The sequence below is a fragment of the Acyrthosiphon pisum genome, chromosome A2 (assembly GCF_005508785.2).
Source record: "Acyrthosiphon pisum isolate AL4f chromosome A2, pea_aphid_22Mar2018_4r6ur, whole genome shotgun sequence".
NCBI lineage: Eukaryota > Metazoa > Arthropoda > Insecta > Hemiptera > Aphididae > Acyrthosiphon > Acyrthosiphon pisum.
In genome coordinates, this window is record NC_042495.1 from 116,563,513 (window position 1) to 116,635,601 (window position 72,089).

General features: G+C 29.7%; 2 protein-coding genes across 4 annotated transcripts; both read left to right on the plus strand.

Annotated features, from left to right (window-relative positions):
- Window positions 1-5,575: 5,575 nt before the first annotated feature.
- LOC107882794 lies at window positions 5,576-32,091 on the plus strand. Of its 3 annotated transcripts, none has more exons than XR_003839486.1 (3): window positions 5,576-6,229; window positions 8,301-8,452; window positions 11,270-11,473. XR_003839486.1 is itself a non-coding variant. In XM_016801724.2 (2 exons), exons 1-2 carry the CDS (start codon window positions 27,619-27,621, stop codon window positions 31,757-31,759), a joined length of 990 nt encoding a protein of 329 aa, XP_016657213.1. In that variant the 5' UTR covers window positions 27,212-27,618; the 3' UTR covers window positions 31,760-32,091. The 3 variants fall into 3 exon arrangements, 1 of the variants encoding a protein (XP_016657213.1); XR_003839485.1 differs by lacking the exon at window positions 11,270-11,473 and adding an exon at window positions 30,818-30,931 and having other exon boundaries at window positions 5,593-6,229; XM_016801724.2 differs by lacking the exons at window positions 5,576-6,229; window positions 8,301-8,452; window positions 11,270-11,473 and adding exons at window positions 27,212-27,666; window positions 30,818-32,091.
- A 19,777-nt stretch (window positions 32,092-51,868) lies between these two features.
- Window positions 51,869-68,182, plus strand: LOC100569617. The gene is made up of 2 exons (XM_003239978.4): window positions 51,869-55,079; window positions 66,820-68,182. The coding sequence occupies exons 1-2, from the start codon at window positions 52,231-52,233 to the stop codon at window positions 66,917-66,919; spliced, it is 2,949 nt and encodes a 982-aa protein (XP_003240026.1). The 5' UTR covers window positions 51,869-52,230; the 3' UTR covers window positions 66,920-68,182.
- Window positions 68,183-72,089: the final 3,907 nt, after the last annotated feature.

Here is a 72,089-nt window from a genome sequence, read left to right on the forward strand (position 1 = left end):
GAGGGGGGAGATATAATATGACTTTTGATGGCCCACTTTATTTAATAATAAAAATAATAAAAGTGATAAATAATAATAAAATAGTATATTTTTAAAATGTAAAATATAATTTTTTTTTAATAGCAAAGCAAAACTACTATAGAGTAGTATAATATACTAAAGTCAAAACCGACGAACCAAAGAACTGTGTAAATCATAGAACTCTCTATAATTTTTCTTTTAAATATGAAATTTCGTCAACATTTTAACTTCAAATATCTATAAAAAAATATTGTGCTTTTATGTATATACGACAATTTTATATTTATTTTAGAACAACTTACAGGGAATCTTTAATTATATTATCAGGCCTCAGCTGTTAAAATTAAAATTTTAATGAATTTTAATCGCAATATAATATACAAATTCTTGCAATCTTGTCAATGCAACTGTTGTAAAAAAAAAATTGTGATATTATTTTTGATATTTTTAACCGTTGTATGAACAATGTATTATGAACCTTCAACCACAGAATAAATATAATAACCTAACCTTCAACCTTGAATGTACATATTACATTTATAAGCTTTTAAAATAAAATAAATTATTTTATCAACATAAAAAAACAACAAAAAAGTATAAAATGTTAAAAATGTCTGACGACTATAGTTAAAAAAAAGCCAAAATATTTTTAATTCATATCTTCTATGGAACATTTAAATATAAATATTTAATGAAAAGTACCTATCTAACGATTATTTGTTTTGAAATTACAAAAAAAAATCAATTTTGTCAAAAACTGGTATTGCCTAAATATTCCAGTTTTATTTTTTATTTTTTTAAATTTAGGCACTGTGAATTTTGCTTTTGACTTCCAAAAGTACCAATTCGATCCAATATGCTACCAGAAACTACCCTCAAAGTTTAAGACTAATGTATTTCTATACCGTTGTCCGGTACTCCGATACTCAGGTCTACTCAAAAAAAGTGATGACGAAAACATAAAAAAAATACACACCAACTATACTTTCATTAGATCACTCGGAATATAAAATAAGTCTTATAGCAATATACAATGTAATATAATATTTACCTCTTATTTTAGATTATTTTGTCTTCTCTCATTTTCTATCGCTCATTAAAGTAACCTTTGACGCATGACCACCTATGTACGTTAGACTGCAGGTACTTCTTATTTAATTCATTTCTTGTAGGTACGTGATTTGTTGAACTTACAATGTTTGGTATTATTTATATATTTTCGGTAATATTTATTTAAAGCGAATTATTTTTGCCTCTAGAGAATATACTTAATAAAATTCCGAAGTAAATATTTTAAAACTTTTATTTTATTTTGATGATTCCAAATATTTTCATTTATATACGCCAAAATTCCATTATTCAAATGAAAATTTAATCAAAATATTTCAAATATTTTTTAGAAATCTAATATATATTTTAATGCGCACTGCGCATTTACGGTGTACCTATACTCCAATGTTTAATGTATATTTTGTTTATTTTTAATTTTCGTTTTGTAAATCAAATACCTTTAGATAAAATTTGGATGCCAAAGTACGCATGTTTTAAATATTTTTATGATGAGTGGAGTTAGCTAATTTTATGATAATTTCAATATATTATATGTTTTTATTCCTTGTAATAGAGTATAGGGTGGCAAACCTTTTTCGAGATTGATGTCAAAATGTTGTCATCTGTTTTAAAAAAATGCTACGAGTCAGCAATATGTTCGTGTCAACAACAATTTTTTTCGGGTTGATCAGGGAGTTGAAAGAGTGTGATTTTTAAGAAACATGGATTTTTCACTCCTGATAGACTATCAGATAGAGTCTTATTATGGTTTCGTTTACTAATATAATTAAGGTCTTAATTTGAGTTTTTTTAAAATTAATTTTGCGGTCATTGCGATGAAAATGTCATTACTATTGAATTAATTAAGAACTAAAATGCATCTATTACATTCTTAGATCATATACCTACTGTGGATGGAGCCACAGCGTATTAAATCAATACAAAAAAATATTACCGATTCAGCGACAAGTCACCAAATTAGGTATTTGATATGCGCATGCGTGATGTAACTTCTCGCATATTTATTCACAGATAATTTTTTATCGAATCAGAATAATATTATGTTTTGAATATAATATTATATAGGTAGTATAATACCTACTATAATAATATAGTTAATTCTGTGATAGTAATACCCATGGATGATTATGCGAGGAGTTGCATCGCACATGCGCACATCCTAATTCGGAGACTTGTCTCTAATATCGACAACGAAATAATACGCTGTGCCATACTATATGATCTAAGATTACGTAATAACAATCTTTGTCGTAATTTTTGTATAGCGTTTAACATTTTTGTGGAATACCATAGCAGCAGTACCTACCGTCTTTTACACATAATATTATATTACCTATACTTACTTTCATAGTCGCACGTAGATATACAATAGCACACAAAAGAGGCGAGAAAATTATAATTTTTTTTATAATACCGAATAAGGCTTTAAAAAAATATACAGTAAAAAACGAAAACAAATAATATTATAATCGATTATACAGAGGTCAATATATACACATTACACGTGGGGCACAATATGTTATATTACTATAATATGGGTACACACGGCAATGTTCATTTTTTTATGTTCTGCCGGTCGTGTGGTGGACAGTAAAATGTCCCGTTTTAAAATATGTCCATTAAACTATATAGTGTACAGTTTCAACATTCTCTGTACTGTTCACTGTTCAGGCAATTCGCGGAATCGTACAATATTTCGCCGTTCAACGAGAGGCGCCTATAACTCAAAAACCTTGTTTAGGTAAGTTTTCGTTATAATTTTTCGCACACTACATGACGCAAGTCACACAGGTATTGACGTACAGAACACGAGTATATGTCATTGTTTTGTCACTCCTTGTGACCGAGTTAAGCAACTATCTATTATTCTATGCGTTTTCAGTGAAGTTGTTTTTATTATATTTTTTTTTGTAAACACGTGAGTACGAGCAACCCTCGACTCGAGATGAGTGCTCAAACAGAAACTATAAATCTAGTTTGGATAGTTATACTGTTGTTGGTACCAAATTTCGCTAAGTATAATAACAAATTATGATTATATATATATATATTATCATCGTCTAAGATTAAAAAAATGTTTATATGTTTATATTTTATAATATTTGATTTAGTTTTTTTTTTTTTTTTTTGGAAACCCCACGTCTAATTTGTAGTCAATTTTGACGGTATAGTTTATAGCTATCTGGGTTCAAAGATTCTGGAGAATAATGGGAATAAAGAGATAGAAGATCACAGAATTCATTTTACACAATACACAAATTTTTTTTCGCAATAGTAATCAGTTGCTTTTTCCCGTTTTATTTTCAAATTATATAGGACTAGCCTGCGGTTACTGCAGGTTATATAACCGTACTAACTCGAAAGATATTTCTGTAGTAAATATAATTATATTTCATTACATAATGCACGACGTTCATCACTATATAGTAACTTATGTCACCGAAACTGAACCGACAATATTGACAGACGTCATTCTGCAAGCTGCCGCGCGCCATGCCAGTTCGCGGTGGTATGTACCTACCTATATATACACACTACCTGTACGTCATATAATATTATGCCTGTGTTTATCACTATCGATAAGGTTTTTCTCGCTAAAAAAAATAAATAAAAAACACTTTATCCAAATGTCCCAATCCATTAAATATTTAAATACTATTTTTAAAACGGTTCTATTTTTGCGCAAAAGTGTACCTCTTGGGAAAAACATATTCTAAATGTGCCATAGATTGATGTCGTGCCGTATTAATATAATTGTTAGTTTTGAACATATTATTTATCACGGTGTGGCGTGTGAACGCATCGTTGATCAATTTAGCGGCTATGATTATAATATGTAGCAATATCAATAATTATAATACCTGGGCAATGCGCATACTTTGGGCAAGTATTTGTTGGTGAATTCCAGTCATTGGGTCTGAAGCAAGAATATATCATTATTAACACATATTATCGTTGATTAATACTTTTTCGGATATTTTTCCTACAGTTCCAGCAAATATACTGCTCTCAGACTTTTCGGAATATCTTACAAGTATATCTATATTGGTCCACGAATTGTGTTTCCTCATTGTTTGTAGGTGGGTCACGACCGTGTACTATATATATATCAATGGTCCAGAGTGTTACCATAAGCACTATCATTTGAAAGACCATTTACATATACCTCATCCATCAATTAACGACCTTCTTGATGTATTGGTCAAGTTTCAATCTCTAACGGATGTCAAACTTAAAAGTGTACAAGCCCCCCCACATTATAAAAAAAATCATAGGTGAAAATCGATACATGCTCAGACCTGTGGAGTAAGTATCTGCATTGCGAAATCACACGAGTGGGCATCATGAAACTGTCGCCTATCTGTATAATGCGGTAATTACGCATTAATATTTTATTTTTGTTTTATATACAATTTTGTTCGTAATTATAATAATAATAATAATAATAATAATAATAATAACTTAACTAAAGTTAATACCTAAGTTAATTGTAAGTTAAGTTAACTTTGGAAATTTTCATATAATTTTTAACTTAACCTAGTTTAAAAAAAATTAGGATAACTATACATTTCAGACTTTTTCAAATGTTTTCTATCCATTTAAATTAACTCAATTAAAAATTATTATTAACTTGCCCAGGTTGGGCGTATATCGTATAAAATTATATTTGTGTGTTATATTTCTTCTGGTAATATTATATCGTCGACACTCGACCGTATGATGTAGAACAATATTGGTGGAACGTCATAACTACCTATATATTTTATCAAAATCTGGGTTTGTAAAATACATTAATAATAATATTATGAATGTTTGCGTTTCAAGACTTGAGACTAAGCTCATTTTAGTATAATATCATAGTTTAAAAGTCCACAACACTATATTATAGTATATTCGAATAGTTAACATTTTATATTTTATGACTAGAAGCGGTCATTATACATATTTATACTTCGTAGTATGTACTGCATTATAATATCAATTGTGTTTTAATTATATTTATTTTTGATACATACACAATGTATTTCACCGTGGTCTGTGACACCGTATAATATGCTGTCCTTTAAAAAACCCGCATGTCGATTTTATTTATGACTATAAAATATCTAGGTACTTATCTCATTTACAAACTTTAAAACATTAAACTTATATAGGTAAGTAATATATATTTTAATATTTAATGATCCTATAACTCAAATTCACTAGGCAACTCAAAGTAACATGAATTTAAAAACTTAAATTATTTTATACTGATTTTGGGTATATATTAAAGTATCTACTTAATATGAATTATGATAATAGTGGCTCTCTAATAGTTAATACTAATATAATAATTAATAGCAATTCATGCTCCATTACATCAAAAAAACGTTTATGGAAATACGGTTAATTGTTTTAATTTCACACTGTTTCGAACACACGCGCAAAAGCAAACATAATATTTTACAATATACCTATAAGTATATACTATAATTGTCAATAACTGTGGGGTCATTCAAATTTTGTCTAAAATGGTAGTAGCTATCGATGATATTTCTGTGTAATAATAATTAACAGAATGTTAAACTTTCAATGTCAATAACCCCATGTAAAATAAACATTAAAAAAAAACATTCTGTGTTTATTTCTATTCGTGTTTTAATGCGGGATACGACGGTTTCACTGACATGCGTTCAGAGTATAAAAGTTTGCTTTACCAGTTGTTCTGCATATGGATGAAATATGAGTTATATATGTATCTAGTTACCATAATATATCGTACATAATGCACTGTTATTGAAAGAACCATTAAAACATGTTTCACGTTTATTCATTACACGCTGTGTTGTGTAAACCATCTGCAGCATTTTAGACGTACCTGCATAACAGACATCAGTCATACTTCAGTTAAATCGTAAAAATGTAAATTAAACGTTTATATTGGAATAAGACGGCACGAATACAAACAATGGACATTTTGTGTATACGTACGACTTCTGTTGTAGGTACAGCTCATTATAACATATTTTAATAATAACATGATTGTGCGGTTGATCATACAATTATATTATATTATTATATTGTATTATTGTTGTATTATAATATCAAAATTAGGTCACTCATGTGTTTAGCAAGTCGACGAATGATTACAACAATAGTAAGTTGATATTTAATATTGCTATTATGTAGGAATTAATTATCTTTTATGCACAATAAATATGGAATTGCGTCTTTATAGTTCGTGCACCAGAATCGCATTAGCAACACTTTGAAAATATACAATATTATTATAAGCTACCCTTGATATTATTATTGTTGCATTCTAACTATATAAGGAGTAATATTATTTGAATTTACAATAAGTATTGCCGTATTGGAATTCATCACTCAAATTTAAATAAGTATATCAAATTATATTATATGCATATATAAGTATACATATTTATGTATAAGGCCTGACACAAATGTCAATGCTTTTAAAATAATTTGCTTGGTTAAAGTTTCTTACATTTAAAATAATCGCTACTTTTTGAGGTTATTAATTATGTACCTCTGAAGTGCCGTCGCTGTGCCATGCACTATATGATATGGTCCCCTCCTATCATGTCTACATGCTAATAAACATTATATCCTATATCTTCGACCTATCTTACTATGTACGGATTGTTGAATACCCTAATAACAATTATTTAAAAAAAAAAACTAAATCGTAAGACACCTACAAAAGGCACTAAGTCAGTTACAGCTACTAATATTAATATTATCTTGACATTTTTAAGTCAACAAATTGTACTATAGTGTATAGTAAATTTTTTATCTTACATTGAAATAAAATAAAATATTATATAAATTTGAAATAAAATAAACACAATATTACATAATATAAACTAACATGATGGTTATCTTACCGTATTTAATACATTAAAATTGTTTAAAACTTTTATGTGATGATAAAATAATAAAATGTACCCAAGCAAAGTATAATCACAACTGATGATGTTTATTTCAATTAACTAATCTGCGTACGACCAATACGACGTATCATCACTAAATCGATTAATTTCGGAATTCACATTATACAGCTTTGTGGTTGAACTGAAGTGGGAGCACGACCCTCTTATAATAATATGTAATCTGTATTAAGGGACGCGCACATTAAGTCGAATTCAATCCGGAATCGATGTCGCTTGGTATTATAATAAATTATATTATGTGGCCGTGTCGGGGTCATGTAGAATGATTGAATTTCCAGTGCATCATACTATGCCCAACCACTAGTTCTGATCGCGATGTACAACCATCGTCTTGTGGTACAACTATACCTACGGAAACCGATTGATTGATATGGCTGCTATGATGCGTTTCCGGTACTCGTAAGTGCAATTTTCAACAAGGCATCACCCCCGCAAATGTATTGAAATCAAAAAAAAAAAAAAAACGAGAATGATAAAGCTTATATTGACGGTCATTTCGACAGGTTATTTTGTAATTCATATTACGTCGAGCGGTTAATATTGAACTATTTATTGATATAATTCTGCCAACATATTATTAAAGTTTTGTTTATTTAGAACGCTTTGAGACCCGATCTCAAAGCATCGACTGTGGAAATTAGTATAAAGTAAATAGTAGGAACACACGTAATTGTTATTAGTTGAAACTCGATGACCTATAAAAGGTGATCAATTGTGAAGCAGTATACCCTATAATATTAATTGGTTTTTGCAACGGGCATAAGTTAAAGTCACTTAGTCCTTGCACCTTCAAACGTATTATGCGTCTTATTTTGTGATTAATGAGACGTGTGAGAAATCTGCTACGAACGAGTGTTTTTCGACTACAAAAGAATATTTGTAAAATAATAAGAATGTCAGAAAAGTGTTTTTTTTTTAAATAAATATCAAGTAGTTCATATTAAATTTAATAGTTTGTGTCGTCCCAACGGTTCTATATAATTAAAGCCCTCTTTAAAAAAATCACCAAGTTCATGTCTCGAGACTAGAAATTGATAACTCGAGTTGCATGCTGTTACTGTAATGTGTGTCAAAATTTAAAATCACCCACTATATCTATACGATTCCAAGGAAACGACAAGACGGCTATTTCATTACACCTATATGGTCATATATAATGGCTTCAGGTTCCTCCAGCTTACTAACATTAAATAATAATATTGTTGACTCGAAATTCTTTTTTAACCGTTTCCTTTCGGCCGGTTTATTTTACAGGTATAATTGTGCGGCGATGGTTGAACTATTACAATGGGAGTATACACAAAACGACTCGGTAATTTCCGATTCAATTTCCAACAACGACAATACGATGTAAACAGCTCGACGTACAAAAGAAACCATACTCAATACATTATCTAACAATAAAGGTAGGTATTTATAATTGAAATATCAAAGGAAAAAAAATCTGTAAAAACTAAATTAAATCACTCCAACATGAGTTGTATACAATGCGCAACGTTTGATTCCATAACTGATTGTAAAGGTAAAATTGTCAATTTAGTTTATTCTGCTTCATAGGGCTGGATGATGTTTACTTGTATAATTGTCCTTCCGCGATGTGTATGAGGGCAAACATCACTTCTCGTGCATCTCGTATTATGTCGGGCTTCCCAAAAGTTCTCGAGCAAACTCATTTATTTTTTTCGGTTAGAATCGATTGTGGCCATGGTGACTTTTTAAGTTTAGACATTTGGCGATGGGAATTTATTATTATAATTATAATGTCTGACGAAATCGTAAGATTAATTAGACATGATATGATTTTCAAAATAATTTTTTTGATCTATACATATATTATAGATATTTTAAATTTAATACAAGGATTTTCATAAGTTGTTCTTACAAAAGAAAAAATCGAAAATACATGGGCATAATTTTTGACGAAATTTAATATTCAAACGTAAACATCAATATAAAATATTTATATTTCTAAATAGGCAATAGGCAATAGGCAACAGCCTCAAGCCGGAAAATAATATAAAATGACACTATATAGGGATCAATACATTTACGAAAGGTAAAGAAAGAAAAGGTAAAATCAATGGTAAAAAACCACCCTGGCCTGAAACTGTCTCCTTGCTATATCCTTCGACCTGTTTATTGTCATGATATGTATGAAAGAAAATGCATTTCTATACTGTCAGGTCTGTCTCTGAATACACTCAAACAAAATTCCATATCCCTTTTAACCTGCTTACTCTGGCCATCATTCGTTCTTTGGATTTTATTCCACTACACTACTATCCAGAAGAGCGAATTCCTCGTATTTGCTAAAAATCTATGAGTGCATAATATAATATATAATATACAGTGGTGCTGCAATACATCTCCCTCGGTTGTGACACTAGCCTTTAAATGCATATAGCACTCCACTCCCTGAATAAAAGAATTATAAACTTACGTAATTCTTGGTAATTATCTAAGACTCCTGAAGCAAACATGGAGTGTAACCTTTTTAATAAATAATAATACAATTTAAAAAAAAAAAACTAACAAACAGGAAATGTCACCAAGTTTCAACTAATGGGCCATACTTCATGTATATAATAATACAAAGCATCACATACTCTATTGTGCTTGCAAGTGTAGATTGTGTATGAAAGAAAAACAAATTCGGTTTGACGGTTAATATTTTTTAATAAATCAATTACAAGTATATAATATACTGTAAAGACGTATAGTTGAGATGAGAAAGCCTTTTTGTTATGTTTTTACATAACTACTCGTGTAACGTCAAAAAAAAAAAAAAAATCAGACAGATCGAATTTTATAAATTATTAGGAATATGTTTTAGAGCTCACCAATCGTAAAATCTAAAGAAAGCAATATTATTTTCGAAGGTGCCCTCAAGTGATCTTTCTTATTTCTCTAAATATTTATCAATAAAACAAATGCTTAGAAGCTTAGAGCCACTGAAAAATTTAAAATAAACGTACATAGAGCGTTGTAAATATTTTATATGATAAAGGAAAATAACGAGAAATGAACCATCAAAAATATTGTTTTATTCAATTTTTATGATAAGTGTTTTTCTTTAAAAACATTACTCTTCGATAATGTATGAGTTATTACTTATTAATAATAATTTATAATGAATGAATGTGCCATAATGCCATTGGCCATCGCTGCTTTAACTTTTCTCTTTTACCGTGTTACTCGTTGACAAATATAACACCACTACACCAGCTATTGGCGTGGTTGGCTCTTAAATATAAAATATTCCAAAAACTATGGAGAATGATAAGAAATAAAAAACAACATTGACATTCTCTGAAGTCTTGTTATGTTCCGGTGGCGCGTGAAAAGTGTGCTGCAATATTAAATTTAAAAACAATTTCCATCACGTTCTATAAATGATTTAGGGTGTGTACCTTGGGTTAGTTTTTCAATTTTGTAAAATGGAATATTTTTAATCTTATGACACACAGTAGGTACATTAATGTACATAAAATCCATTTAATCGCAAGTATATTTATATTGTAGAATGTAGGTATCTAGTAAGTAATTTAAAAATAATAATGTAAATTTAAATACTTCAAAATCAAGAGGTGTAAAAATTGGGTAAGACAGTAAAAACACATCGTTGTAGAATCGGTAGCTTAGTTTTACTCGGAATTTATATACAGTAGGAACACAACATTTTTATTTCCTATTAAATTAAAATTATAAAAATAATCTTCATGTAAAACATTTATTGCAATTTAAAATGTTTATGAAGTTCAGATACGCTTTGAAAATAGTAATAAACAAAAAAATAAAATATATTTACATTTACTTTCCTTTGTTTTAGTTATTGGATACTTCATAAAAAAAATACAGCTACACTGTATACCTATATAATGGTTGTATTATGTTTGATGATTTTAGTATAAATTGTATTTCTATTTGTATATCCTTATTACATTTAGTCGATGTTTTTATCACGAACAAAGTTTTCAATCTATTATATATTATAATATATACGTAAATACAAAAAACGCAAAACAAATAGATTAAAAAGTAATTTTTTGTTCGTTTACAAATTCCATTCTTACGCTTTAACGTTGTATTTAAAATGTGTGTAATTAAATTGTTTGAAAAAAAAAATGAGATTTAATAATATGGTTTAAGAATTAGGCTTAATAATTTCCCAAGAAAAATGTATAATGGTGATCTCTAAAACCTAAAAATTGATTTTTTTTTAGGGTACTCTGCAGTATTTAACAAATAAGAGGATTTTTTAAACACCAACATTTTTCCAGTTAAAATACTTGTGGTAATAAACCTAAATAGATGGATTACTATATTATAACGTGCAAAAGAAAATTATATATAAGCATCAATATAACTATAGAGTTCAGCTAACTTTGTTCTTAAATCTAATCTAACTTCGCCTACTTTAAAAATTGTTCAAGTATCAGTATTATCATTATTATTATTAGTGGATTTCAATAAAAAATATTATCATTTATCAAGCATTAACTATTAAGTCATTCCGGATATTACATGTTTAAAGATTAATAATATGTACCTAATATGTATATATTATGATGAACGTTCATTTTTTTTAACAGTAGTCGAAAATTAAAAATAATTAACTCAAACAAAAATATGGGTAAAGACTTATCGTCATATTTTTTGTCGAATAATTAAACATGGAAATATAACAATATATTATTATTAAAAATTAAATTACAACTAAACGAATGTTCCGATTGATTAAAAAGCTCATGTATAATTATTGTTATACCTTACATTCTTACAAGTCCGTCAGTTAATTTTTGAACTGGATAAATTATGACATTGCAAACAAAAATATATCGCTTATTATTGTCGATAGGTACTAGCTGTTTACCCGGCGTTTACACGCGTATATTACTGATTTGCGTGTATTAGCTACATTTATTTTCCGATTCAATAAGTTATAACGAAATTAGATAAATTACAAAAAATTAATGTTATCTGAACCTTTTGCGTACTTATAGGTAACAATTGCGTGATACACGCATTGACAAACGTTGAATATTGACGAATGATTATAATAATAATTTATATTGTCACGATTGTGTCAAACAATAATATATCATTCGTAAAATGTATGTTATATATAGCATAATATGTAACTGTTGTACCTTATAATCCATTTGTTTTCACGGGACAATTACTCACTTTTTCCGTATAGTTTTAATTCTTTTTTTATGACATTTCTGACGATACCTACGAATTATATAAATATAATATTATATTATGTATATACTTACCTAATACATAATAATATTAGTAAGTATACATAATATAATATTATATTCGTATAATTCGTAGTTATTGTCAGAAATAACATAAAAAAAGCATAGAAATATACGGAATAAATGAGTAATTTCCCCGTGAAAACAAATGGATAGACAATTGGGAATTTGAAAGTTCTACAAACAAACGAAAAACAACCGTTGTTGTATCATAATAATTTTATTGTAGTTATCGACGCGTTTAACTATAACTGACAGCATAGTGCATATGGCATAGGGCTTATTGCGTATTTTATATATCATATCGTGTATACTGTATACAACATGCAGATAATATGTCGTTCAACTCACTATAATATAGGTAGGTACATCGTAATAATAATAATAATAATAATAATAATTTTTTCTCTAGTCGAATAATATCCAAAGATTAACTGTGTTTTTTTTATTCGATGGTCGTGTATAAACAGCAAGGTTTAGCGGAGTGGTGTAGGTACCAGAATACTTTTGCAGGGTATTTTTTTCAAATTTAATCCGCTATCACTATACATTATATAATAATAATAATATATAAACGCAACGATGCAGATTCGACTGTGTTGGGATTGCCGAACCGGATGTAGATAAAGTCGTGCACACTATTGCGTCTACAGCTGCAACACTGATTGTGCTGACCAGGCACACCAGCATATTATCATCGTAATAATATTATATGTAGTAAACGTAATATTATAAGTTTAACGATAACAAACGGTAGAGCGACCGATCGACATCCACACGACGTAGATACCTTTTTTTTTTATTCTGTGTAGCCGTCTAGGTACTTATACTATATAACCTATCGGCTATCAACCGATATCGCGTACATTAATAATATTAAGTGTATATAATATATTTGGAATTTCGATCAATCCGATTTTAGACATGAGCCGGTACGTTTGACCGCGTTTACAGCAGACTGCGATTTGCAGTGGCCATATAAAAGCAATTTCGAGCGGCTCACTGTATGATATAATACCGCGGTATAAGACGAGTGACGTACGATGATCATCCGGCACGGTGGATTTAACAGTTGTAATTGTGACGGAGATGATCAAACTTTATTATGATTTTTGAGATATGCGATCAACTTTTATAATTAAGATTGAATTAGGAGGGAACAATATACACGGTCTAATTCCCCCCATTAGGTATCCTCCTCTTAAAACAATGGTAAATGATATCATTTATAGGTGGATTGGTCAATTAGGTACCTACCGATATATTATGTGTATCATATATCGCGCACGATGACGGGAAATTGAGAGTAGCAACAAGTCTCGAGGCTATAAAAATACGAACAATAGTGTGATACTAATAAAGTCAGTTGTGTGCTCAAGAATTTTCAAGGGGAGGGGGGTGTTATAACTAATATAGTAATATTACATGCAAAAGAACCATGGTGGTAATAATAAAGACACAAATAAGGGGATTTATTGGACAATGCGGGAGATATAACCCCCGACCTCCCTCCACGGGCACGCCACTGAATAAAGTGAATACTAATATAAAATATAAATTATAATTGTTCTTGGTGGAAGACGACAGAATAATTACATTGCTATTAGATATTTGGATGACGTGCAGCGAGTCGTGCGGGAATATTCCTCGAAGATTACCGTCACCGCATCCACAAAGTCATCACCACTAAGTATTACACAACTTTTATGAATTCCTTTACATTTACGCGAACGATCAAACCGGGAAAGCGTCGGTATACATATAAGTTTATAACCTAACTCTAATTATCCGGCTGCATGCATATAAGTAAAAATATATTGGTCTTTGAGCAAGCCACAGTATTAAAAATATTTACGTGATAACCAGAGGTATATTATATTATAATGTGATATCGTCAAGTATCTACATAATATATAGAATTATTATAAACTTTGGTAAGTAACTCGTTTCGATTTGAAAATTGATCGGGGTGGACAATTTAAAATTATAATAACTTTATACGCGCCCCCCTTTTAAGAACTATATTGTGTTCTATTCATTATTAATAATTTACAATTTTTATTTGAGTATGAATTTTAAATAAACTTTAAAAAAATAGTAGTTTCTACTTTCTATAAGACGTATCAGTATTCTCGCTACTTATAGTTTCGTATTCTGCAAAATAATTTTGTTCATTAATGCTGTTCATTGTCATTTATCATTGTATTAAATTTCAAATAAATACAATTATTTCAACAAATTAATTCATAAAGTGAGTGCATCTATCAATACAGTAAAATTTTATCACTAATGAAAACAAAGATCGGGCATTATACATTTTCCGAAAAAGGGACAAACGTATACAGCTTAAGACCCCACACCAACAATTAATGTTTTTCAAGCTAGTCCTAGGGAATCACTGCGCACACTCAGGATGACGATATATATATATCATTATCTTAAAACTATTACACTTAATCGTCTTACCGATGTTGAGGGTGTAGGGGGGAAGAATAAGAGAGGGTAGGAATAATAAAAAAAATAACCACCGTCGCTAACATGATTAGGAGGTATAATATTATATTTTATATTGTATTAAATTGCCGTTACAGCGAAAAGAAAAGCGGCGGCTGATCGCAACGGCAATGACTTGACTCTGCGTTGTATATTATAATATACAGAGTGATTCACCAAACACGCCCCATTTTTTTTTAATATATTCAAATTCTCCTTTTTGGAACTCTTAAGTACCTATACTTATGTAAGCATATTTTAAAATTCTTGAAATGTTCAATATTCTTGTCGCATGTGGTCTACCGTACGTTTCTGTACGTCATATGTTGTCTACCACATGTTTCAATATTTAATAATAATATCAATAAATACATAAAACATGTAGAAATAATAACAAAATATTTAATAATAATGAAAAATATATAAGATAGGTATATTAAAATAGTATCTAGTAAAACATGAAACAATTATACTCAAACCTTATAAATCGCACGCCGTTGTTTAATTATCTAATTGTAATATAGGTATCATTATTATTTCTGTATTAAAAACATTCACTGTAATAAAATATTACAATATGATTTGAAGTAGCTTTGAAAACATTCAGATGGGTCGACTTTATCATTTTCCAGATGCCACCATATCGTTAAATATAAGGGCAGCAAAGATGCAGCATTTTTATTTTACTTACGATGTGTTAAAACTTTCTACTATTTTTTTTTTTTTGAGAGTCACGTCCACAAGGAGAGGTATCAATTTAAATTTTAAACAAGTCAATTTTCCTTTAAAAATGTGTAATACCTAGTATTTTTCTCTGACTGAATAATTAAATAGAATTTGTTGGCTAACAATTAATATAATTAGGTAACACTTTTATACTATAGGTAGGTTAAACTTTAGTCGTTACCGCCGTCGATACGTGGTAGACGATAAGTGTGCGGTAGACCGCATACGAAAAAAATACCAGATTTTTATACACCTTGAGGAGTGATCTATGTCAATACAAACTTCTGTTTTTGAAAGAAAACCATCCTCATTTTTACTGCGAATTGTTTATTGGATATTTTTTTTAAAGTTATGACGTAACTAACTACCTAATTAATAATTTTTACGATTAGATTTTCAGTTATAAAAATGTTTATACCAAGGTTAAAAGTCCTTAAAAATGGTTTAAAAAAATATTAAATAAATGTAATATCTATTGGATCTAGTGTTAATTATACCTATGCTTGGATCATTTTTACAAATTATAAATGATGATAGATGCAATATATTAATTAATACAATTTTGAATTCACCATAGCTCCCATATCTTCCAAATTTATTGTAATAGTGCACAAAGTTAAATAGCTCAACATTTATTCGTTGGAATTTCGAATTTTGATACGTCAACATTTTCAGAAAAAATATCCTCTAAATAATTTACAGTAGAAAAGGTAGTTCTCATTTGAAAAACAAAAGTTTATCTCTTCTCAGAACTCCTCTTAAGTAGCTCAAAAAATCTCAATAATTTAAAAAAAATTTCTTTAAAAACTTCAAAGATGATGTCGAAGAACTGCATTACCTATTAAAGAAAAAAAAATGGGGTGAGCATGCTTGGCGAATCACCTGATATATTATGGCTTACCTACGCTATACAATAAAATACAATAAAATAATATAATAATACTAGTCGTTGCGCAGCCGTGCGTGCCACGTTGTCGGTTGTCCGCCGGGCACGTACCGGCAACGCGGCGTCAAAGTGCGCACCCGCACGGTCGCGCGCTCTCTCACAAACACGCACAAATTCACACACACACATATACACACAGACACACAGACACACACAGACACACACAGACACAGACACACACACACACACACACACACACACACACACACACACACACACACACACACACACACAACAGACACACACACACAAACACGCACACACAAACACGCACACGAGCGCGCGCGTTTGCGCCTTCGTTCACACAGCCACAGTTCACACCGCCCCCGGTCACATCGCCCCCGTTCACACCGCCCCCGCCTTCCCCTTTGTCGAGACGACCACACGACGCGCGGTGGCTATACCAACGCGTAAACATGCACACACACACACACATTAACGACGACATTCGACGTTGGCGGCGCGTGCGTGTGGACGACGTCGGTGGCGGATTGGCCGAGGTCCGGGGGGCAACCGAGAACAAATATTTGTCCAACGGGTTGCAATGTCGTCGCTTCGGCGGCGGCGGGCAGAGTGCACTCGGGTTGTGTTGAACAAACACACGCGTCGCGTCGGGGGCTTTGGCGCGCCCGCAAACGCACGTCGATATCGTAAGCGCGACGGCGACGGGGGACCGGGTGTTCTGGCGGGCGGGCGTCTTGGTAGGTGGAGAGGAGCGAGAGCGCCGGGGCTGTCGTCTGCAGAACCTGGCGGCTGCCCTAAACGGTCTGACGATGACGATGACCAGACGGCGGCGACAAAATATCGTGTACAGAGTGGAACACGATCAGGCCGCGATCCGACCTATAATGCACGCCTGTGATATTATTACGATGGTATCGTTAGCTGATAACGATGATAGTAATGTCGTTATTATTATCATTGATCACCGTCCATTACACATGAAAGTTCCAACGTGTATATAATACCGTTCTGGTGTGACCACGAAACCGTCGGCCAAAGTTGAAATTGTAGACATTTCCATTAGGTCAGATCAAGAAAATATAATATAATTAATATTATAATCGTCCTCGGCCCAAAAGAAATTCGTTTACACTTTGTCCGTGACAATTATGACGATTGAATTCCAACAGAACCTATTGCCAAGCCCGTATACATATTTACTCGGCAGGAACCTATAATAGTAAATATTATAGGTACACCTAATCCACTCACGCAGATGGAAAGTTATACTCATTTTACCGTGTAAAAAATACAGGATGCAGACATGATTTTATTAAACAAAAAATTTTACTATAATTTTTATCACTCATATTTTGTAGTGTTTACGTCTAACTGGCTGAATGGCCGACTGGTAATAATTTCGCCGATGTCACAGAGACCGCCGGAGTCGAATCTTTACCCGGAACCACAATAATATTTATATTATAAATTGTCTCAGAACAAAAATACAAATTCTTGACATTCAGATTAATGGGTCATTAATAATAATTATAATCGTTTCTTATCATAAAATGTATAATATTATGTTATAATTGACTTAAAACGGAGAAAAATAATAAAATTATTGAAATAATTAAACTGTTCAAGGCACATTTTCTGAAAAGCGTGGACAATCAATCAAATTATTTATTAATTTATACATTAATATTAGGTACCTAAGCCTGCAGCTGATTCACGATATTTTTTCTTGTATTGATGACTGCTACCACACCGTTCAAAGTATAATCGATCATCTTTCTAATTTAAATGACACTGGATGAAAAGAAACGCTTTTGTAATATTTCAATTTTATTATTTAATAAGCCAACACACTGAACACAAATATTGCACAATATCTACTATATTATATACGCCTTATATTCAACAGAACGGTTGAAGAACTTTTACCCTTTCCAGAACTGACAATTTCCAATTATGTTTTCCATACATCAAAACACAAATTATTTAGATGACAGATCGCTATAGCCAAAACAAGCACCAACTCAATATATTCCATGGTTAGCTCAACATTATAAGTTTATAATCAGTTTAGGTCGTAGGGGTATAGAAGTGCCAGCGGCGTATTTAACAATTGGTACAGGGAGGGGATGAGCCGTTGAATAGACAGTTTCAATAATACGTTATTACAGGTCGATAATTAGAGCCCCTACTTTGTTTCAATAATAATTTTTACCGTCATTTTAAGAAAGGATAACAGACAATTCAGACAAACAGGACTCCTAAATTTTAAGAATCTTAAGAATTTTAAGTTTCGAGGTACCCTAAAGTGATCTCTGTGGAGCCCCAAGGTTTTGTGGAACACAGTTTCAGAAACGCGCTGTACCAAATATATTGTTTTTATATTACAAATTTATTACTGTTCAGTAATACACCCGTGTCCTGCTGGTGCATCGAGTGCGGCACGATAGAATATGAATCGGATAGAAATCACGCGAACTCGACATAGGTAGCTGCGACATAGCAGAGTTTCAGTAGTGTAATAACAGGCTATCAATTACCTTTTAACTGATTTTTTAAACTTTATTTACTAAACTGAAAAATACATTAATATAGTAAATACTAAACACGATTTAGTGTCTAGATATAATAGAATAAAAATAATAGAAAAAAGACCACGGCCCCGAATCATTGATCTCCCAAATCCCCCCCCCCCCCCCCCATCCGGTAAATACGCCGCTGGCATAGGACATTATAGGTAGGCATTGGTATTATAACGATGTATTTTTAAGAAGCGTAAAATAAATATGTATAAGTATTTTAATATATATTTAGATATTATATTGTAATGTGTGAATAGGATCCGTCTATACATTAAGTAAAGTATAACTACAAAATATGAAATTTTGTCGCATCTACAACTTACTTTCGGAGAAAACCCGTTTCACTCAGGTACATTGTCAATTTACATTTTATATATTTTAAAATAATAATAAATAAATACATATCTGTATGTTGTATGTATAAAGGTCAAACACCTATCTGAGCTTTTTTGAATAGCAATAAAAAATCACATATTACTTGGGGTTCTGATTAGTGATTTTAATAGTAATTGATGAGTTGAAGCATGAAGAACAAGAAAAAGAATGAGTTCTCTTTTTTATGGGAACGAGGAATATTGAACGAGTTCCTTTTAATATTAAAATAACGAGGAACTGAAAGAATTCCAATTTATACTTAAGGAACGAGGAATTGAACGGATTCCCATGTAAAAGGTACGTTAAAAACACTGCGATCCATTACAGTGACCCACTTGTAAACTACTGTACAGCAGAGTGACATCCACTCAGGCGCTTTTTTTTGTTTTGTTTGCAAAGGCCACAATGGCCTCTGATCGACGACCGTCTTGCTGTTTGCCTGTTCGTAATAAACAAACTGTAGCTTATGATATTATTATACGGTCTTAGGCCGAAAGCTAATATAATATTAGGACTCAAATTATACTAAAATGACTAATGAGTGTACTACGACACTGCGTAGGTAGTACATTATAATAATGTTGTAATAATACATCCCCGTGTGTTCGGACCAAAACCAATTTTTATGAATTCTATTTGAACAATTGTTCAAAAGACACCGCCACAAACATAATAATACACCGGCAACATACCTAGTCGGTGACTGAATAAATGTTTAGGCGATGAATAGTGCAGTTCTTTTACGTATTGTCTACACAACATATAAGTATATAGTCCAGTGGTGCCCAACCCGCGAAGGTATTCTATGTGGCCCGTTACGAATTTTCTAAAATAAAAACAATTTTAAAAATATTTGAAAACATTTTTAAATTATTTATTTTCATATATTATTTTTATTTAAATTTATGAATTCGTTTAAATAATTATTCCAAAAAACACAATTATAATGATAATAATAAAACTTTCACGACACACAAGACAAACGGCTTTTCCATTAATTTCAATGAAAAAGTAATTTATAGACCAATTTTCATTAAGAATTCGGCGATCATCATTATATTTGCGTTTTTTTCTGTCTGACATTTTCATATGAAAACTTTACAATTAAATATCGATATCACCCATGTACTTAAAATAACGCACTTACTGATCTAACTAATGGTGCACCTACGATGTGTACCTCAATTCATAATCTTTTCAATAGACAATAAAAGATAAGAAAACAAGTCCAATATATAAGATTATTTTTGTACTTTTATACTCTGTGGCCCGCTTGAAGATAATTGCTTACCAAAGTGGCCCGCCAAAGGAAAAAGGTTGGGCATCACTGATATAGTCGTTTCCAAAATCATATGCGGAATGGTTTTTTTTTTGGTTTTAACTCACAAGCCCAACTGATTGAATTTAGTGCTCTTAGTCTAGAGTAAAACCCACTATACGCTGACAACTTATAAGTACATCACTATTATTTTACAATACATCGAATCATTTATCACATTTAATAATCGCGATGTAATTTATTTGGCTGTCCTATGGTTTTGTGGATCTCACATATTATATACCACCCTACATACTTGTACGCTTGTACAGTACGCATATGAAACCATTAGTATAACTGCATGTTTCGTAATACGCGAGGTGTACTACTGCAGTTGCATTATTATGCAGTATAAAAATGATTTACAATAACTATGATATAATCATGATTCATGAGCAATGTTCTATATGCAGTTAAAAAAAAATATTTTATCCTAGGTTTTTTTTTTAGAAATAAATTCATATGTAAATTTATTGACATTGCGAATTAAACAGAATTCATCATCATATATTCAATATTGCTCATAAATAATTTGGTAAGTAAACTATAAAAAAAACTTTTATTATTATGTTTTATTTTGTATACTGTACACACTGAACATTTATAATATAACCTATTCATGAGGATGGAATAAAATTTATTTATTAGAAAAATCAACGAAAAACTAAGTAGGTACATTACGATTTAACGTTGTGCAATACAAAAATATGTATGTTTGTCAGCTGAACAATGAAGGACCTTAAAGTTTATTTGATTATTGGTTATTACTATAATAAAACATAATAATATCTTCATGTCATATGATACTATAGACAAAAACATTGAGTTGAGTTCGAATATTGATTTTATTTCTTCGGACCATAATATGCGAGTATGTAACTTGGACCACCATCATATGCCATCGAGGATAGCCATTTACTCTTACTCGCTGGTATCGAATATCAATTTGAAACTAGATACCTATCTAAAAATATGACAGCATTCATCATCGGTAAAGTTCATAACATGATGAGAATATGTTTGTTTTAGCTATACGTGTGTATTTTACTCAGTGTGATTTTATTTCAAAGCCTTAGAAAATATTAATGCACAATAATAACTTCCTAGATTTTGTAATTTTCATAAATATGATCAAGTTCTTCGAATATTACGGTTCAAAGTTTTACAGCTACCGACCAATTCATATTTAACATATTTTATACTTTTAGGGCCCGTATAACAATTGATTGTAAAACGGGCCCTTAAACCTGCAGCCTTATGATGTAGTTGCTAACCGTGATTACCGTACAAAATAATTAAAATATTTTTTCCTTGTGAACAACAAATATATAATAAAATAATGATTTTCATTTGTACAATGCAAATAAATTTGATTTGAAAAAAAAATTAGCATACAATAAAAAATTATTAACGCCAATGGGTATTATATAATAAAAAATTATTAAATGATAAAAAAAATTAATTTTTCCATTGTAAATATTTTGCTAAGTGATAACTGCAGTGAACCGAGAGCGACATGTTTTCACCATAAAAACCCTGAACTTGATACGTAAATTGAATCCCGAAACGAATTTGAATAAAATATTCTATTTGCGAAGTAAAATTATGTTCATATTAAGTATACATTGTACGGGTTATGAAATGCAAACATTTTTCTTGCCCTGCACGGGTCAGCATGATGATGTAATGTGTATTATATACTCGATAAAAATTTTTTACATAACAATCCAAGATCCGCATATGATAAACCCGCGAGTATGACTTGATAAATATCCAATCGTAATATAATGTTTTGTACCGAATATTAATTATTATCTTAAACGATAATTACAATAGATTAATGTTTAGTTAACATTAAAGCCCAGACCTATATAACCACTTCGTACATGAAACATACGGTTATAGTTGTCTGCATTTAAATTATTTTTTTTTATGTAAGATATTTACATAACAATGATCCCTATAAAAGGTCAATGTACTAATACATAACAAGATACGCATGAGTTAATTTTATTAAAAAAAATGACGACGATGATAAAAAAAAAGAATATCCGAAATCATTATCTCTATATAGGTTACACTAAAATTACGTTGCACATTTTGCACGTTCGTGTAATTTTACTGCGAATTTTCGTTTGTTCTCCTAAAGTTTACCTATATACATTTACTATCAACCGGACACTTGCAGATGGCATATACCGCACATCTAACACACCATTTATCTGACATTTTTTACATTGGATTCGATTTATAATAATATAATGTCCAGTACAATTATTATAAAGCAACTACTTATCTGTATCATAAATTATACAGATATTTTTTTTATCTAATTTTGTGATCAGTACTCAGTAGTAACATGTATCGTATTTTCAATGTAATTTTGTGGGATTAAAAACTCATTACTTAATGTATGAGGTCAAACAGCCATTGTCTTTTTACAACTCTCTCTCTCTCTCTCTCTCAATTCCGCTCATATGTCATACTTTCTATCATGGTTGGAATGAAATAATTGAATTGAGCACCAATAACCTTATTATTATTACGAAACTACGTACATCGAAGGAAACAATATTAAGTACAGTTTATATTGTTTTTTATGAAATCATTTTTAACCGGAATTCAAATGATAATTTTATTTTTTTTATGTCCAGGAAGCAATATGAGTTATTTCGATATATTTTATTGGACGTCTCGATTTTAAATCATTTAACCCGTGGCCATTATCTGACGTAGTGAATTTAGAATTTGTTATGAACTGTCCATAGTGATGTACCTAAATAAATGGTGGATCGGAGAAGTAATAGACTCCGTGTTCAGACGGGGGGGGGGGGGATTCTATAGTCGTATAAGATTGAAACTTATACGACTTATTAACTTATAAGATATAGTTTGGCAGTAAACGGTCATTTCATATAATTTATCTGCAAACAAAATAAAAACGTTATTGCTCGTCACAATAATACGCGCGTTTTATTTTTCATTATTGCTGGAATGAAAAATATGAACTTGCCCGTATGTTTAATAAACATATTATTTTTATTACTTATTGCAGTTATTATTATTACTACGATATTTGCAAGATTAGTTTGCTTTTTCTCGATGAGGTTTTTTATGCAGACGCTGAGGAATATTTGAGATTTTCATAGCACAACGACAAATAACGACGAATATAACGCGAATAATAATATTATTGTCCAAGTGTTTTAATATGCTAGCACGCACATCATCATCATCCTCATGTACTACAATAACAACATCCGACAACTATGTCCCTTTTATTAAATTTAATACGCTTTGAAAATAACTTTTCCCAAAAGTCAAAACTGTCTAGCACGAAAATTAGATTCTCTGGAAATTGATTACGCACCTGGTAAATATATTATGTCGTTGGCGAAAATGTTTGTCACTGCTCTGATAGCTTTTCCAACCATCACCGATGCGACCATTTGCCGACGATGCGACAATCATGATTGGCTGTGTGCAACTTATTACTATGTGGACTGACGCGAGTTATCCAATATTGCACAACACGCAAATCAAACAAAAGATGAAATCTTTATATTAGGCAATGTTATGGAGTTTTCTGGTATAAATAAATTTGATTGAAATCGGCAAACGTCCAAAATGTATACGTTTCTGTGTATAAAACAGTGCACTACTTCGAGTAAAGTGTATTGTATTATGACTTTATGCGTTTTCGTTGTACGTGTGTAATATATATATTATTATTATAACGGTTAATGTTCGTATTTCGTAACGTTTTCGTTAATATACGATTATGGTAGTCATGTAGGTACCATAATAATAGTTACTAATATATGCGTGTCGAATTAAATAACAATAATTTCAAAACATCCTCACTTTTGCGTTTGAACTTTTGATAATATACAATATCAGTGTATGCCTGTAACAGTTAGTGCGGTGTTCACTTGTTTTTTTCCTGATCGATGAGATAAGCTTAGTGATTAAATTATACTTGAAGTTCAATGACTGATGTTCGAGGTTATATATAACCTAGGTATACCTACCTAAGCTGAGGTCTATAAATGCTAGAACACTATTTAAAAATTAAGCTATATGCCTATAATACCCATTATAATACCCATATACGTGTGTACATATCGACACAAAATTATAAAACCACACGAATACTCAGGGTTGTTTTTAAGATATTCTATACTCAGCTATAGCGGAGATTCTCTCAAACCTTTTTTTTTTTGCTCGTGTGCATGAACGTTATAACAGTGATATTACGTGCGCTTAAGTTTAACAAGTATTACCGAAGGTGGGCATTAACTAGTTAAAAAGTTAAAGTTAAGTTAAAAAGTTAAATTTTTTTTAACTTTTTAACTTAACTAGTTAGTTTATTTTCTAATCAACTTATGAACTTAATTAGTTTAATTTACAGTTGAAATAACTTAGCTTTTCTCAGTTGATTTAAAAAAAATCCATCAAGTTGAAAACATTTTGAAATTTTTCGTTTATACGTAAATATCACTATATCAGTATAAAATAAAAATAATCGAATAGAAAAACACAAACATTTTCTTGATAACATAATTTTGTGTAAATTAAAAATTGACAATTGTTATGTTTTAATGTTAGGTATATAGGTAACTTATAATATATATGAATGTCATGTACTCATCTTCACGTGTTATGACATTCAATTTCTATATACGATATAAAAAAATATATTAGTTAAATTATTAATTTGAGATGAGTATAGTTTAAATTAGTAAACAATAGTAAAGTAAAAGCAAAATGGTAACAGTGTACATTATGATAAAAGTTCAATAAAATTGTTTTTTATAATTTATAAATTCGAAACTAGAAAGAGACATTCACTCTTTATGTGATTTACATACTAATTAAAAAAAAAATAGATTAACTTTCTTTAAACTGAGTTAAGTTAATATTTTTTTCTATATTAACTTTTAACTTACCTATCGATTTTGTGTCCTCTTAACTTAACTTAACTTGAGTTAATTATTTTCATTAACTTGCCCACCTTTGAGTATTACTATAGTATTATTATTAATTTATGATGCGACGATTACACCGCGCCGTAGACATGATATTCCGATATTAGGTACAGATGAGATGGGTGTGATAAGGTGTGAGGCCCTTATAGATCGGTCAAATGATTAGAAAACGTACTCTTCAACACTTCAATAGATATTTATTTAATTTAACAACAACTGCAGTAAATTTAGCACCTAATTACACAAACCCTAAAATAATATTATAGATCAGTTACAAACATATAAGTACACATAATATTAATTTATTAATTTTTCGTATTACCATATCACACACTCTTCCGTGTACTATCATGTAGTATTTTGCTTACCACCAATTTATTTAAGAACCACTGATCTATATTGATATCAGGTACATCCAATAATACATAATTCTCAATTTGAAAAAATATAGAATGCAAATTATTATCATGAGACACCACGGATGACGGTGTTAGCATATTAATATTATTTTTTAGTAATTACCATAGGCGTGCGCAGAAATTGGTGGCAGGGTGTGCCAAGTCAATAAAGATTAAGACATCGGAACTCTGATGGAAGAAACAATTAAAATGTTACATACTTTAATTTACCTACTCACAATCACCCACTATTTAAGGCCAGATCATTCATATCATAAAAAACAGATTCATATTTTTTAAAAATGAAATAAGAAATATTTTAACTGTCGACACAATTTTAAATTTTAAATAAATACAATTTCACAGTCTGTGATGGTAATATGCTATCAATTTTATTTTTAAAGACATTTAATTTATTACTATTTATTATCATTGAGTATCAATGTTATTTTTCACCTACCTATTTTATGTTTTATGATTTAAAAATATCGAAAATGGTGATGTTTAGATCATGTATTATTATAGTAATACATATTTGTATACAAATTTCGGTACGTCTCGCAGGGTAGGCCACGGCCCATCCGACCACCTCTGCGTGCACGCTTATGGTAATTACATTTCGATAGCACAAATTGGTCTTAAGACTTTAGTTTTCTCTAATTTGTTTTTAAGTTGAGAATTTTTTGCTCATATAAAAAGATAAATTCTTATTGTATTATAACTACTACAATGTCAATATGTATTTCTCATCTATTTTTCATTTGTTAGAATAAAATTGGTATTACAATATTATTATCTATACGTTATAAAAGCAATCAGCTAAAAATAATACTATTCCTTAAAGTTAAAACAATATTAACTCAAAAGATTGTATTTTTTATAAAATCTAATTTCTTTTTTATTATTAGCAGTATATTGTCCTCAGTATTGCCTACTATTGATAATACATAGTTCTTTAACAGTATACCTATACTATGTATCATCAATGGTATTAACTATTTGAAATTGCTTAAGGAATAATATATTATGATAGTGTAGGTACCAGGTATATACAATAAAATATTATCCAATATTATTATGGGTATGAATACTATTATATTATTTTTAGTATAGTTTAGTATAAATAATATCAAAAGGATGAACATGAGTAATAGTAAAAAAAAAATGTGTTTGTATATACTCATCACCTTAAAAAACCTATTTAAGAAATAAGGTGATATTTTAATCATGATAACCCATTGTCTTCGACACGTCCAGGATTAGAGTTCGTCACGTTTCACATACAAATCCCGATAGAATATGGTTGATCAATTTTTATTTGTTTTATATTTTTATTATCTATAAAGGCACGTAGATAATTTGCTTATATAAATAGAGACAGAGTTTCAAATATTGACACTTCTTCAGAATAAGTATTGAGAGTACATAATATTATATTTAGCATAAATATATACGTAACAGTATTCAAAATACGCAAAAGTGCATTAAAGACATTTTTTTTTAAATTTAAATTTGAAAATCATGAACATTCTGTCGACGTTATTCATCATGGTGTTTTCCATTATGCAGGTAATTATTAAATGATAAGTTATTTGAAAATTGATAAAATAAAAATGTTGAACGAAGACTTCAAGTATATAGAATTTAAAAGCCGTATAACACAGACAAATACGAATTAGTTTCCAGATAAGGTATCTACCTACCTACCTACCTATTTAGTATTAAACAATATATCTTTAACAAACGAAATGAAAAATTACACACAACTATTTATGGAGAAATAATATTCAACTAAATTTAATATGTAAATATTATTTAAAAAATCTAACTACAGAAAGCTTTTTTTTTTTATTAATTCCGGTAAATAATTTGTTTTGATTTACATTCCGAGTAGGAACAACCCAACTTTTGGTTATACAATATAATAATAATACAAAAAGTATTATGAATAATGCAGACACAAAAGTTTTCAAGATTTTTCTTAAAGGTTTTTCTTGATTCAAATTAAACATAGTTGTAACTTTGTATTTTACTTATTATAGATATACAGACGTAGTACAAGATGATGATGACGGATAATTTTTAAATTTAACAGGGATAATTTGTAAACATAAATATTCAGACTTTGATTTTTGAATTTCAAATATAATACTATTTTATAATGTACATGAATAAAATTGAATAAAAATTCTCGAGGAGATTTTATCAAAGCCCTAACTCCATAATTGTATCAATAAATACATTATTCATAATAAAGTGAAAGTAATATATTTAAAGTCGTTTTGACAAAATCAATTTAGTATCTAGTCAAAATGTTGAACGAATTACGAAGATTTATTATTTGAAATATGGGTATGGGTTATCTAACATATTAATATTATAGGCATATGGTCATTGTGTAAGGAAGCATATAGTGAAACAGTTTCCATATCGCCGTCGGTTCTAAATCAAAATTAAAGTAATATCGGTACTAGGTAGGGATGGGCAATTTACTCGATTAGTTGTAATTTTATAAGTAACAAGTTAAACTAAAATTGAGTAAGTTTTATTATCAAGTTACAAGGTGTTTTAGCTTTGTTAGTTGTGATGGATTAGTTTAGATGAAAATAGTTAACTACTCAGTTTAATATTATAACATGATTTATTACTTATGTTATTCACTACAACCGTATGAGTGCCTCATGACAGTTAGTGAAATGAAAGTTACATTAATACATGTTAATACAAAAACGTATACCTATATTGGGGAATGGAGTGGCCTAAGGTGTCGGTTGCGATGCGCGCCGTCGCCGGTTCGAACCCCAGCTACGGCCGGCACTTCTCTTCGGGCAGGTCACGGTGTCTGGAGAGAGAGGACTCCATCCCCCAACCGGGAATGCCAGATATCTACGGGTGCCTACTTGAAAATTCTGCCAAACTAAAACACACTTGTCTAAAACCCTCCTCCACAGTTAAAAATCACCCAATGGCCTAAGTTTCCGCGGGTTAATTAATGAAAAAAAAAAAAACTTATAAAACCTAACCTCTCAGCATAGTGATAATAATGATAAAAATAATCTTGATATGAATATAATGTAATATATAATCAATTTACAACAAAGGTACTTAGAAATAATTGGTTAAAAGTTCGAGTTACAGTAACTTGGTTACATTTAAAGTTATAAGTTACTTAATGTTTATTTTTATTTCTTTATTACTTTATTTAGCATTACTAAATATTTGTTTGTATAAGAGGTTCGTGAGAAAATGTATTGTATAGGTTATAACTAAGATTTAAAATGATTAACATTGACATTTATTAAAACATTAGTTTAATTATATAATAAAATAATTAATATGTATGACTAAGTAGGTACCTATGTAAAATAAAAAAAAACCGAAGATAAGGAAAAAGATTAGGGACTTATCAAGTTTACTTCTCAAGCAGAATCCTTTGATCACACGTGCTGTATGATCAAATGGTTCTGTTCAAATTTTGAATTAATTGATAATAATTTATATTATAAATGCATTTATAAAAAACCAATTATCATACAGATGTTCATTATATAATACGTTCCAGTATTTAAAAATTGGGCAAGTAGGTATTCGCTCTGCTGTACAGTCGAATATACCTTGTCGTTGAGGTCACTATAATGGATGTGTTAAATTTTTATTCATCGATTAATCAATTATCATTGCATACGAAAAACGATTCTGAGTGGAGACTATCTGTCTTATGTTACTAAATTTACATTAAATATAAAACTTGTATTGCTATTATAATAAAATAATTTATTTTTATTTTAGTTTTACATAATAATTAATAAATATGACCCATTGTTTGAAATTAAACTTAATATTTTGAAAATGTAATTCAATAGATATAGTAAAATGTAATAATACACGTATAAATGTCATGTCCCCAAGAGTATATTTTAATTCCAACAAAATAACTAAAACTGTTATTCTTTGTTTTAATATCCAATTTCGTCAAACTTTGAATTTAAAAATAATTAAGTGTCTATAAAAAAAAACGAGACAATATAATTTTTAGATTTTTGAATTTTAGTAAGAACTACCTACTTATGATTAACCTTTTATGACATTGTAAAGCTTAAGATATAATTGTTATAGAAGTGCAATGAATTTTTTACCTTTTGTTTCCTAAAGTGCCAACTAGATTAATTTCCCTACAAGAAAAGATATTAAACAAGAATATTGAAATTGTTTAACTAATATAAAAATTAAAAGGTGATGACAGACACATAAAAAACACAAATTATTGTGAAATAGCTTCGCTCAGAATTTAGAATTGCGACTTATACGATATTGGAATTGTCTAATTATTATTTAAATATTAAATGTAACTTTTATTTTAAGTTACATTATAAATTATAAATTTGTAACGAGATAGGTACATTTTAAAGTTTCTGAAAATTACTGAAATTACGCAACTGATTACTATAGTTACAAAATACGGAATTAGGTTACGTAATTTTTATACGTCATGATGTAACTGATAACTGCTACGCAGCCCTGTACCTATATAGGTATATTAAATGTAAATTTATTTTCAATATTACATTGAAACAAATTGTCTCTAATAATAATATACCTATTAATACTTACTAAATTATATTTAGCTTTTAAATTTTTATTGATATTTTATAAATTATTTATTTTTTCATAATAATATGCTGTGTTGTACTTTCTTAGAATAAAAACTTCATCGTTTCAGGTAAAAAGCGAGGATGTCTTATTCGATTCTAGCGATTGTCAAACGAAATGTCCGATTCGGCGTCAAACCATTCGATCATACCCACCTGGTACAGCACTGTTTGTTGGTGACGAATGCGTGTGTGGTAGGGCACAAGAAACCATATACGAATATGTACCACCTGTCGTCCAGCCCGTGGGCAACGTGGAAATTCCGGTTGGTTTCAAACTAAAAACGAATGATCGTCGGTCCAATAATCGGGTAATGGGAAATTACGGTTCTCTCGTGTTCTCGGGTAGTGTTCAAATATTGAATTTACTAAGCATAAAAAACGACGACATCTATAAAGGATGTTGTGACCGCAAACCGTCAAATCCGTCGAGCGATAAGCTAAAAATGAATAAACCTGTAGTTAATTTAACGACGACAATATCAGGATTTAACGTAAAAAGTACAACACCTTCAGATGTTGAAAAATGTACGGACAAAGATGTTTTGATAATTACAGAACCAGTACTTCAAAATGCGTTAACTACAGGATTAAGCGACGTTGCATCTGAGAATATTGTAACCGATGAATCAGATTTATCTGACAAGTCCGAAAGCCCGGTGACTCTAACGTCGTTAGACGTTGAAATACAAACGTCTACTGTTAATGCGCAACAAAATGAAAATTGCACTACGACGAATGATTCTACGACTTCGACGAAAAAAATTGTTACACGCAATGAACGAAATGATGTATCACAAACGACTACTGTTAATGCGCAACAAAATGAAAATTGCACTACGACGAATGATTCTACGACTTCGACGAAAAAAATTGTTACACGCAATGACCGAAACGCTGTATTAGGTGCAACAAACAATAATTATTCTTATCGCAGCAATAAACCCGATTTAGAAATACTTATAATAAATTCTAATACAATTAATTTAAATAATCAACAACGATTTCGTTAAAAACTTTATAATTTAATAATTATTAGTAAGTATTAAAAGTGGAAAACAGGTCGACAAAGTTTTTTGTTTTTGACGATTAAATCTCATCAAGTTATCTCAATATGTGTTTTACGATATTATTATTTTATAAAATAGTATACCTAATATTAATCTATATTAACTGATATGTTTTTCGACTTTCCGAGTGTGGCGAAACCGTTGTATGCACTTGTAGCACATTCTATTCTGTTTCAAACGAGTATTAGCAACTTCGTGACATACAGACGATTCAGTTATAAGTTTATAGTTGTGTTTAAAATAAATCTTAATAAAAACAATTTGAGAGAAAATAATATGACGTATTGATTTCTATTTGTAAACAACTATTGATATTATCCGTTAACTTGGAATCAATAATTTAATAATTACAGCGTACTATTTAAATACTTAGTTAATTTTAATACGAGTGCGTCCAATGAATATATGACTATTAGGGGACGTAATGCTAACGAAGTCCCCCCTCCGGTTCTCGATACCATGGGAAAAAAATCTAAACTATATAATTACATTTTTTTTAATACTGTATTTTAGACTAACTGTGTAATAAATTATTGTCAATAATATAATTTTATTTAGAGATAATTTTCAAACAAGGATACACGATGTAAAATAAGTACCTACTCAAGTTGTTAGGTTAATGTTTTAAATTTTAATACGTACCTATTTTGGTGTTTTCACCTATAATATGAACAACAATTATTGTTGTTATTAAAAATTGTTATTATTATGATATTTCAAACCATAAGCGTATTATTGCTTAAGCATATAATATCTATTTTAGAAATTTGTGATTGGACATTACGAGGTATTATCCAGATCATAATAATATTTTATTTTTTGTATTTAGTTAATAATAATTTACAGTAAATATAGGTAGCTGGTAGGTATATAAATATAATGTGTACTATGTTATGTAGGTTCCTATGTATAATAGGTTATTGGCTAGGCGGTTTAGGAACCTAGTTTATATCTATACACAAATTTAATTTAGCAGCTACAAGTATATCTTTAATGATTATTGATAAATTATTTATTCAATACGTTTTTCGTGGAGTTGATTCAATATTATTATTTATATTATTTGTTAATTAAATAATTAACAATATTATTCATGAGTTATTCGGGATGCGTGCATACCTGTTAGATGGCCACAATTGTGCAACAAGCATACCCTATTACCCTAACATTTGTTTATGCTCGTCGTAACTCGTAAGTACCGACAACATTCTCCTGTTGGCTCCGCCTCAAACCATGATATGATAGGTACAGCACACATGTGCATAACAGACAGTTACATAACAACAAAATGCGCGATTGTAGGGTGATACACAAAGTATGGTCACACACATTATATCTTTCCTTAAATAATTAACTTATTCAAATTCTGAATTTTTGAATTTTTAAATACCCATGGTTAAGTGCCATATTTTAAAATTCAAAGAATCGTTATAAAATTTGAAAAGTGACATGTGGGCATGTGGCGATAAAAACTTATTTTTTTTTCAAATGAAAACTAGTCTTTTTAACTGTAAATTATTATTAGGGAGATGATTCTTTTGAAAATGTAGATGTTTCTAAATTCAAATTCAAAAGAGTAATTCTGAGTTTTTTAAATGTTTACATTAAACTACTAAGGATAAAAGTTCGTAAAAATGATTTTACTATACTATAAAATGGGTGGATGTAATACTTAATCTGGTACTCATCAAACTCAGGAAATTCTTACAAAATATAAAATGTTGATAGATTAATAATAATGACTATAATTTTTAAACCATCATAAGCCCCATATTTTACAAATTTATTTTCATGGATCTATTATTCTTGGTTGGTACACAAAATAAAATAACTCAAAAACTACTAGTTTCGGTTATGATGCAACAATATTTTCAAAAAAATAGGCAATTCTCATTTAAAAAAAAGAAGTTGGTATCTACACAGGATACTCCTTAACCTTCCGGTAGTCGTCCGGTATTGTTCTTACGAACAATGTTTTTTAACAAATATGTTCAAAAATAGTATCCAAACTTTCATGTACCTCTCTTAGATAGGTATATCGTATATTTAAAATTATTTATTTTCGTTTTTGGTGTAGGTGTTTTTATATAATTTTATATTAGTGCCGATGTTGGCTAGGATACATTTGCGGCTGTATGTAAACTGCGGCAAGATTAACCTTTTTCTAAAAGTTGATATGTAAACTGCGGCAAAAAATAAATTTACATTATACAATCTGCGACAAAACCGATAAGATACATTATACAAACTGCGGCAATTTATTTTATATACCTTCTATATACGATATACCCATAACTATATTATAGTACCTAAATCACATATACCTACCTATGTGTACCAATATGTACGTATATCATTTAATTAATTATGTGGTGTTGCGTCTTGCGTAGAAATTGGTTAGGTAAATCCAAATGTATTTTTAAGTTTTAACGAAGTATATCGGTAATATCGGTTCTTTTACTTTTGATAATACTAGTTAGTTTAGTATTAAAAGTTTGATACTAATTCAACGTGATGGAATTTACAACAATGTTTAGCCAGAATGCGTGTAGTTTCCAATATTGTTATTTGTTTTTGAACAAGACGCGATCTGTCATCAACGTCTAATAGGTATATATTTTCAGTTCAGGGTATTGAGAAAGCCAGTTATAACGAGTCAAAGCTTAGATTTTTAATACCCTAAAACCGTATCCGTAACCTAAACTGAATGCTGAAAAAAACGTTTATGAAACATAAACTAAAACCGTTAAAATTAATATTGGTTTTTCAATCAGAGAATCACAGCCGTCGTTATTGCGTTTAAAATTTATTACTGATTGTTGGATATACTACAGCCTACAACAATAACAAATGTAATATTTACAAATAAATTATATAATGTTTACATTAATTCTTGATGATATAAGCCTATTTTTTACGAAGAGAATATATTTAAATGTTTTCATTACAACTGTAGGACACTAGAGCTATAATGATTTGTGTGACTAAAAAAAGCTTTTAATAAGCCTTTATTTGAGCTCTAAAAAATGGTTTAAACATGCTCAACAAAACACAATTTCTTCGAAAGACGGTTTTTAAAAACACGGTGAAGGAGAACAAAAATTTGGGCTATTTTATATTTATTGTTTCACAGCGTTTATATTACGTACTGTGAAATAAAAATGGCGGGGTAAAAATATAATTAAAAAATATGCAAACTTCTAAGGCTAGGTTAAATAAAAATAGGTCAATGCAATTACTATACATAAAAAAGAATAAACTAAAACCGTTAAAATAATGTAAGCTCGGGTTAAATTAACTGTCGTGGTGGGTTTTTCTGGTCAGGAAACCAAGTATCGACCCATAACTAAAAAATAAGAAAGACTAAAACAAAATATCCAACAAATGTATTTTGTTCAGATAAAAACCAAATTAAATTTGAAAAAAAAATCTTTTTATTTTTTAATGTTTTTTGAGCTGTGGTCGTCAAAGAGTTAAGGATATTGTGCCGAGGCATAATATGGCATAAAGTAGATAGTGTCGCTTGACACACGCTATAACCTACACCGTCTTACCCACGCACTCTCTTAAGCTAATCGCTAATGACTATATCCAAAAAATTATACTTTGCAAGCACTGTTAACTTGAGATGAGGAAAGATGGCATACATTTGTCGTTTTACGTCCGTTCCATTAGGAGTTTCTAGACCTCATTGACCATAATATGATATTAATACCCGGCGCTGTTCAGCCCTATAGTGTTGGGATTTCCAGACATTTCCGGGAATACCAAAAACTGTCATGAATGACATTTTTTTTCGGCAACTATTTTTTGTTTTAATAGACAGTCACGTATTTTGATATATTTTACATAAGTATAAAAATATATTATTTTAATAATTTCAAATGAATGTATTGTAAAATCTTTCAAGATAATATTTTTAGCAGAAAAAATAGTTATTTTGGATATTTGTTCAGAGTAAGTACTTATATGGCTATATTATATTATATGTACTACCTATATACTGATGAAACCTTTTAAAATTATTTTTATTATTTGAGAGGAAATTATATTTATTTTTTGTGTAAATATAATTTTAAAAAAAATCAGAGAATTGTAATGAGACCCATTGATTCCATCAAATAGCATCGATACCGTTAGTACAGGTACATACGGAATATATTATATTCCTATTGAAACCCAATATTTATATTTTTAAACAGTGTAAGTGATTTTTTAAATGGAAATTTAATTTGAATATTTAAATGATATACCTACCTACACCATTATTTAGCTTTATGGTGCGTAAACTATATATAGTTCGTTCCCGCAATTTCTGTATATGATTCCCGTAAATTGCACATCCCTTTTCAGTCCTAAAAGGCTAAAATATCATTGACGATAATATGATATTTATACCTCGGCGTTTCAGTCATAAAGGTATAGAACGTTAAATGATTGCATGAAAGTTTAGCACAATTTCTGGTCGGAAACCTTTTTATTACATTCAAACAAACATAATATAATATTTCGCCGAAGTCCGTACGACATTCGTTCGCCTCTACATATACACGACCGTTACATAAACACAAACACACACTCCTGTCAAACTCTATGAGACTCTCCTCGCACAGACTGCAGGGGTGGCTTTAAATAACAAAATATGATGTCGCCTCAGCACGCTTTGCTGCTCTTTGCTACCTATGTTAGTGACTATTACATGCTAAAAATATATTATATTATACATATTATTATATCAAAATATCGTGTTCCTATGCTACGTATAAATTAAATATAATAATATTAATGACTGTCTATGTCCTATGGTATACGCCACCACATATATAGAGTCGGATTCACAGCTAAGTCGTGTGTCTTGTCGATCAAATCACATTGTGATCAGGACCACCCCTAACCGGTGTTTCTAAACAATTGTATACTGTTAAAAACAAAATTATAAAAAAAAATCATCGACATTTTCTGAAAATGATGACTTGGCCCCCCCTAACCAATTATCTCTGGAGCCGCCCCTGATTGTAATTGGACGTTACTTTTTTGGTATCCAGCGTAATAACAAAGGTGAACCCGATTATACCAAGAATTGTTTACAGTTCAACTTTAAACCCCCCCCCCCCCCCCTGTATACGTTCTTGGTAAATTGTAACTATATAGTTACTACGCCCTCGCACGACACGATACCCGACGTAGCTGTGAATCCGGCTTTACTCAGCACCTGCTGGTACCTATAATATGTGAACGAACGTCACTCTGATGCGTCTAGCGAGGTGTAGCTCACAAAATTTGTAGTACCTACCGAAATTTGAAACGATACTTCGACGTTGTTGTGGTCGGCCGTTTGTTTATTATACCATTGTCCATCGAGTATATTATATTTTGTTAAAATTATTATTACCCAATGATTATACGTATAATGTACAGTGAAAAATAAAAATGTGGAACGTGCTATTTCGTCGATTGTCAACGTCTGCAATATTTCGAACGAGCTGCGCCGCGTCGTCGTCAAAAGCAACACTCGGAGCGTGTACGGTAAGCCGCGCATTGCTTCCTGCGGAACACGAACAACGTTTGTTGCTTCTCACACTTGTGGTACTGGTTTAAATATGTAAATCTGTATTTATGTATTTATGTATATATGTTTTTATTTAAATGTCATATGGCTGTTTTTAAACAACGGCGTATCGTTTTAAATCAATTTCACAACTTCAGGAACTCAGCACGAGCCACAAATGTAAAATCGCAAAAGTCTGAAGTATATAATTTTAAAAGTTGGAAACAAAAAACTTATGTGCAATATTGTATGATAACACTTGAAGTCCACAATATTTACATAATAATATGTAGATACAAAAAAATTGACTATATAGTTACTTATAGGGCAGGTATTAAACAAACTATGTCTAGGTTACATATTGCAAAGAGATAACTGTAAGTGTTTTAGTGCTGTCAAATTTCTAAAAAAAATGTACACCCAATAATTGTTTTGATTTATTATTAGAATAGCTGATACCCGTTTTTATTGTGTCAATGACACGTTTCGCATACCTTGTGTGTGAACATTTTTATCGATTTGATAAATATTTATAAGTACCTAGTAGTTAGTACCTACATGGATATGTGGACTTGCGGACAACTAAGTTCAATAATAACAATGTACAAACAATGACATGTGGTATTGGTGCCATTACTAGTTTAATGAAACTAGCATATGACACACATTTTCATTTAATGTTTATAAATGTATAAATATAGTAACTAATCAATAATAATAATTAACAATGCACAATTTACAAAATATATGTTTTTAGTGGTTTTAATTTACTTAACATTAGACGATTAAAAAAATTAAATAAAGCGGAAAAAAAGTAAATCAAATAAGCGTAAAATATAATACGATCACTATTCACTATATATTAATAAAACCCTAAACCTATATAAAACGTCGATAAATTCCAAACTTTTTAATTAACGACCAGAATATTCTTTGCATAATTAATGTTCCTCTTAATGTTATTATTATTTATATCAAGGACTAAAGAATATATCAAGTAAAACAAAACATTTTTGTTTTTGAATTTATTTGGTTAGAAAGGTTTTTTACCATATTATACATTATAGTAGTATAACAATACGGCCTTCCCACCTGTAAAAGATTATTATTGTTCGTCCTCACATAAAAATTATATATACAGTTTGATACCCGATGTCAATAATTTGAACAAAATAAATCCCTTAGAGATAACGTCATATACTTATAAATAAAATAATCTAATATATTATTCATTTTTCTATAATTGAAATTTTGGACAACTCTGACTTTTTTTATTCTCTTGGGATTCGAGTTATTGAGAAGCACACACTACAAAAATTACAGTAAGTACATAATGTTTTTTAAGCACACTTATATATTATATTCTATACAAATATAGGTACAGGTTGAAATGTTGAATCAACAAAATGTTTTATTTCATAATAACACCTATAGCCCGGTTGTTAGCTATAAAATCTTAAATATGTTAATTTCACAAATACTTGTTTCGTATACTTTTGTGCGCAATTTAACCAATAAACTATTTCTTGATTTTATAAACTGATAATGCACTTAATAACAAATAAAAACAGACATGAACACTAAGCCAAACAAAAGCCACATATTGAAGACATTAACTTCAATTAACCTTGACACACCAAAGAAAACAGTCGGTCATTATTCACTATAATACACTCTCACTGATTTTGGCAAACTAAATTAAAACAGCGGGGATGATAGGTCACCATTGTCATTTCAGATTCTATTTAAGGGGTATTTGTCTTTTTTTTTATCCCTTTTGTTTTTTTTCCGTAGGAGTTCTTGGAGAAAAATCTTGCTCGAGCTTTACACAATCACAGGAAAGTAATTTGGGAGACCAATAAATTGTTTTCAGAGACTGGTCAAGAGGGAACATTTTATATTATATGCAGGTAGTTTGATGGTTGATTAAAATTATCGTATAATTGTAAAAGTCTCTAAGCCACTTAATTCCACATTGTACCATCGCATTGTTCATTACTTTTGTATTTGCATCCGGTGTTTCTTATTTAGAAATATCCACGGACAATTCGTTAGTCACCAGCTGTCATTGCAGTTAAATCAGTTGCTCGGGCAAATGCCAGACTCAGAGGTCAAAGAAAACTATCTCTGCTTTCATTTCTAAATATCCTATACGAAAACTCGTTAGTTACTTGTCGTATTTAAGTCGGTGGTTTGGGTGAATGGAGTGAGTCTAAAAAACGATTTATTTTTCCGTTTTCAAATATCCCGTGACAACTTATTAGTAGTCACCTGTCGGCTGTCGTTCTAAAATCAGTGGGCCGACAGAACGCTAGCTGGGTCTAAGAACTGTCTATTTTTCCATTTCAAAATGTCCTCTGACAACATGTTAGGATTGCTGCTGCCATTATTAAATCAGTGATTTGGTCGAACGCTAGATATCCCACGGGTATGTAATATACGAACATAATATAACCAGCTAGGTATACCAACCTTGCCATATAGTAGTGAATAGATCAGGTTAGGTTAGATCATGTGATGTAATTTTGTGAATATTATAATAATTTTGTGTATTATAGTATATATTTTATATACATTTTTTACGACAACCGGAATTTCATCTGCAATAACCCTTGATAATTGTTTGACATACCTATACTAAATGTATATTTTAATAATTGACTCGCAATTCGCATGATTATATAATATAACATACGCTCGATTCCCCGTCAATGACTGCAAAATAAAAATGAAGGCTAAGTTGGCGAAAAAAAAATAGCGCACCTATTAGTTACTATTACCTGGGTATCCATGTGCCAATCGGGTAGAACATATTCAAAATACTATTAATTTTTATTTCGTCGAGGACAAATGCAAAAAGCCTATTGCGTAATAAATAATAATATATGATAATAGCGTGCACGCGTCGTATTTTGGAGGTATTCATTTTTAGAGACGCCGATTAAAGTTAAAACACACATCATACGCTAATAAAACGTCCATATTATAATTATTAAATTCGTTTTTATTTTTATGCGATGCACAGTGGTCTAAAACGCTGTTTAAACGGCTCAAAAGTCCCATTTCAAAATAATTTTTTTTTTTTAAATGTCAAACAATTTTTTCAATATTTTGACTCATTTTGAGCTGATTACGGTCATTTTCAATTTTTAATTTTTTTAGTTTTTTTTTTTTCTATAAATGTCAATAAAATTTTATTTCTTGGTTCAAGAAGCGTGAAAAATTAATAAAAGACTCTTGGTATATGTTATAATATAGTTGTTAAAAAATATTAAATATGCACAACTTTATTTCATAATCATTTAAAGTTCGACTTTTGACAACATTTATCAAATTTAAAATTAAAAAATTATTTTGTAGTTAACAATTTATATAATGTTCAACTTTTATAGCTATAAGGAATGAACATTTAAAACAAGGTTCCAAAAATTAGATTAATCTGTAACCAAAAAATCTCAAAAATATAAAAACGCAGTTCTTTTTTTTATAATTCTTTTTTGTTCAAATTTGGACGAAATTACATATTAAATAACCAAGAATAACGATTTTAGTACCTATTATATTAATTCAACTTACCGGCTACCGTTTTAATAATAATAAATAACAATATAAATTTTATATAAAATATCGACACTGACAAACCGTCTCCGAACAGAATCGTTTTTCGTATAGGTACAATTATATTATGTCATTGAATTCAAATTTAATACTAACCATTATACAGTGACCCACTTGTAAACTACTGTACAGCAGAGTGACATCCACTTACCCACCTTTTTTATTTATTATTTTATCGTAGGTGTATAATTACAATTTATTTTAAGCGTCATCATGGAGGTTATAATATGAATATAAGATGTAACCAAAAAGTTTACATTTTATAAGGACCATGGTATATAGATTTCAGTATAAATAATAATTACTAGTTATATTAAAAGAAAATAAGAATAAAAAAATGTATAATCACTAATCAATATAAATCAGTAATCACTATATAGTATAATATAGTATATAGACATATAGTATTATGGTAATCACTAGTGATCACCCCAAAGGTCTAATTCTATGATCAAAGATCTATGCAGACTATTTTATGCAACAACCAGATTATTCTACGAAAACAATTTCATGAAAGAAAAATGTTTACGCGTCATGAAAGGAGGTTATAATATGAATATGAGATGTAACCAAAAGTTTATGTTTTGTAAGGACCGTCGTATAGATTTCAATATATGGCTATGCAGGGAATACGCCAAGCACTTTTGGGGATTTCCATTTTACCGCCCGGCACTATTTGGGATTTTCAATTTACCACTCGGCATTGTGGGGATTCCCACTCTACTGCCGGCCGGACGGAAAAAGGTTGCTTTCCAACGCTTCAACCGTCAACGAAAACTTAACTTTCAGTGCAGGCGTGACAAAAAAATATTTTTACTCTACCTATTCCATAGAATCTTCATATATATTCAAATATCTCATTCATATTGGTAGTTATGGCAAAAACAATAAATTAATACCATACAGTCATACACTCATACTGCAGACTTCAATAAAAATAGTATTACATTAGTGCATTACATGCCTATATTATATTTTATCTACTCATATGAGTTGGAAGTTGATCAAATAAAAAAATATATATTATGACATTATATTATATTAGATAGGTACCTAATATATTCATTATACTATCTATTCCTATATAATATATAATTATTAGTTAATACAAGACACAGAAATTGAGGTGGTGCATATTGTGAATTTGCAACTATTTTGTAAAATGCCTTTATTGGCCTTTCAAAAATAAAATTAAAGCGCTAATATTTGATATAAATTTGATATTGAGTCTATGTATTTCTTATTTTTTTTTCTTTTCAAATACATTTTTTCTGTGGTGTAACCATTGACCTAATATCAAGATAAAACTGATAATATTGGTTAGTAAATTAAAATACATTATAATATTATATAAAGAACAAACAATAATAAAATGATAACCACAACTACAGTACATGGTACAATGCAGTCGTTTATACTAATTGCAACCATAGAGCACGAACTAAAAGTCCTAATCGTTAAATCGTTAAATGATAAGAAATCACAAAAATGTATATTTCTCATCAAAATATAAAAATAAAAATGAGGGCAAGTGGGTGTCACTTTGATGTACAGTAGGTTACAATTGGATCACTGTAATGGATGGTGTTAAATTTGAATTCAATGATATAATATCATTGTTTACAAAAAACGATTCTGAGCAAAGATGGTCAGTCTGCCTATTTTATATTACTATATGAGTATATTTGATGATTTTATATTATTGTGAATAAAGTAATTTATTTAAATATTTACGTGGAACCTTGTTTTGAATTTTCAATTAATTCATAGCTATAAGAGTTGAACATTTTATACATTTTTAATTTTAACCTTAAATTATATACCTTAAGCAGCTCAGAATGAATCAAAATGTTTTAAAAATGTTATCAAGTATAGGAATTTATAAAATAATCATATTATATCATTGTAAAATCAATATACTCATCGCTCCACTCAGAATCTAAAATACAGTTAAAAAATACAATTCCTATGGCTGTTTACATTTTAATATATTATATAATACTATAATATAAATATAATATCGAGTGTATTGTGGCATGATGATAATGATTTTAAAATTACTTGTTGCTATAATTACTCAAATATTGCTGAGTGCCGGTACAACTGACCTGCAAAAAATTTGTATTTCTAATATATTGATTTTGAAAATACATTAATGTCCATACATCAGACGTTTTTATCGGGGACAAACAAGTAAGGATAAACGCACCCTGTATAACTGTTGACATTTTTATACGGTCGATGGCAGAGCGGAGGCCCTCTGGGGACTGGGACCCATCTCGCTTTCCGAGATGATATTTATTTTGTCGTATAACGGCTCTAGCAACGCAGAGATAATCCTTATTCTCACAATTCTTTTACAAGCTGACGGAAATTTTGGTTTATTACAAATAATCATTTATTAACACAACGATGTGCTCTTTTTTTCCTCGGGACAATATTTAAGAGTTTCGTGCGTTACGTAAACGTTATAACTACTGAACACGTTTTTCGCATTTCACAGTAAAAATTGTATTACGTTTATATTTATGTATTTTTTTTTTATGAGTGAATCGTGATAAATGGCAAGTCAAACTTTGAATTGTTTTTGAATAAATTATAGGCTCTGCCGGTTTTTTCTCTATATAATAATACACGTGCTCCATAATATATATATATAGGGATTACCGACTGAGCGATCCAATTAATATTGCAATAACTGCGTGGTCTAGTTTTATAAATGGACAGGCGTAGGTAGGTACATCAGACGTCTGGATTTATAGTTATTACTTATTATATTGTTTTTTCTCGTAGAAACGTAATATTTATTTAAATTCACGTTGTAAAATTTTAAAAGTACATCAATTTTTAACTTAATCTAAAATCCATCATACCAATATTATAATTCATATACTTTATTATATTTGTGAACTATAATAGTTCTAGATTGTAGGTATATTATATTTTAATCATGTAACATTGCATAATAACACACATATTTAACTTACTAAACTATGGACAACAGACTTATCAATTGTTGAATCTTAATACATCCATGTATGAATGATAGGCGTAATAATATATTATTTTTAGAAATTATATATCTATATAATTGTTTACGGTTTGTAAACATCATGTATATTGTATCAATAATTCAATTATTGATGGTAATATGGTATGAATATAATTATTTATAATATTAATACGATTATTCATAATAACTGTTTATGGATACTTAACACTTATTACTGGTGGTTAAAGTGAACCCCCCCCCCCGGGTGCAAGGTCCCCTCCTTTCTGACCATACTTTAAAAGTATTCCTTCTAATATTGTCTTAAAAAGTACATGCTAATCCTCAAAATTGAATCAAATATTTTGCCAGTTAAAAATAACAATGTTTTTCAAATTTAGTTGCATAAAAAATGTTATATTGGATATTTTTCTGCTAGATATAAATATTATCATACATAGCATGAGTTAGAAATTATACTACTTACTTGGTAAAATTTCTTTTATCATCCCAATATTCCATATTATGTTGGATTATATACTTTTAAAAATATATAATATTCTATGACATAATATTTTTAAATTTTTTTATTATATGTTTAAGCGTTATGAAAATTATTGGTTAGGTAATGTAATGTAATACTTGTTTTATGTTACGTTAGTCCATAAGAAATTAATATAATTAATGTTTCTATTAAACTAATAGTATAGTGTATGAATGTATTGGTTTTACAATGATGTGTGCGTGTGTTTTTTTTAACTTATTTTTTTTTTTTTTGATGTATGTCTGTGATCAGCGTCGGGGCATTAAAACTACTTCGATTTTCTTCAACGGTATCTTGTTTGATGGTAAAGTGGATCTAATTGGTGTTTTCGTGAGATCAAAATTTAAAAAGAAAAACGGGAATATTTACTTAAAATAATTTGGTAATGATATTATAATAATAATTTTTGACAAAATCGATTTTGGTTTTTGGCAGAACTCTAAAAAAATGACCGAAAATATATGACATTTTCATTTGTTATTTATATTCGCATTTTCTATTCTCTATAAAATTTTCAAAATATTTTGATTTGTTTTGAACTGTTTACTGTTTACGGACATCCTCAGTTTCCATTTTTTTTTTATGAATGTCAATAAAATTGTATTTGTTGAGTCAAAAAGCTTGAAAATTAAGTATAAGACTACTAATATATTGTTACAATGACAGTTTTGCTGTATAGTTGTGTTGTACAGTATATGCACAATTTTTTTTATAAGCATTTAAAGTTCGATTTTTGATAACATTTATAAATTTTAAAATTTTAAAATGATTTTGTAGTTAAACATTTATAAAATGTTCAACTTTTATAGCTAAGGATTGAATATTTAAAACAAGGTTCAAGGTAAGTTATTCTCTAACAAAAAATCTCAAAAATATAAAACCACAGTTTTTTTTTTAGTTATTTTATGTTCAAATTCGGAAATCTTCCATCTGTTATTTGCAACAAATACACATAACACAATTAATGTTTTTTAAGTTATAAAAATTATAATATAAGTAACACGGGACGCTCAAAATATTATAGAGATCACTTTCAATCCCGCTAATAAATAATAAAATTATACCTATAGATAAGTTAGGTAGCACATCAGGATAATATTTATTTATTTAATAAAAAAAAAAATTTTAATAATCAAAATTATTATTATTTTAGTTAATGTATATATCAATGATCCGTATTTATAGGAAATTATATGCAATTTATATTTCTTTTTTCAGTATTTACAAGTTTCTAGTAATCAAATAAATAAAAAAAATATATATAAAACAAATTAGGCAGATATCCTTAAACTTAATTTGGTACCTAATTTAATAAAGTTGTTCAATTAAATAAAATATTAAAGTGTAAGGTCAATGAAACGATTACACCTTGAATAAAAATGTCTATTAAATTTGTTTAAAAAAATTTAAGTATTAATTTATTAATTTCCCATTCTCAAAGACCTAATTAAATTACTTTAACAACATTTTTATCATGTATAATTGTGTATACACACCATTGGAGCTGAAATCTATATAATATTCGTAAAACTTTATGTTTTATCGTCGTAGTGGTCATACATACTAAATGGGTTATAGGTGAATGCGTATTAATGATGAGTTCTCAAAAAAGTTATGTAAGGCACCTGTAGCCACGTATAGCCGTATAGGTATATTATAATATCAATATTATGTTAAGTGTGAAAATAGTAAATACTTCGTGGCGTGGTTTGTTGGGTGAGTGGGCTGGTGCAATATATAGTGGGTACCTATAGTCGACATATATTTGTAGATAGGTGATAATAATTTAGGCACTTTGGGGTTACCTATTGCTATTTTTAAAAGTGCTTTTAAGACCGTTTTCCCTCAGAATCGTTTTTCTAATACAATATGATATTATATAATTGAATTCAAATTTAACACCATCCATTACAGTGACCCACTTGTAACCTACTGTACAGCAGAGCGACATCCACTTACCCACCTTTTTTCATTTCCGTTTGTAACTTCGTATCTAATCATTAATTATACAACTGTCCAGGTTAATTCTACAGAAATTGTTAAATACTAATTTTCTTCAATATAGTTTTATTTAATGAATGGCGTGGTTCATAAGTTTACAATAATTTTAAACCAAGAAGTATCTAATCAATTATTTCTATACAAATTTAAGCTATATTTTACGCATGAAGACAGTAACTTAGTAGAAGTTATTTCTTATCAAAAACATAAAAGATTTATAATAGTTATAAATATTTTGTTAAAAATGATATTGGTAAGACAAATTATCGTGTTAAGTAAATAAAAGTTTAATAAAAATAAAGTGATTTCGTTTGACTGGTTGAGTCATTTAAAATGTAAAATCTTAAATTATATAGAACAACAATGCATAGTCTACATATTGTAATGTTATACCTACGTTTGTAATAATTTATGAAAAACAAAATTGTGATTAAACCATTTCTGTATAAGGTTCCAATGAATTTCAATAAGTAATTATAGGTTGAATAATATATTAATTATAATTTATTATTATATCATTACGGTAGCTGGCATATTTTTAATATTTTATACCAATATCATTGCTTATGAATTAGGTACTTTAAAACTGTAATTATATTAATTAATGTATACATTAACAATTTTATTTAACTACAGTATCATTCATTTTAAATTATTACAATTGTTGTTTGATTTCTCATTACAAATTAATCGATTCAATCATTACTATAAAAACATACTAAATTAATCATTTATATATATTATATATGCTTCGAACTAAACATTGATATTTTCACAAAATAACGGTTGTATCGATAAAATTATTCAAATAATACATAAACTTAACATTTTGAAACATTAACTATTTTGTTTAATTGTTTGTACATTTAAAATTATTTTATGATAAAGAAGCTATAGTTAGAAAAAGAATTTAATATTTTTTAAGTACGTTTGACAAGGGTTATCAACGATATTGAACATAATATACAAACACAGCTTTGTATAGCAATTGCATAAACTAATAGTTATTTTCAAATAAAAAAAGATAGGTAGATATGATTCTTAGACATTTGATAGTGGTTTTATTCATAAGCGTGTGCAGACGTCGGCAGAAAAGTCAATAGTAATATAGATAATAAGTCTATGTATTCACGTATTCTTTATTTCCACAACTGTCGGGTGTGCAGTCTACAAATATATAACACAAAAAACTACTTTTTAATACTATTTACAGGTTTATAGTTATGAAAAAAACTATAATAGCAGTCACTAGTCAGTTGAAGTCACACTCTCATACCTACGAAGGAACGAGGAGACAAGACAAATAAATTACCTATGTATATTATAATTAGGCTTAGGGACTTCTAGCATTTACATACTTTTGTTGATTATTGTTAAAAATAGCAGAGTGCGAAATAAATTCATTTCTCTATGCCATGATATCAGATCTAAAATTTGAATGTGCATATTTTTGCATATTTGATAGATTTTGTTGGAAAGTGCTTATTTTAAAATAAATATGCTTATTTTGCATATCTTGCATATTTTCACAATTTTTTGTAAAAAAAAGTATTTGTAAAAGAATAACCAGTGTAACTTGGCATTTATTAAATTAAATTTCGGATATTTACCCAAATCCATAACATTTTTGGAAAAGAAAGGAATACAATTATCCAATTCATTAAAAACTGTCGAAGATGCAAAAAATAAAATTATTGACTTAAAATGTACAAAAGGCAAAGCAGTTGTACAGAAGTTAAATGACGTTTTAGACAAAAAATCATGGTTACAAGGCTTTATTAAAAATTTCAAAAATTTTGAGCGGTGAAATTGAAGATATGGAAGGATTACCTGAGGACTTGACAAGTAATGATTCGGTTTATTTTATGTATATGCTCCAATGTCGTCTGTAGATGTCAAAAGAAGTTTTTCCTCGTATAAAAATTTACTGTCAATTAATCATCGTAGATTCACGTTTGAAAACATCAGGAAATATCTCTTTGTTCAGTGTAATTTTCAAGGTAAAGAAATTAATAAAAAAAATAAGAATTAAAACATTTAATTATTTAAACTTTGTTTTTTTCTTACTTTAGGATCGGTAGACACGGAAGAACACTAAAATGTAAACCAATTACCTTTTAAAAATTAAATTTGTTAAATCATTTTAAATTCAAGTACCTAATAATATTCTAATATAGTAGGTAATATATAATATAAATTCTAATAAAACTAATATTTAATTTTACTACATATCTGTTATACTTCATTTTTTTTGGTCATATCTTCGTGCATATATGGTATTTTTTGGTGCATATTTTGGTATTTTTTAAAGCTAGAAATCCCTAAACCTAATTATAATAATTCGTAATTGGTATATCGGTTTATGTTTCAAAATCAAACCTTAAGCCATAATATTACGTCGTCTATCGTGCTGAGTTTAAAAGTTGAGCTCGGTTAAAGTCTAGAAATTTCTCCGAGGAAGATCGTGTTTTATGATTTTATGAATGATAACATGACAACTGTGAATCAGAACATGGTAAAACCACACGACGCGACCGCGAAAGCTGTAAATCAGGCTTTACGTTTAATAATTTAGTATATTTTTTTATCATTATATGTATTATAACGTCAAATAACTTTAAAAGTCATGTAAATCTATAGTAAAAAAAGTTTACATAGTACTATAGTAGTCAATAGACAATAGCCAACCTTATCCATTCCATGAGCATGCTTATGAGTGTATTCTCTGTTTTTTTTTTCGGACATGTTCCGGAGGCCGATATCAAAAATTGTCTTGCATGTGCTATAAAAAAAAATCAATAGATCATATTAAATTAAATTATTTATTAGATTAGGTACCGATATTTATGAAATACAAAATTTTAGATTCTGAGTGGAGCGACGAATGTATTGGTTTTACAATGATGTGCGCGTGGTTTTTTTTTCTGTCGCCATCTTTTAAAACAGTTAAAACAAAAATTCTTCAATCTTCAACTTTAATAACTTTTTTAGTTTGAAAAAGAATTTAATTGGTGTTTTTGGGGATCAAAAGTAAATAATTGTCAGTAATTTTCTTTGTAATGAGAAACACTGTACTAAATATTATAATAATAAAATTAATTATTAGAATATACCTAATTAATTGGTTACACAGCTCACAGCTGTATAAAAACAAGAATGTGACAAAATAATTTCGATTACATGTTACACAGTCCGTAGACTATTTGTTTATGAATTTATGTGATTATGTCCACTATTAAAATCTATATGTAGTACCTACATACATATCTTTCAAAATTATTTTTAAATTTATTTTCTACTTATTACGAACCAGATTTATCAGGTGGATTATTTAAATATAAAAATTAACCTGCGTCTCGTAGTGTTGTTAAATAAATTTAAGCTAAAGTCTTTTATTTAAATAGGTAAATAGTAAATACGATGAACTACCTACGCTACTACCAGGGGTTTACAATATTTACATTATTTGTACCGACGGGCTAAGTTATCACTGTAATTTCATGAATGAATAAAAATATAATAATAAGTAATAATATTTTAATAATTTAAATAATTAGATTTACCTATAAACCAAATAGTTGATATAGAAAAATAATTTAACTATATACCTAATTATTTTGTAGTATGAAAAAAACAAACAAATCTAAAATGTTATTCTTAAAGTCAGATGCACTCTAAACAGGGATTAATCTAATGTTTTAATAATTTAGTGCAAGTGTGTTTAGAATTAGCCATTAGGTATGCTACGAATGGCTTTTCGATTGAAATGAGATCTTGAGTGGCTTCTTAATTCCTCATTCAACAATGAATTAGAGTTTAACCACAGGCAATGATAATCACATTACACTCGAGTACCAAACGATTCACAATTCTTATATTTTCTTATATTTTAATTCAATGTGTTGAAATTTTCGAAAATAGAAATATTTTATTTTAATACTTACATTTCTAATGTTTCATTCTCATCCGAAATTGTTATGGTAACTTTTAAATGCAGAAGTGTTTTAATTCTGCAGTTTTACTGGTTAAAAATACAATTTAATTGTGAAACTACATATACAGCTAATAGTTTCACTAAAATATATAAATACCGTCTTAGTATAGTAACGTAATTAAAAATGTATAACTGCTGTTATTACTGCAATATATATAATAGAAGGTCCACTGTCCAGTAGGTATGTAACAAACACGGTTAATGCTTCAGAAATAATAATTTCCCATAGGTATTTAATTGTCAAATGTGTGTATGTATATTCTTGCTATTATATAGCATGAGAACGTGTTTAACTGTTTCAGCGGAGTGTAGAAGAAGCACTAAGTATGCATGTTTTTTTAAAAGAAAAAAATGTACAATGTTAAAAATGATGTATCGTGTAATGTATTATGTCAATTATGCAATAATTGAATAATCTATGCGATATACTTTGTTGAAATGAAATGTTAAAAATTGACAAAACTTCTCGTTTGTGGAGATTACCATCCATTGACGGAACACCAGTGACTAGTTTAGTTAAAATTATTAGGTCTCTGCACAATTTTGAAATTATCTAATCCAAAATAATTCCGGAAAAGAATGAGCGACAAATCAATGCGCCGCATACGGACGGCTCAACACGTAATATTGAAACCAAAGTTTAGGTATAATCAGATAGGTACTTCTAATGGAATAAGATAAATAACAAAATCAAAACAAATGCCACGGGATTTATACTATTTGACATTATGTAATATACATATTAGGTACTATAATATCACACTTATATTGTACATTCGATTCAATAAAGCTCGCGCTCGTCCGTCTGTCGAGTTGATCGTAGTGCGGGTCGCGTGTTTATTGAAGGCATACAATACACTTCACGGTATACACATACGTAATTGCATTATTGTCAGAATGCACATGTGATCTGTATAATAATATAATCCCATGTGAATGTATTTTTATACTATATGGGTACATTTGAATGGTTAATACCCAACGCTATAATGATCGTCGGGTGGTAAGTATATCATTAAAATGTTAACCGTCTGACAATTACGCGAAATCTGAAATCGTAGGAAAACTGATCGATACGTCGGCGGAGCAGTGGCGGGGGCGGGGGGGGGGGGGAAAGTTGATTTGCCGTGCCCGTTTGGCGATGAAAATTCGCATCACTTTAACGATGTAATATTTTGGGATCTGTCTGCTCAGCCGCCGAGGTAACGCCTATAACGTGAAAACTCGGCCGACCAATAGCTGTGAACGGTCACACGACAGCCGACGACCGCAGCCGAGCCCGGTTAAACCGACGGAATTTTACGCGTGATGCCGCCACCGCCGTCGCTGCCGCCGCCACCGCCGTCGCCGCCGTCGCCGCCGTCATCGCCGCCGCAGCCGCCGTAGCCGCCGCCGGCCAGTGACTCTTACCGGTTTAGTAGCTGCACAGCTGTTTCGTGCGCGTGTTCGTCAATCGCGGAGCTCGAGGATTTCGCCAAATGTTTTGGGAAATTTTGGGTTGGATACACAACATTTATACAATAATACTGTTTTCGTGGGGCGCGGGCTACTGTATACAATCGATTTATCAATATATTACACGGTTCGTAAACACGAAGCTTAGATTTAAGCCGATTCGCATTTATGCTGTTTAATGTGCGGCTCGTTGCCGCATGATGCGTACGTCTGGGAAAGTATCGCACGTTTATATTGATATGGTGGGACAGACGACTGAAAAAATATGAAAGCTTCGCCGGACAAGACTGTGGACACTGACAACGTGGACAACGCCACTGTGGACGCGAACGTGATCGGCGATCGTGGCACTGCGGTCCTGGAATGCGACAACGTGATTGTACTGTCTTCGGATTCCGAGGCCGACCAGGAGGAGGCGCGGGTCCGTGAGGAGGTGAAGGAGGAAGAGGATGATGAAGTGAGCAGACCACGTAAGTCTAAAAAGAAACATAAGAAACACCACCACGGGGGCTATCGTATCGGGAAAAAACACAAGAAACGACCGAAACAGGGGAGTGGTGCAATATTTCTGTGGGCTAAAAAGCAAGAGACGCAAATACTGAAAGTATACTGCGAGGATTACGATCCGGGTATCAAACTCACCAAGACCAACGGTGTGTGGAGTTCTTGTCCCAGGTCTAAGGTATTGGCGGCCGCCCAATCGCGTTCGTCCGTCTGTGTAGACGTCGGCGAGTCACAAAACGCCTGCGACGAGTCGGTCGAGCAGAAAACACGACCGGACGATCAAATTAAAGAAAGTACAAAATCTGACCAGCCGATACTCGTCGACCTCAACGACAACTCTATCGACTTTGTTGACACCATATCTAGCGAGGAGGACGACGACGAAGTACAGACCAGGGCCAAAATCGACCGAGCGCTCGAGATGATCGAACGGGACCCGGCATTGATGAGCGACGTGAAGATTCCGTTGCCAACCATCGACGCGACTGCGGCCATCAAGTTACCCGAAGGTACGACAATACACCAGATCAAGGTCGAGAACGTCGTGATCAACGGGGCCGTGTCCGGGACGACGCCGCCGTTGTTATCACCCAATACGCCGCCGGTGCAGCGCAAGTTGGGCGAGGTGACCATTACGTCGCAGCAGCAACAGCAAAACGAACCGTTAAACCTGGAAACTGTAAGTAAGCGATCTGCCTTAGAAATACGATTACAGGAGCCGCCGCTTAAGAGAAAACGCGTAGACAAACTGCTTGCGAAATTGCCGTTGGTCGGCGATCAGGTAAAACGCGAATGGGATCCGCTGTCCGAGCTGAAGGAAGTGCTTTCAGATCCTGGGTTGTGCGTCCCCGACCCGTTGCTCGTGCCCAAGGCCAGGCTGGCCGCCCTGGTGGCCAGCCCGGCTACTGAAATCCCGAAACTCTTACGAACGCCGTCGATGATGCCACCACCGCTCCCGGACCATGACCTGTTTGCCGTCTCGCTGTCGCATCTCCTGACGGTATTGCAGGAGCAACCGGGCTACACGGATGACCGCAAATCGGAAAGCAACCAACCGTCGAACATTGATCAAATGGTGTGGTTGTCGTACCTGTCGAAGGAGATGGCCGGCGTCGACACCGATCTGGTATCCGCCATTTTAAGCATCCTACTACCCAACTCGACAACCACTCAACAATCGTTTAGCTACCCTCGAGATAAAAGTCAATGGAACGACATTTATTTCGACGGCAATATCGAACCACCATACGGTTCCACGCCCGGCTTCAGAAAATCTAACGATTATTGTGCGTCGGTGTCACCACTTCCGCTGCCGCTGCCGCCGCCGCCGCCGCCGCCGCCACAGCCACAGCCACAGATATTACCACCGCCACAGATATTACCACCGCCACCACAGCAGTCGCATACACTGTTATTACCACCGTCACAGTCACAAAATATGTTACCACCACCAAAAGTTTCAGCACAACCTCCAATATTATCACCGCAACAGCCTCAGAAACACCAACAATCACAACTGTTGCCACCGCCACACGTGCAGCAGCAGGTGTCACGACTTTTGCCCAAGCGCCACAACACGACCCCACAACTTCGGTTGCCGTCACATCCGCAGCAAACAACACAGCTGTTGACGTCGCGTCCACAGCAGTTAATTCCGCCACAGCTACAGCAACCGGTCCTGCACCGTCAGTCGAAACGACGGGCTTGTCAAGAGCTGTGCTGCAACGGGTCACTGTCATCGTGTTACAGGAGTAGCTACTGCCCCAAATCGGGCAGTTATAATTCGTTCACCGCAGCCTCCCCTAATGGCTGCAATCAGTTAACCACGACTCCTGCTGCCAGTTGTGTTGGTGGCAATCCAAAAACATGTATCCCGTACGCTGCGCCAGGCGTGATACCAACTTGTTGCTTTCCATCGGAAATCGGTTGCGCGTACAACAGCCAATCTCCGTCGCCAATGCCTCCGCGAAATACATCCGTATCGCCTCGCAACCGCGCTCAATACAACTACCAATCCGGTCCGGGGCAACAGCTACAGCAGCAGACGGAGGGTGGAAATGGTGTCGACGGCTGTTGTATTGGCGTCACCAGCTGTAGCAGTGGCGTCATCGGTTGCAGTAGTGGCGTCGTTGGCTGTGGAATTGGCGTCACCGGCTGTATCAGTGGCGTTACCGGCTGTAGCAGTGGCGTTACTGGCTGTAGCAGTGGCGTTACTGGCTGTAGCAGTGGCGTTACTGGCTGTAGCAATGGCGTTACTGGCTGTAGCAGTGGCGTTACCGGCTCTAGCAGTGGTAGTGGCGTCGCCGGCAGTAGTAATGGCGTTTCTGGCAGTAACAGTGGCGTCAACAGCAGTGTTAGTGGTGGCACCGTTAGCGACATCGCCATAGACTATCAATGTTCGACTACGACCAATAAACCGAAAACGCCACTGCCGGCGACTCCTACCAGCGGTGACGCCGGTCAGCCGGTGTACAGGCCCAAAATCAAAGTCAAAGAGCATTTGATCGACCCAAACGCGAAACCGAGACTTTTGAACATCGAAGGTGCCCTTCATCTGGCTGCAGGGCATGACCTGTTCAGTTCGTCTCTTTGGCACCCATTGTTCGGCAGGTAACTATCACAACACGCATTAATAATAATGACAATATGTTATGGTACTGAATTTATCGTGGTATCATAATATCAGGATGAACGTGTAGGTCGTAATGTGTAAACCGTAATCCCGTGAATACCTAGTCCCGTTAGCCAAATTTCAACAATAAAAACGGTATTTTATAGTACGACTGCAGCGTTTATAAAAACAATTTTGTCAACAAACATTTCCCAGGTATAATCGTAAACTTGTTCTTTTATTCATTCTTATTTAATACTGTTTTTTCGTGTTTTACAATAGTATGGATGCATTCCAGCGAAATATATATGTTTAAGGTCGCTGAAATCGTGTGTTTAAAACTGAAAAATGGGTAATTTTGTAAAATGTATAATAAATGTATTATCAGTCCGAACTATTATCTATTCGAGTGAAATATATAAGATATAGTGTTTTAATTTCAAATTAATTTAACTTTTGAGCTTAAAGTATTTTAAAGTAATATTTTTTTTATAGAAAATTATTTTTTAAATAAAAGAATTTTCCAATAATTATTATTTGATAGAAACAATTACCGAATACTAATTTTATATATTTTGTAGATAAATTATACCTAGTTAGTTATTATTTGTCTTATGATTAAACAATACTGGATACTTTGACCAATTGAACAATAATTGAATAAATAAAAATACATTACGAGAATTTAAACTTAACTATTTAACTATGAAGAAAGATTATTATTCTATATGCTATATCTAAATACTTACTATAATTATTCATTTTTAAAATTAATGACAAACCAAAAGTTTAATAAACTCATTTTACAATGGATATATAACTTACTTGATACTTCAACTGTAAAATGTATTTAAAAATAAACACCCAACAAATTAGAATGATTTACAAACAATTGAAATTGGAGACAAAGCCTAGTTTTCTAAATATGACGCTGTTTATGTAAATTCGTCAAATTTCATCTGTATTTAATTTCACAGATTTAGAAGATAAAAACAACTTTTTGTATTTAATTGTAATATACTCGTACCTATTTCATGTGTTAAGCACCATATTATTATGAAATGTTCATATTATGTGACCTAATGCTATATTTGTTATTTATTTTAAATTTTCTTCCACACAGACATCTGCTGCTAAAACTATTTGTGTTCGAAAGCATAACAATTTTGAACTTAAATAAATAATTTGTTTATTAAAAAAAGTTTTTATAATTTATAATATTAATTTATCAAATTTTACTAACAGGATATCCAAGAAAACTTTGTAATTTTGAAATTCAAAATAATTTATACTATTCATTTTAAATTTAAATTCTTTACCCATATATCCCGTAGGTTCTTTTTAATAATGTGAATAGTAGGTAGGTACTATGTTACAGACAAATTTCAGATTTGAATGGTTTAAATGTCATATTTTCTATCAAACGACCATTTTATTTGTTTGTTTTTTTGTTCAATTCAAAAACATTCATTTATACCAATAATTCGTAAATGATTGAACAAATATAAAAAAAAATATTTATTAATAATAATATTATGATTTTAATGCTGTAAGTATATATTATACAGTATTATTATTATTACTGTTATAGAAATCAAATCTTATAAGCTCTTTGGTTTCTAATGGAGTACCTATACTTATTTTATATTTCTATAGATGCTTTTTTCAGGTACATACTGTTAAGACATTAAAATATTATTCATGGTACCTACTGAAATACATTTTTTTACTTTATTTTTATCAAAGAATAATTTTATTTTTATCTTTTGATTATTATTTAAAGCAAAATGAAATATATTTGAATATGTCTGGGATAAAACAGAAACAACGAATATAATACGATGTGTTGGGCTAAGCGTTTTAAACAAAATCTGTAACAAATAATATAGGTCTATTATACATTATATTTAATTGTATTAGCTTCATACAATTTTATGGAAATTATTAAGCTATTATAATGAAAAACCGATTCCAATGAATACAATAGATATAAGATGCTTAGTTGTTATCTACTACAATCGTTCTTAAGCTCTCTAGCCACATTTTACATTTCTATACACGGCTTGATTCCGTTGTACAGACGATAATAGAACAGATTTCTTTAGACATTATTTTACGTCGCTAAGATATCTAAATCATTGAAATATGAATACTTAATATTATACTTGGAACGTAATTTATATATTACCGCATTCAATGACCTAAGACTATGCGTTGTAACTTATAATACATCAATGTATGAAACATTAAACTACCATTTTACGAATTTAGTTTATTCGAACTTAATTTATTTATTTTAAAGTTATTTAGTTATGATACAAATTTAGTAAATATTATTTTATGTAATAAGTAATATTATTAAAATTGAATTATTTTTTGAGTTTGTATTATACGTACCTACAGGGTATGTACAGTACAATAAAATTACGGTATAGTAAAATATGTGAACTTTTAACGATAAGTACCTACCAAGTTTACCAACAATAATTATCGTGCATAATATTATTTTTTGGATAGTAACTAATATAATTTTTGTTTTTAATTTCACACAGCATAACATTTTTAGCATAGGCTACTAAGTCTTATAATGAATAAGTTACATGCCATATATTTAAACAGGTAATATTTTAAACTTAATTTTATAAAATCCTTGTTTCAGAATAATTCTCTTACTTACTAAATGTAAATATTTTAAATGTTTTCTGTAAATGAATTGCATTTATCAAAAACTGATCTCTAGTCAAAAATACCTCTGTATAGATAATAATATATAGAACTGGTATAAAAAAAATACTTACCTATGTAGAATAATCGATAGAATATGTGTGTGGAGTTCACAAACGCAGAGAAAAGGGATTATAGAATTAGAGTATCGAATGAGAAGAAAATGTCTGTCGCATATTATTGCATATTAGTAAAAACAATAATATAAACTATCAATTTTTTTTTTATCGAATATTTTACGTTTTAACTTATACTTTTAAATATAAATTAATGAAAATTCAACGTTTGTCATATTATATTGTTTTATTGCAAGGATTGAAAACATAAGTTACTTATCTGTAAGTATTAACTTTTCTATACACTTTTCCTAATGAGAATTGAATTCTTCTCCTATATATGCATATATATTAAATATATTATATAACTGTTATCATATGATAAACCTACCTAGTTATTTGCTAAAAGTAATACACACTAAAATTACATTCCTACGTAAATTTTTTTTAAAGTATTGTTGTTTTAATTAAATTCCATTTATTTTTAGTAATTTATGTTATTAATTTCATGTGGACATTTTGCTATTTTTACTCTTCAAGTTTATTTAATGCAAAACACTTCATCACAGATTTACCGCAAGTGTAAACACATAGATAAAAAGGTAATCAATTTAAATTTGATGCATGTTTTAATTTTTATTAGATCGTATTTTATTAGTTTTTGATATAGTTTTTATTTCTATTCCTTAAAATTTAAAATTTGCTAAGACAAAATTATAATATATAATAATATTATATTCATAATAATTAAATATATATATAATATAGAAAATAGAAGAACTAATCCTTTGACTAGGTTACAAAACAAATTGCATAAGTTCTCATTAATTAAATATTTTAATGAAGTGTTTATATTATTTAAATTAACTATTAATCACGATATACATGATAATTAAATATAAATTCAATATTTTTCACGTACTTAATAAAATATCCAAAAACTGTTTTAGTAAACAAATTAAGCTTGTTTTCTATTTTAAATATCTTGAACTTGCTTAGTTTTTGTATTTTTTTTTGTGTTAGTTCATGGAATAAATTAAAACTTCAAAGTTACTATTATTATTTAACTTTATATTTATATTGCTTCTCAGGTAAGCTTAGCATGTGTTAAGGAAAGTTTGAGCACGTTGCTTAAAATTTTCAATATTAAACAATACAATTAATATATTATGTTATTGTATTTTTATTTTATTCATAAATACGGGACAAGCCCAAAAAACAATAAGGTTGAAATATATAATGATAAATTGATGTTACAATATATTATTATGATAATTAGTTATTAATATACATATATATACTTGAAATTACGTGTTTGACAATACTTTTTTATGTTTTGTTTGATATTTTTATGTTTTTATATCAAAACTAAATCGTTCAAAATAAAAATATAAGAGTATTATAGTCGTATAGAAACCTATTTTCAACCATCGGTATTTGATAAATTGTTGACAAATAATACTATTAGCTACCCATAGATGTGACTTAAAATAACATGCGTTTTTATAAGTACGTACTTGCATTTTAAATTTAAAATAAGGTATAATATAATAATAAGCATTCTGTTGATAACATTAAACGAGAATATATGTTTTTAAGTACAGTAATTGCATGATTCATGCATTGAAAATGTTGAACTCTAAATTGGTTTTATTTTTTATCTCCCAGCCAGACCCATTATTCTACCAGACTTAATGTACCCATATTGTTATCGATTAAATTGTGTTTCCCTCAAAGGTAATTTCTTACCCTAAAATTCTTTTATTTTACTCTTCGTAAAAACATCTTTATTTTAGATCCCCTAAAACAAACATTAATATATTTTATAATACCTACTTTACCTTATCTTATTTTACGTGTAATGCAGGATGTTACCAACCATATCAACTTAGGCTAATGGTTAATGATATTGTTTGTTTGATTATCCATCTAGAGTAAATATAATGTAGTAATGTACATAATAATAAAAAAAATATAATTTCACTTTTTCTTTTATCATTTTGTATATTTACTTAAAGTGCATATCATGAAGATCTGACATTTTTATTTTACGCCGATATTACATTTAAATATGTCAAAACCTAGAGATAGATAAGAGTTGTATTGGAAGCTAAAAATATTCTTTATTATATAAATATCTATGATTTGTTTTCTTTAATATACTGATATAGATATAAGTACGGAGGTGTTATTGGATTAGCATTTGTTGAATTGAGAACACTTCATAGGTACTACATATAATTCGTAATTTTTTTTTGGAAAATAGATTATGAAAAGTTTAAAAATCTTGTTGGATTGTATTTTTGTAAAAGTAAAAAAATATAAATAAACAAAATTATAATCCAAATCAAATTCAATATGGACTAACCTCAGTATTTGATTAAATTATTTAGTTTTCTTGGATTAATGACATTGTAATACCGCAGAATATATATTTTTTAAATTAACTTATTTGCTTTCACAGTAGGTTTTATTTAACTTTAAGTTGTTAACTCTTAAATAATTATGAGTATCTAAGTTAGTTATTAGGCACAATTCCTATAAAATCGCATTAAAAAAAAAATAAAATTCCCATCTTTTTATTAAGAAAAACATTGCTTTTGTTTCATATTGTTATAAGAAAATATATATACAATATCGACTATATTTTTACTATTAAACACCTCTAAAATGAAATAAAACTATAGTTAACATTTTAAGAACTTAAATAGGTAGATTTATAGATTATATAGTTAATTTTAATTTTATAAATTTACCTTATCTCGTACGAATATGGTTTATTCATCAAGATACGTCATGTAGTATGTTTTTTTATTTAGACTTTGTGAAACAATTAGTCTCGGCAATTAGGTATTTAGGTAGGGCGATAATGGAATTATCTAGAAAAATGTAAATGGACACAAATCAAATATGCCTGTATGGTTGAAGAAATATAAAATAGGAACGATAATATATTGTTACTCAGAGGATAAAATATATCGAAGGGGATGTTTGAAGAGGCGATCGGTAATTGGGCCATATTTTATTAACCTGCAGCTTTGTATACAATATACGTTTACTTTTTATTACCCACAAGTGTGGGTAATGTGGCAATGGGGCCACACATTTTTAACACAAAAATAAACGAGCATATCATATTTATTAATTTGTTACAGTAGTATCCGTATAAATTAACATTATCTTTTTTTTTTTAATAAATATAAAATATAAAACTAGGTATCTACATAAAACGAGTCAATTAATTATACATTTTTTTTTTAATTGCCTAGATAAAAATACAATTATTTTTTTAAATAATGTGATAGATTTTACAAATTCAAATCTGGGTTTTTCTTTCTTTGTATTTTTTAATATAATTAAGAATAAAATTAATTTGAAGTAAAGTTGGTTCCTGGCCTTTAATGTTCCAATACGCTTCTAATTTTAATAAAAATGCTTGCCAAATTCAATAATAAAAAAATCGTTCAAAATGGTGGCCCAGTTACCGGGTCAACTTATTTTTACAACCTGTTGTTACAACCATGTAAAATTTTTGTGGCTCAATTATATTAAGCGCCTGTTTGAAGAGATAAAAAGGGACTCCATGATGTGACGACTTTGGGCTGTTGAAGTGAAAATTGGGGAATATCACAATTTGTTGGGTTGTTATGGAAAGAGATTAATTTAATAAATGTTGAAAGGACTGAAAAAAAAGTAAGGTATGGGAAATCGGAAATGAAAGAAAGATGTATATAATAATATGTAGATAGTGTAATACCAATATGTCTTATTAAAATTTTCAACAAATTAGATAATGAATGACAAATTAAAAAAGTATCATTCAAATTTAACCTTGAACAGCTAAAAATTAATATTTAATACTTTATATTATTATAAGCTAGGTATATTTATAAACTGTATAATATATAGTTACTATCATTTTAACTACTACTTTGTATTATAGTAATATATAACTAATTGCAATTTTAACTAACTATTTAAAAGTGGATAAGTAAATTGTTAATGGTTTAAAGCATAAATTCGAAGTAAAATTATATTTTCAATATAACTCACGCTTTTATTATAACTTCAGTATAATATGGTGATATATTTTTAAAAAAACCGTGCACTTAAGACAAACTAAACCTATACTTCAGTTGATTTAACTGCTGTTGTGGTATCCCTGGAGCAGCATACCCACTATACAAGATCCGTCAAAATCATTGAAATCTAGATTTCTCAATATAATTAATGAAACAATCATCTTTTGAAATGGACTTCGCAGCTAATGTATATCCTAATACTGCCCAACACATTACCAGAGACGTACAACTCGTCATCATATTTCTATAATTGTATAATTGATTTACGAGTGGTAGATCGATTAAATTTAATTCATCAACTCTTATAATATACGCCGTGGGTTTTGTTATTCTGTGGGACGCCTGATATTATACTAGTATTAACCACGCACATATTATTTTATACCTTGTTACTCACGTGATCCAATATGATATAATATTATTATCCATCTACGCACTGACGTTCATACTTTAAAATATTTTTTTTAATGTCTATTGCCTATTACCAGAGGTGCGTTAAGTTGCCCCTCAACTAGTATTGTTTTCGATACACTTTGAATGTGGTAAACCTGCAAGTTATCAGTAATACTTTATGATAGTGGTGAATTTTCTTGAACTACAAGCAGGGTGGTCAAATGATTTTGTCATGTGGCTGGTTTTTTAACATACACTATTTGATCATTAAAAAATATAATTTATGGTTACCGTCTTATACCAACCTCCAAGCCATTATAAAGATTTAAAAAGGTAATGGGATATCTCTCCCTCATAATTCCCCCTTCTTTTGACCACTACTGACTAAGTTTATTATACAATATTATTGCAATATAACGAAGTCTGTATTCGTAAAACCAGTACACATATTGCCGTATACCGTATACCAGCTATATGGCATATTTAAATTTCAAATATGAAACTCATCACGAATATACAACACAACAAAGTGTATTTTTTTCAGTTATTTTGCAGTGACAGTGTGCGTACTTCGGTATAGGTTGCTGGCAGGGACTGGTACCTTTTGTTTTTTCAGTTCCGGTCTGATTCCGGTACCTACTCAATTATTTCATTAAAAGGTCATAGTTCCGGTTTCTATTTAAAAACATATAAACTAATAGTTAAGGTCAGGGTTCTGGTAAAAACCGGTATTCGACGGTTCTAATATTTGTATATAAAAAAAAATTAGAATCGGTTTAGTTTTTTATATATAAATAAATTGATGACATTCATTGCATAGGACATAGGTATAGGTACCTATATAAAAATAAAATGTAAGTATAAAATATAGCCATTTAAATTTTAAGATTTCCTTAGAAATAAACAGTTCTAAACAAATACAATACTAGTTTATCAAAGCTCTCCAAGGAATATAATATTATATGCATTTATCCGAAAAAAGTATAATGGGAGTAAAAAAATTATAGGTCCCAGTTTTGGTTTTAGTTATTGGAAAATATTTTAATTAGGTTTCATTTCTCGTTATTTTTAGGGTTTAAAGTTTTAGATCCGGTTTTTTTTCAGTTCGGTTCCAGCCTCAGGTTGTAGGTACGTTATAAGTATGCAGTACGTATAACTATAAAAAAAAATTGGGTTCTTAGTTGGATAACAATATTAGTGTATTTTTACTACCAACCATATTATGTTAGATTAATATAATATTTGATAAATAAGTGACATCGGAATGAAAAAAAACTTGACAATTATAATAATTATTATATTTTCTTTAGTTCAAAAAAAGTAATATCACAAAATAATATGTTTAAAAACCAACGAGACAATTTTAGATCAGCGAAAACCTTGATAAATTGTAACCTTATAAGATAATTGATATATCGCACAATAAAATTGCAATTTTTGCCTTGGAGTATTAAAAAATATCCCAAATAATAATAATTAATATCTCAAAATATAACTTAAGAGAACAGTATCATAAAAAAAAATTTCAACAATTTTATTCATATAATTTTTAAATAGATTGTATTTAAATTTTAAAGGTGAAATATATTAGGTACTTATTATATTTTCGATAATTTTTTGCTGTGGGTGTGTTTGTAAAATTTGTCTGCTCGTCAGGTATCAAAGTAATTAAATCATCATTAATTCGAAAATTTTATTTTGATCAACTTAAATTATAAAGTAGGAAGTAGGTTGTCGATAATAATTTATATTTTAAATTGTATATTTTGTTACACGCTTCATTAACTGTATTATGAACTGTTTATAATATTATTACGTTATGAATTCATTAAAAGCGTATAACGTACCTATATTATATTATATTAACTAAAATTGAAATTCCATTAACCTAATTTTTAGAAAGTACCATATTATATTATGTAGAAGAGTAAATAATATTTACGATTTCTATATTATATACTTTTATGGTAATAACTAATAATTCATCTGGAAGATCAAAATTAGCTCTTAATAAATTAGTATATTATTATTGTAGACGAGGGATGATGTTATAATAACAAAAAACCATAATATAGATATTAATACGGAATGCATTTTAATATTTATACGTATATTTGCGTAAATGTAAATAACTTAAAAATAAATTTACGCCCAATAAAAACGTAAATGTCCTTTTATATAGCGATATAGGTGTACACATGGACAAAAATGATTACAGTAATTCATATAATATAGCATGGGGCAAATAATATAGAACAGTTTAGTATATTGACAATATTGAGTGTTTGTGTTCCGTTTATTTATTCATTATGTTTGATCCTCATTTTTTTAAACAAAAAGCATGACGTATACTTCAATGCAATTACTATACATGTCTTGTCGAATTCATTCGCTATTAAATTACTGTTAAAAAATTATAAAAAAAAAATATTCTAAGCATTACATTTTCAGTCAAACGTAAAAATCCCAAGAAAATAAAAAACTGACATGCCGTTAGAATTTTTTTTTTAGTCTGTAGATGATATTATGCATTTTTAACGAATGTCCGGATGTCTGAAATATTGTATCTTGAGTTGACATTTTTAATTATAATCATTTTACTCTATCGAGTTACTAAAACTATTATTGAATTATAATGACTTTGTTAAAAACTTAATAGAAACTTTTCAAAATATAAATTTTAACAAGTGGAGTTAAATGTATATATATTATATTTCTCAAAAAACGTGCGATAGACAGGGCGTGGCTAAAAAAATTGTTAATTTATTCTAAACATTACCTGCTATCTTATTAACCTTTACCTAAGAGAACAATTAATTTTTGTATTTAAATTTTACTGCAGAAAAGTAATTGAAGACAGTTTAAATACGCAAGTAAAATTATGATATATTAAACGAATTATTCTGTATAAAATGTAACTCTGAATAAATTTTTTATGTTTTTATAATATGAATAATAAAATATTCTATTTTATGTAATACTTATATAATTTTGAAAATGCAATAATTTTTTTTTTACTAAATAGTTGAAATTCTTAACATATATTTTTGTATAGATTGTCACCGAAATAAATATTGTTGTCAATATAACTAAATAGTAAATTATTTATTATGTAGGTAAGTATTAAAATTCTGTAGAACGTTACAAAATTGCATGAATTATATATTATTATATTACACTGAATGTATATAAAAGTGCGTTATATAATTACTGTTAATTACTATTCCATTGCGGTGTTGATAAAAATTATGAACGAAAAATTTTGCTAACCAATTAATTACCGTTAAAAAATATATTGTAACTTTTAATCATTTTTTAGTACTTTATCTTTCGACGAAGACACCTGCAGTGTTGAAATATGCTGAATAAAATATCACTGCCTTAGATTTTGTTTTTATTAATAGTAAAAAATTTAATATAACTATTTTAGTGTCACGGACGATGATTTTCATTTACGAGTTCGTACGCAATACCTATACCTAGCTATACGATATAATAATATAAGTAAAATGGTCGTATGCACGCAGTACACTGCAGTAAACCGTTATTAGCGCATAAATATCTTAGTATTGTTGTTTCATAGTGTTATTAATGTCGTAATAAATTATGGACTGTATTTATTTATTTAAAACTACTGTACACCGTTCGACGATGAGTTTATTGACGGATATTGTTGAAATAATATTATAATAATTTATATGCACTGCATAATATAGCCACTAATCTATATACTTACCTATTTAAACTCCAGCCGTACGACAAATCCATAATGTAAATTACGTTGATGTGATGAATACAGGGTGTTTTTGTACAATTATAAAAATGCAAAGCATTAATATTTCTAATTTATTTGAGGGTTTCTTATCCGATATGACAATATTTGGTTTGAGTTTCATATTCTTTATGGGTTAATATTCTCATTTGAAAGTTAATCAAATTTTTGGTTATATTATACATTATACTCGTTTTAAATTATGTTTTGGAATAATTGGTCAATATTCGTTGTTTATGCATCAATAAAAAAAAAAAAAAAAAATAGAACAACAGTTTTACATACTTTTATGTGTCAACGTAAAAAACAATGAAAAATCTTATTTTTATCTTATTTTCAAAAATTTAATTTTGGTCGAATACAAGTGTCGACTGTCGAGTGAAAACGGATATCATATTATTACTTCTAAAAATTAAAATTACTTAAAAAAAAAATAAAAATTACACTGAAGACTAGACCATTACGGTAAAAAAAAACCCATATATTATGGTAGTAGGTACCTAGGTATCTATCATTGTGTCTGCCCCTCGCCACCACCTCCACCAAAAAAAAAAAAACATCCCGTAACGGTCGCACGGTCCAATATAATATATTAGGTACCTATGTTATATCTATCGATCTCCATCGCGTGCGATATTTCGGGCGTTTTATTAATTTTTTTTTTTTAAACCCTGTCTCAAATATTTACTAAGTTAACCGTTTGTTGTTTCAGCCAAGCAAAGCCGTACGGCTGTCGGTGGCAATGGACAACTCCAGTCACCACGTCCGCGTCGACTTCTTCGGACGACACGCCCGCCGACACCAAACGTTGAGCCGGCAAAACCACTGACCGGAGCGACGGGGACGACAATGTAATATATATAATATATTATATATATATATGTGTTTATATATATAAGCAGCGCACCAACAGTATTTGTTTATTTATTTATTTATTTATTATATTATCGTTTACTTGTTTTACGACCCTCCTCGCATACCCATTTGGAGGTCTCATATAATATTATTATCTCGAATATATACCCCCTCCCACATACCCGCCACACAATCTGGTTGGATTTGACGTCAACATTTTTTGTCAAATACAATTCCGACAAGACGTGTATAACTGTATACTATAGCATTGTATTATAATATATAAATATATATATATAGGTATATATATAAATAACGTTTAAGATAACGTTGTATGTTATATTATCATATATAAAATATTCCCCTTAGAGTATAGTTTAATAATATTATGTATGTTTGATGTATGTAAGTTGTAGTCTAGTAGCGGCCTGTGTCGGCCCGCGAGAAACCGCCGCCGTAGGAATCGATTGACCTCGACCTTTGCACTACTTTGCGTAGAGGGATACGATCGCTATAATACCTTACTGGTTGGGGGACCGACTTCCTCCTATAGACTTTCCGCTGTCGGTCGTCGCAATTCCTGCGACTGTAAAATGTCTGTTTAAACAATTATATATGTACATAATATTACCATTGTGTATAACGTCATATTTGTGGTGCTGAATGAAAATTCATTTTCGTCATAAAATGTACTGTTAGTTTCTGTTCTTTTATTGATTTATTATTGTTCTCTTATTGATTTATTATCGTTCTTTGTATTAATTTATTATCGTTTGATAGTTTGTTTTTTATTCGGAAAACCGTTTACCATACACGACCACGCAACCACGTGCACGCGGGCGCGCGTGTATGTATATTTGTATAGCCTGTGTTGAATTTTTTTTTTGTAAATTTGTTGTTTAAAACAAAAACCTATTTTGTTTCTCGTTTATTTTTTGTGTTACATATCAGCTATTGCTTGGTTATTTTCTCTGTGTACTTTGGTATGCTGGAATTTATTACAATTTTATTGTTTTTTTTTACGTTCTACGTCAATTATTTTAGCCATTGAATTTTTGGATTTAAATATTTATTTATATCGGTTGAATGTTGAATGTCTTGTTTGAAATATATTTTATTTTACGTAAATTATTATACATTGATCCATATAAAATGGAACTTCTTATTGTGGAAATGCTGTATATTATAACAATATATTAACATATTATGATATATAATAATCAATATTGATTTTGAATACTAGTCTCTTAAATTATAAGATATCTTTATAAAAGGAAAAAATAAATAAATAATAATAAAAAAATATACAACATACAATACCTATACAATGTATGTATAACTATGTGTCTATGTGTTATAATATTGGAATATTATTAAATGTCAGTGTGTAATAAATGTCGATTATATGTGGTATTATATAATATGATTATAATTTATAATAATTTAATATGATATTTAAGCTTTAGTATAATGTAAACTATACAAAAATATACATACTTTATAGTAACGTAAATAATAATGAAAACAAAAACTGTATGTAATGAAAAAAATTTGGTCATATTATTATTATTACTATTATTGTTACAGTAACCGATATTTGATAAGTAACTATATTATAATATCATATTATTAATGAGCTGTTCCTGCAGTACACGTGCAAAAAAACCCCTAATCACTCATTTTCGCATTTGTGTTTTATTTATTGTTTAATTTTAGCTTTAAAACTTAATGTTAGATCGTCATAAAATGATGTAAGAAAATATTCCTCTACCCCATAGAAAGTCTGATTAGGTTTTAATTTAATTTTGTTTATTGTTTATTTATTTTTTTTAAATTTTGTCCTGAGAAGTTGAAGTCATTTGAGTTGAAAGCGATTATATCATAATATAATTCAATACTTTTAAGCATATAATATTATACAATACAATTATTATTATTAATTATTATTCATTTTGTAAAATGTAAACAGAATAAAATCAACAAAAACAAACACATATACTATAATATACTATAATAATATAACAATATTAATTTAATTGTAATAATTGTGTTTTTATATCGTTGTACTCTTTGTTTTCGTATACCCGCTGTCTGCTGTGTGAGTCATTCGTGTCACCAAAAAATGAGCGATCACACGTATGTATAAAATATATAATATAATATATTACAGGTGCAACACTTCTAGCTGTATGATATATACATAGCTATCGGAGACAAAGCCGCGTTTATATTATGGAGCTCGTGATGGGTCGTTCAGAATACGGTAAGTATACAGGGCGATTCGCCGAATTGAGAATATTATGCTCGTCTCACATTTATACGATTTCTAAATTTTGGAATTTCAAGTATAGGGTCATATTTTCAAATACTTAGAATTTTCATACCAATAAGATAACGTCCTGTGTCAATAGACATTTATTTTTAGATTATGAACGGAGCGATGATTGTATTGGTATCATAACGTAACGATGCGTGTGTTTCTTTTTGTGCCCAACCCACCTTTAGAAACAGTAAAATTCTTCAACCTTCAACAGGAGGGTGGCTTCTGGTAGCATGTTGGATCTAGTTGGTACATTGGGAGGATTACAAGTAAAAGTACTTTTCAAAATAACCGAAAACAAAAATAAACTGAGGAAAAACTGGAATTTTTAACTTTTATAATTTTATTACCAAAAAGGTGCAGAAACATTTTCTAGATTTAAAGGTAATTTAAAAAATATTATCACTTTTTTTGTGTTATTTATAGAGATTAGCATTTTCGAAATTCGATTTGATTATGAAAATATTAATTTTTTTATGAGTGAAAAAACTTGAAAATGTAATGCAAGTTTCATACCTAGGTAATGAGTTTGTTCTTGCTAAAAATAAAAAATACATATTATTTTTATAAGCATTTAAGGACTAAGGTACCTACAGACTTTTACGAAATTCGTCAAAATCACGAAAATATGTAAATTATTTTGTAGTTCAAAATTCGTGAAATATTTAGTTTAACACCTAAGACTTGGGAATTTAATATAAGACGTCTAAAGACTGTACTTTAAGAGTTGGAAAATATCGAAAATACATTGCCACAATTTCCTTCTATATAAAATCAAAGTACAAATGTTGACGAAATTGGATTTTTAAATGAAAAATAAGATTTTGGTTATTTTGTTGTAATTAAAAATATACTATCGTAGTCTTGAAAGTTTTCGGCTCTACGTAAATTATTATTCATTATGAACCATATGCACAATGATACATTGATATTTAAAAATATTTAGATTAATTTAAACCTAATTTTAATTTTAACACCGATCTATGGTATGTCGCTTTTAATTTATATGTTAATAACAATAAACAGCTACGTATTATATTATAATAGGTATATGCAATTTGTTCATGGCAAAAGTATTTGAACAAAATTCTACTAACTATAGTATTATACAATATTATTATATAATAAAAATATGCTTAGTGGTTCACAGACCGCCTCCGCTCAGAAGGTTATTTCGTATGCAATAATTTATCAGTGACCTACTCATTAACGAGTGAAGAGATGGCTGAGATCAATATAAATTACTATAATTTTCAAAACACTCTTTCCCCATATCTTCCATCCCTTGTATCGTTGGCCTATTTTATCATTATTCTTTAGTACTCACAGTCCAATAACTCAACAATTAATTCATTTAAATTTCGACATAGATTATAGATACATAAACATATTGATAAAAATCATTCGCTTGATAATTTACAATAAAAAAGAACGGTCCTCATTTGAAAATAATATGGTTCTTAAGTAAGTACGCTTAAAATGTTGAATATCAGAATTTGAATAAACGCATTATTAAAAGAATAAATTAGGGATGAGCATCTTTGGTTAACGATCCTGCTTTACATGTAAACCTGTGAGTATTTCATAATAATTTAATGAGTACCTTTGACGACAAACTTTAAGAAAGTTATATTAAACTCCAGTTATTATTATTGGCCCGTCCTACAACAGTGGTGAACTCGTTACTAGTTTTAAATTTTCAATATAGTATCTATGGTCGTAACAGTCGATGGCGGTTATTGAGATTTTATTTTTCTTGGTACAATTTTCAAGAAAAGTATGCCACATTTTGAGGATTGTAGTCCGTCCGGCTTAAAATTATATCATTTATATTAGATATTGCACCGTTGCAATAGATTGTGTACAAGCGACTCAATTTAATTTAGGTCAACAGTTAGGTACCTATATATGGGGCGTTTCTTTCGACGCCGAACACTCATTATTTCTACTCAACTTAACCTAACCATTAATTCTTTTCGAAGTTTTTTCGTCGGAAAATTTAGGATACACGCCATTCTATCATTTTTCGTGGCCTTTGGTTTTTCACCTTTATTGAGATTGTCGGTCAAATAACGACGTATTGACTTTTGAATACATCGAGTTAACCTATATTTCTATATATTTTAATAGTCTGACGAAGAATAAATTAATAAGAATTTATTCACTAACCAACATTGAAAGTTTGGATGAGTAGACGTGGTTGGATGTGGCTCACCAAATTTATTATTTATAATTTCGTTGGATATATTATGATGTACCTACCAAGGTATTTTAATTACTAAAAAAAACTTATTTGTTCATAGGTTGCCGTTTAAAAATCAGAAGTCGATATAGTGTGTATTCAACGACTATATCGTCCGATAATCATAAAAAAAACAAAAAAATCAATAAAAATCAATGTTAAGAGTACAATATATAATACTATTACGTATCTTCAATTTTCCAAAAATATTATTATATTTTCCGAAGTTCAACGATGGGGATTAACTACCAACAACTGTAAATTGAATCTCCAAACGCTTATACAGTTATACAAGTTATATATATAAATATATAATTAATAATTATATATTATAATGATTTTGATAACCAACTTGGTATAACAATAGTTATTAGATTGCTTGGTGCTTAAACAAATAAATGCCCAGTTGATTAATATAATAATATATTATATCAAATTATGATGAATCGTATATTTAAATGTTATATTCTGTATTAGGTGTACACTATACAAACATTTTCCGACTACGGAATACGGAACCACGAATCCACTTTTACTCAGAACCAATTACGATCGAGATTCACTT

Bases quoted from the DNA above. Each gene is read 5' to 3' on its own strand.
- LOC107882794 (XM_016801724.2), top strand. From the start codon at position 27,619: ATGAACATTCTGTCGACGTTATTCATCATGGTGTTTTCCATTATGCAG. The intron at 27,667-30,817 runs GTAATTATTAAA...TCATCGTTTCAG, and splicing joins TGGTGTTTTCCATTATGCAG to GTAAAAAGCGAGGATGTCTT.
- LOC100569617 (XM_003239978.4), top strand. From the start codon at position 52,231: ATGAAAGCTTCGCCGGACAAGACTGTGGACACTGACAACGTGGACAAC. The intron at 55,080-66,819 runs GTAACTATCACA...TTGTTGTTTCAG, and splicing joins TGGCACCCATTGTTCGGCAG to CCAAGCAAAGCCGTACGGCT.